A 72,089-nucleotide genomic window follows, 5' to 3' on the forward strand; every position below is an offset into this window, starting at 1 on the left:
CTGATGACCCAGAAATTCCTCATCCATAAGTAGCTTGACAGTCTTCTCCCTAACTTTCACTGAGCCAACCAATTTCCATGCTAGAAAGAGATGTCAGATTTGGCCCTTGGGACTCTCTCTTGGTGAAATTGATCTTGCTCTTGTATTTTGGCCCTCTGTTGCCTTCAACTGTCTAAGTATAGCACTCAGCTGATGACTTAATTGTGAATTTTGCACCAATTGCTAGCTCCTGCTGCTTTGCTTTGTGGAAATAAACAAAGACCAACAACAAGAGAAGAAATGAAGGTTGCATCTTCAGAGATTGCCATAGCAAGGGGTTCAGCCACATCATCCATCTATGTTTCCATTCATCCATCCATTTTTCCATCTATTCATCCATTCATGCATACATTATATATCCATCTATCAATCCACCCATCCATCCATCCATCCATCAATCCATCTGCCATCCATCCTATTCATTCATTCATCCATTATATATTCATCCACTCACCCATTATATTTCCATCCATCCATCCATCTATTCATCCATTGGTCCACCTGTTATATACCATCTATCCATCCATTTATACATTATCTATTTATCTATCCATCCATTGATTTATTCATCATCCATTTATACATTATCTATCCATCTGTCCATCATCCATCCATCAGTCCATCCACTATCAATTTACCCCTCCCTCCATCCATCACCCATCCACCCACCCATACATCAATCTATCCATCCACCCACCCATCCACCCATCCATCCATTCATCCATCATATATTTATCAATTCATCCATCAATCATCCATCTATCAATTCATCCATCTATCTATCCATCCATCTACCCATTCATTATTCACCCATCAATCTATCAATCTTTCTATCACTCATCCATCTATTATATCTCATTTTTCCATCCATCTATTCATCCATCCATCATCAATCCATTTTCTATTCATCCATCCATACATTAATTTACACATCATCTATTCATTCATCATCCATCCATTCATTCATCATTTTATGTTCATCCAATCATCCATTATCTATGCATCCATCCATCCATCCATCCATCCATCCATCCATCCATCCATCCATCTATCCATGATTCATTTATCTATCCATTCAATATCTATTCATCCATCTACCCACTATTCATATACTAAAAAGCATTTGGCAGAGACTCACAGGCAGGCAGAGAAGCAGGACAGCTTCATAGTGGAGAAAAAGGGAGGCTTCAGGTGTGCCCTGACTGGAGGTGGCTGGCACAGGGAGCTGTAGGAGGCTCACTACAGGCAGGACATTCCATGTTATTGGTTACAAGTGCATGTGTGGCAGTGTCTTGTTGGTCCTAATTTAGAAGTAGGACAAAAATTAGGAACACTGTCAGTTATTAAACAAGTCGTGGTCATTTGGGGCCAATGATTACAGGGGTCATTGTTTGGCTTCCTGGACTGTTACTAGAGACAGTGGTCTGATTTACTACCAGCATGATTTGCAGCTAGTAGGCTGGCTTTTGGGACTGGTTACTATAGGCAGTGGATTGATTTCTAGGCTGGTTGCTGTAGATCTCGGGTCAGGATTCTCTATTTATACATGGCCTAGCCATTGTCTGTATTTTCAGTCTCTCAGCTCCATGCAGCAGACTGTGTTCCGACATACCAAAATCAGACCTGGTGTGGCTTCAGAGCTGGGCAAGCCTCTTTGGCCAGTGACCTCACCCCAGAATTGCAAGTCCCCCTGAACCCAGATCTGCCCATTTCTACTTTTTGTTTCTCTTTTCTGCATGCTTACCCTTGCAATTTCTGCAAAATCTGGGTCCAATTCATATCATTTAGCAGGGTTTGGCAAACTTACTCTGTAAGGGCCTAAATGCTAAGTATTCTTGGCTTTGCAGACCACGTGGTCTCTGTAGCAAGAGGTCAACTCTGTCGAGGAAGTGGAAAACAGACATAGACAATACTTAAATGAACAGGAGCACCTGTGTTCCCATAAAACTTTGTTTATAAAAAACAGACCACTGCCTTATGTATCTTTAGTACATAGTGTTGAATAGAGTTAGAGCCAGTTTAGATCTCAGAGTTGATGTTGTAGCATACAATATGGCAAAGGAAAGCACTTATATCAGCTTACAAGTAGCTATAACTCCATGTTAGCTAACGAGTTTGTTCAGTATGTCTGTTTCCTGCTGTCATCATTTGTGTTTTATCTTGTCTCTTATAATTCAGTGGCTATTACAGGAGGCCCTATGTGTCTTTCTCATGGGCTTCAGAGAGAAAGACAAAAATCAACTTCTCTGTAGAGATGATGTCTCTTCTGTTACTTGAATACAACAATTGAATTGAAAAGAATTCAACAAATACAAGTTATATATGAGAAAATATTTTCACTAAGGAGTGGGTCTCAAATTTTTAGCCTCAGGACCCCTTTATATCCTTAAAAATTATGAAGAACCCCATTTTTCAGGAGCCATCTGACTGTTTTCCACAGCGGCTGCACAATCTTACATTCTCACCAACACTCTAGGAGGGTTCCAATTTCTCCACATGCTCACCAGCACTTGTTATTATCTGACCTTGATGCTAGCTATCCTAGTGGGTATGAAGTCAATCTGATGGTGGGTTTTTAAGAAAAATTTTAGATTTAAGGGGTACATGTACAGGTTTGTTACTTGGGTATATTGCATGATGCTGAGGTTTGGGCTTCTGTTGAGCCTGTCACCCACATAGTACTCAATGGTTAGTTTTTCAACCCTTGTTCCCCCTCTCTCCCCCTTGTAGGAGTCCCCAGGGTCTACTTTTCCCATCTTTATGTCCGTGAGTACCCAATGTTTAGCTCCCACTTATAAGTAAGAACATGCTTTGATTTTCTGTTCCTGTGTTAGTTCACTTAGAATAATGGCCTCCAGCTCCATCCATGTTGCTGCAAAGGGCATGATTTCATTCTTTTTTATGGCTGTGTAGTATTCCATGGTGTATATGTACCACATTTTCTTTATCCACTATTGATGGGCATCTGGGTTGATTCCATGTCTTCGCTACTGTAACTAGTACTGCTAGAAACATATGAGTGCAGGTGTCTTTTTGGTGAAATGATTACTTTTCCTTTAGATAGATACCCAGTCATGCAATTGCTGGATCAAGAGGTAGTTCTAGTTTGAGTTCGTTGGGAAATCTCCAAACTGCTTTCTACAAGGGCTGAACTAATTTACATTCCCACCAGTGGTGTGTAAGCATTCTGATGGTGTCTTGAATTTGCATATCTTTGATGGCCAATGACATTGACTATCTTTTCATGTGTTTATTGGTCACTCGTGTATCTTTTTTGGAGGGATGTACAATTCAAATCCTTTACGCGCTTATGTTTTTATTTTATATTTTTATTTTTTTCTGAGAGAGTCTTTCTCTGTTGCCCAGGCTGGAATGCAGTGGAACGATCTCGGCTCACTGCAACCTCCTTCTCCCAGGCTCAAGCAATTCTCATACCTCAGCCTCCCAAGTAGCTGGGATTACAGGTGCACGCCACCATGCTCAGCTAAATTTTTGTATTTTTAGTAGAGATGGGGTTTCACCATGTTGGATAAGCTGGTCCTGAACTCCTGACCTCAAGTGATTCACTCACCTCAACCTTCCAACATGTTGGGATTACAGGAGTGAGCCACTGCGCCTGGCCCTACCCACTTGTTTTTTTTTTTTTTTTTTTTTTTTTTTTTTTGAGAGGGAGTCTCACTTTATCACCCAGGCTGGAGTGCAGTGGCGTTATCTTGGCTCACTGCAACCTCTGCCTCTCAGATTCAAGCAATTCTCCTGCCTCAGCCTCCCTAGTAGCTGAGACTACAGTCACGAGCCACTACACCTGGCTAATTTTTGCATTTTTTGTGGAGACAGGGTTTCATCATGTTGGCCAGGCTGGTCTCAAACTCCTGACCTCAGGTGATCTGCCCACCTGGGCCTCCCAAAGTGCTGGGATTACAGGTGTGAGCCACCGTGCCCAGCCCCTACCCACTCGTAAATTGAATTTTAAAAGTAATTTTATCGTTGAGTAAAAAGGATGATTTCTATATTATGGACACAAGTCTCTAATCAGGTACATGATTTGCAAACATTTTCTCCCTGCCGTGGTTGTAATTTCCTTTCTTGATGGTGCCCTTTGAAGTACAAAGGTTTAAGTTTTGATGAAGCAGGCCTCAACTCTATAACTGAATTTTTTGTTCAACTATGATAAATGACATGAGAGCATTAAAGACAACTTTGCAACAAATGTTTTTCTTTGACTGAACTTGCTTGAACCTGCCCCAGACTGAAAGTTGTGAGAAGATATAAAAAGCAAGCAATGTTTTCTACATTTTCCTTGTTTTAAAATGTTGGTATCACATGAACTATTAATTTCTTAGGCGTGGTCTCCCAGTTGACTGTCAATTATGAATCTCAGAGAGTTTTATCTTTGACACCATCTTGGTGGGTCATGAATTTGGTTTAATAGTGCCAGAGAGAATTAAGAGGCTTTAAAAGGGACCGTAAGTCATCAGTAAAAACAGTCAGCCCCTTAAAAACTCTATAATATACTTTTAGAAAGTAGACGCTTTCCCCCAACCAAACAATGGCCGAGTATTTTGGAATGTGGTTAGGCAGGAAGGAGCTTATGCCATTCACAAAACGAAAACAGTTTCTGCCAAATTCTTCAAAATGTCAGGAGTAGTATGCTGGCTTTGGGTTTGAAAAATGGGAATTTGGCTTGAAAAATATACATTTATATTGTAGCTAAAAACCTGCATTTGGCTGATGATGTGTAGAGATGAAGATTGGTTTGGGATGTCTACTCATTTTAAACAAATACTGCTTATTATTCTTATTGTTATTTTAAAATGTTATCATTATTATTATTTTATTATAGAGATGGGGTTTTGCCATGTCACCCAGAGTGGTCTCAAACTCTTGGGCTCAAGCCATCCTCCCACCTCAGCATCCCAGAGTGCTGGGATTACAGGCGTGAGCCACCATGCCTGGCTGTTATCATTTTAAAAAATATGTTATTGGCCAGGCACGGTGGCTCATGCCTGTAATCCCAGCACTCTGGGAGGCCGAGGTGGGCAGATAACTTGAAGTCAGAAGCTCAAGATCAGCCTGGCCAACACGGTGAAACCCCATTTCTACTAAAAATACAAAAATTAGCCAGACATGGTGGTGTGCACCTGTAAGTCCAGCTACTCAGGAGGCTGAGGTGGGAGAATTGCTTGAACCCGGGAGGTGGAGGTTGCAGTGAGCAGAGATCACACCACTGCACTCTAGCCTGGGCGACAGAGTGAGACTCTATTTAGAAAAAAAAAAAAAAAAAGTTACCATGCTTAGAAAAAAATATAAAAATTGGATCTTTTCTTAAAATATAGGAAAAACCAGTCAGTATGCATTTATGAAATTTAAGGACATTTTTGCTAAGCACGTTTTCTTTTAAAGTTTATAAAGACTTTAATGTAAAAAACAAAGTGGATGGTATCTAGAAATATCAGCATTTGCAGAACCACAAATAACATATTTGCCAAGAGATATCCCCTCTAAGGATGTCAATTTATTTTTAACATTGGCCTCAAACTTCCAGCATCTGATATGTTAATTTCTGTGTCATGGCCATAAGCAGGAAAATGATCATTTGTAGGCAAAAGTAGAAAATCTCAGGCAGATGGGAATGTGTTCAAATATGTAACCTATCCAGAAGGATCACTCCATCAGCAGGATGAATTCCAGCCTGGCTCTTGCAGGAGACCCCCGAATCCCAGAGCTGAAATATGCAGTCACCAATTAAGGTCACATGTGCTCTTATTCTTATTTGTATTATTTTTGAGACAGGGTCTCATTCTGTCTCCCAGGCTGGAGTGCAGTGGAGCAAATGATGGCTCACTGCAGCATCAACCTCCTAGGGTCAAGTGATCCTCCTTATTCAGCCTCCTGAGTAGCTGGAACTACAGGCCTAGCTAATTTTTTTTGTTTGTTTTTATTTTTTTTTATTTGTACAAATTTTATTTGTTTTTTTTTTTTTTAGACAGAGTCTCACCCTGTCGCCCAGGCTGGAGTGCAATGGTGCAATCTCGGCTCACTGCAACCTCTGCCTCCCAGGTTCAAGCGATTCTCCTGCCTCAGCCTCCCAAGTAGCTGGGATTACAGGCGCCTGCCATCACGCCCAACTAATTTTTTGTATTTTTAGTAGACGCAGGGTTTCACTATGTTGACCAGGCTGATCTCGAACTCCTGACCTCATGATCTGCCCACCTCAGTCTCCCAAATGCTGGGATTACAGGCGTGAGCCACTGTGCCTGGCCCACCTAGCTAATTTTTGTAGAGACGGGGTCTCCCTATGTTGCCCAGGCTAATTTTGAACTACTGGGCTCAACCGATTCTCCTGTCTCAGCTTTCCAAATTTCTGGGATTACAGGCATGAGCCACCACACCCAGCTTATTATTATTATTATCATCATCATCATCATTGGTTTCACTAAAAATATAATGACTCCTTGCACTTTTTCTTTCTTTCTTTCTTTCTTTCTTTCTTTTTGATGGAGTCTTTCTCTGTTGTCCAGGCTGGAGTGCAGTGGCCTGATCTTGGCTCACTGGAAACTCCACCTCCCAGGTTCAAGCAATTCTCCTGTCTCAATCTCCCGAGTAGCTGGGATTACAGGCACGTGCCACCATGCCTGGCTAATTTTTGTATTTTTAGTAGAGATAGGGTTTTGCCATGTTCAAGAGGCCAGGCTGGTCTCTTGAACTCCTGATCTTAAGTGATCCGCCTGCCTCGGCCTCCCAAATTGCTGGGATTACAGGTGTGAGCCACCGTGCCCGGCCATCCCTGCATTTTTTCAATCATCTTTTTTTATTTGTTCTGTAATGCTTGTAATGAAAGGAGTTGTGCAGAGCACATGCAGGGGCAAGGTGGGTAGTTTTCCTTTTGTCTATTTTATTTAGTTAATTTTTTTAACTTTATTTTTCATTTTTTTTAAAATTTTGTTTCAACAGTTTTGGGGGACAGGTAGTTTTTTGGTTATGTGGATAAGTTCTTTAGTGGTATTAATAATTTCTGAGATTTTCATGCACCTGTCACCTGAGCAGTATACACTATACCCAATATGTAGTGTTTTATCCCTCGCCCCCTTCCCCCGTTCCCCCCAAGTCCCCAAAGTTCATTATATCACTGTTATGCCTGTGCGTCCTCATGGCTTAGCTGCCAGTTGTAAGTGAGAACATACTCACTTAATATCATGGATATTTGCCTTTCATCCCCAACTTACTTCGCTTAGAATAATGGCCTCCAAGTCCATCCAAGTTGCTGCAAAGGGCATATATTCTATTTTTTAAATGAATAGCCTTTGCTTTTGGGGCAGTTTCAGGTTTATTAAAAAACTGAGCAGAAAGTCTAGGGTTCCCCTAGACCCACTTGCCTGTATATACAACAAAGTTTGCCCCATGATTGACACCTTGCATTAGTGTGGTACACGTGTTACAACTGATGAGCTGATAGTGGGACATTATCATTCACCAGAGTCCGCAGTCTCCATGAGGGCTCACTCTTTGTGCTGTGCAGTTCTATGGGTTTTGACAAATAGAGAATGACTTGTAGATATGGAATAGTATCTGCAGATACATCGTACAGAATAGTTTCACTGCCCTCAAAATCCCCTATGCTTCCTGTGTTCTTCCTCCTCTCTCTCCCCCAGGACACTGACAAACACTGATCTTTTTACTTTTTCTACAGTTTTGCCTTTTGTCTGTTTTTAATCTTTAGTCTACATAAAAATGTGACCGGGTTGAAAAGCATCATCAGAGAGTTGCATTGAATTATTCGGTTCCATAATGGTAAATCAATGGTATCACTATGCAACGAGGAACGGAAAGTAGACAGTCTTTGCCATGGCTCATCTTCATTCATTTTGTTACAGGAAAGTTGTCCTGATCCAGGCCTCAAGAGAGGATTCTTGGATTTTGCGCAAGAAAGAGTTCAGGGCCAGTCCACAGTGCAAAGCAAAAGCGCGTTTATTAAGAGTGTAAAGGAATAAAAGAACGGCTACTCCATAGACAGAGCAGCCCCGAGCGCTGCTGGCTCCACATTTTTATGATTATTTCTCAATGATATGCTAAACAAGGGGTGGATTGTTCGTGCCTCCCCTTTTTAGACCATATAGGGTAGCTTTCTGATGTTGTCATGGCATTCGTAACTGTCATGGTGCTGGTGGGAGTGTAGCAGTGAGGACAACCAGAGGTCACTCTCATCACCATCTTGGTTTGGGTGGGATTTGGCCGGCTTCTTTATTGCAACCTGTTTTTATCAGCAAGGTCCTTATGACCTGTATCTTGTGCTGACCTCCTGTCTCATCCTTAGATTTAGAATGCCTTAACCGTCTGGGAATGAAGCCCAGTAGGTCTCAGCCTCATTTTATGCAGCTCCTATTCAAGATGAAGTTGCTCTGGTTCAAAAGCCTCTGACAATTTCGGTGCCTTTGTTGGGAAGGGACACTGCTTTCTGACTGAGCCAGCCCTTGGGTTCTTTGCCCATTGTTGACTTTTTTGCCAGTGGGCCAGATGGAGATCCTTGGCTCCTCCCCAAGCCCGGCTGTTTTGGGGTCTGTTATCCCGTCTGCCACTTAACAACAGCATATTGAATTTACAAATGACTCAAGCAGACAGGGTAAATATGGTGAAGCAAAGTGTTAATGGCTTTATGCTTAATATGTACCTCTTCCTATCAAAATTTTGGGATTTCAAATGTAATTTCTTTCTTTTTTAAAAATACGTATTCACCTAATATAGAATGATTTTAAAGAATATGGTTTAGTAGCATGTTGTACATTCACAATGTTGGGCAACAATCACCTCTATCTAGTTCCAAAACATTTTTATCACCATAAAAGGAGTCCTCATACCATTAATTAGTCCGACCCCTTTCCCCCTTCCCTCAGCCCCTGGCAATAATTCATCTGCCTTCTGTCTCTATGGGTGAACCTATAGAATGCAATTGTTTTTGGTAGCCATTATCCATCTATGAGTTAGAAGATGATTCCCACTTCCCTATCTGGTCCTTAGGGTGCAGACGACAAAAATCAAGGTAACTCACCTGGCAAGTATTTGTATTAGCAAACAGCTTACAGGGACAGAGTTTCAAAAATAACAAAATCGTAAGCATGCATATTGGAATCAACATAGAATATTTGTAGAAGGAGCAGTAATGAAAATTTGGATAAAGCAGAAGTATGTTTGACTAAAATACATTGTTCTATTCTCCTTTTTTTTTTTTTTTTTTTGAGACAGAGTTTTGCTCTTGTTGCCCAGGCTGGAGTGCAATGGTGCGATCTCGGCTCACAGCAACCTCCAACTCCTGGGTTCAAGCGATTCTCCTGCCTCAACCTCCCAAATAGCTAGGATTACAGGTGCCCACCACCACGACCGGCTAATTTTTATATTTTTAGTAGAGACGGGGTTTCGCCATGTTGGTCAGGCTGGTCTCAAACTCCTGACCTCAGGTGAGCTACCTGCCTCGGCCTCCCAAAGTGCTGGGATTACAGGTGTGAGCAACCACGCCCAGCCTGTTCAATTCTCCTTGAACCAACCAGCTCCAAGGCAATTATCTCTAAAGGGGATTCAGTTGGGAGCTGCATGAGTATCTCATGCAGCTATGTGAGATGTGAAAAGACATCTCACCTCCAACAGGGAAAATGTCAACCTTCCCTATCCTATTACCTATTGTATGATCCTGTCCCCAACCTCTAACACTCAGGGATAGCTCAAAGGATTGGGGCTGGACCCCTGACTCAAGGCAAGCCTCCCTTGACTGGACAGTGACTCATGACATGTGCAGACCTGCTGGAAATTGCAAGATCATACGGGCCCTTTGTACAACATAAATAAGACTGATAATCAATAATTTTTAGATTTCGGATTCAATTTATAGAAGTCCCCCCTTCCAACTCCCTAAACCCACCTTGTCACCGTGGTGATCTTCATCAGTACTAAAGAAGGATAAGCTTTGTTTTTTTTAGAGACAGAGTCTCACTCTGTCACCCAGGCTGGAGTGCAGTGGCACGAGCATAGCTCACTGTAGCCTCCACCTCCTGGGCTCAAGTGATCCTCTTGCCTCAGCCTCTTGAGTAGCTGGGACTACAGGCATACATCACCATGCACAGGTAATTTTTTAAAAAAATTGTAGAGATGGGTTCTCACCACGTTGCCTAGGCTGGTCTTGAACTCCTGGGCTTAAGCAATCCTCCTGCCTTCTCATTTCTCTGTGCCCGGGCTGAGTGTGGGAGTAGAAGATTTTGTTTGCAGAAAGGTCACATGGACTCATTCTGATTCTAAAATTAAATGAAAAGAAAAGTAGCAAATAAAAACAGAAAACAAAACGATCACATGGATGTACCATTTTGCCCCAATGCATGTTGCCTAAGAGAGATGATGCCTTCCCAGTTCGCCAGAGCTATGGCTCTTAGTAGGTGTCTAAGTCCATTTCGTGTTGCTGTGAAGGAATACCTGAGGCTGGGTAATTTATAAAGAAAAGTGGTTTATTTGGCTCATGGTTCTGCAGGCTGCACAAATGCATGGCACCAGCATCTGCTTCTGGGGTGGGCTTCGGGAAGCTTCCACTCATGGTGGAAAAGGAAAGGCAGCTGGCGTGTGTAGAGATCACATAGTGAGAAAAGAAGCAAGAGAGAAAGGAGAGGACGTACTAGGCTGTTTTTAACAACAAGATCATCTGGCAATAAATAGACCAGAGAACTCACCCATTACCAAAAAGTCATCATCAAGCCACTCATGAATGATCTGCCCCATGACCCAAACACCTTTCACCAGGCCCGCTACCGACACCGAGGGTCACATTTCAACATGAGATCTGAAGGGGAGAAATATCCAAACTACGTCAGTAGGTAAAGGACAGGAGAAGAGTGGTGCTCTATCAGAATCACTCAGGGAGCATTTATGAAATATGCCTGCTTTACCCTTTCTCCTTCATCATGCTAAGGGGATATTCACAATGCATATAAAAAATTAATCTTCCTCTTGAGGACTTTCCTTCTTTGCAATCTTTCCCTGGAGCTGAGGATAGCCAGACTCTAAATGGATAACAGATAATTTCTCTTGACATGTGCTTTCCTTTGCAACGTATGGGAAATTGAATTTCTCCCAGGAAGAAGTGGGGATGGATCAAACCAGGCTTCAACTCAATGCATCTGTGTAATTGCTAAGAGAGAGCTGCTTCCACCATTAGGTATTATAAGTAAGTAATGATTTCCGTCTCCTTGCTGTGGAACAGACAAATGGCATGGTATTTGCACAAAGCAGAAAGTGTAATGTTGGTACTGATTGTAAATAAAATTAAAATTTGAAAAAAATCTATCCATTGTACTTGGATTTTTCGCCAAAATTATTTATCCTTCTTCTCCATATCCTTTAATCTTTTTTCTTGCTTAACCCTCCATATTCCTTTAATCTAATTTTCCTGCTTGTAAGAAGTCAAAGGTGGGGCACGGGAATAGAAAGAACTCTATTTTTCCAATAAAGATTGGGTGTCTATTAAGAGTAGGTTCACCCACATATCAAAGAAAATCCAACAAGCTTCAACAAGGCAGAGGTTTATTTTGGAGAAGTTTTGAAAAGGGCAGGGCAGGGTCTATGTGACAGTTACATGGTTTTCAGGGACCAGGATCTTTTTGTCTTTCTCCTCCACTCGTCTGTCTCTGAGCTACATTTCTATCAGTTCATGTTTCAAGATGGCGCCTTGAGCCCTAGACATCATGTCCAAGATGCAAGAGAGGGAGGACACAAAAAGTACTCCATCTATTTTTGTTTTGTTTTGTTTTGTTTTGTTTTGTTTTGTTTTGAGACGGAGTCTTGCTCAGTAGCCCAGGCTGGAGTGCAGTGGCGCGATCTCGGCTCACTGCAAGCTCCGCCTCCCGGGTTCACGCCATTCTCCTGCCTCAGCCTCCCGAGTAGCTGGGACTACAGGCGCCTGCCACTACGCCCGGGTAATTTTTTGTATTTTTAGTAGAGATGGGGTTTCACCGTGTTAGCCAGGATGGTCTCGATCTCCTGATCTCGTGATCCGCCCATCTCGGCCTCCCAAAGTGCTGGGATTACAGGCGTGAGCCTCCACACCCCGCCAAAGTACTCCATCTATTTTTTTACATAATTTCAACTTTCATTTTAGCTTCAGGGGGTACATGCACCAGTTTGTTCCATGGGTATATTGTGTGATGCTGACGTTTGTTTGGGGTACAGATGATCCCATCACCCAGATACTGAGCATAGTGCCCGATAGTTTTTCAACCCTTCTCCCCTGTCTCCTACCCCCCAGTAGTCTCCAGTGTCTGTTGTCCCCATCTTTATGTCCATGAGTACCCAATGGTTAGCTCCCACTTATAAATGAGAACATATGTTAATTTGCCTAGGATAATGGCCTCCAGATGCATCCATGTTGCTGCAAAAACATGATTTTATTTTTTATAGTGGCGAGGTATTCCATGGTGTGTAAGTGCCACATTTTATTTTTTTCTTTTCTTTTCTTTCTTTTTCTTTCTTTTTTTTTTTTAAACAGAGTCTCGCTCTGTTGCCAGGCTGGAGTGAGCGCAATCTTGGCTCACTGCAACCTCCGCCTCCCGGGTTCAAGCAATTCTCCTGCCTCAGCCTCCCAAGAGCTGGAATTATAGGCGCATGCCACCACGCCCGGCTAATTTTTTGTATCTCTAGTAGAGATGGGGTTTCACCTTGTTGGCCAGGCTGGTCTCGAACTCCTGACCTCGTGATCCACCTGCCTCGGCCTCCCAAAGTGCTCGGATGACAGGTGTGAGCCACCGCACCTGGCCATAAGTACCACATTTTCTTTATCCAATCCACCACTGACAGGCACCTAGGTTGATTCCATGTCTTTGCTAATGTGAATAGTGCTGCAATGAACATGTGAGTGCATGTGTCTTTTTGGTAGAAGGACTTATTTTCTTTGGTTATATATCCAGTAATAGAATTGCTAGGTTGAATGGTAGTTCCGTTTTAAGGTTTTTGAGAAATCTCCAAATGCACTCCATTTTTCATAGCTTTCATGGAGGCTTCACCCAAGAGACTCCATTAGAAATCCCATAGTTGGCCAGGCGCGGTGGCTCACACATGTAATCCCAGCACTGTGGGAGGCCAAGGTGGGCGGATCACCTGAGGTCGGGAGTTCGAGACCAGCCTGGCCAACATGGAGAAACCCCATCTCTACTAAAAATACAAAAAATTAGCCGGGCGTGGTGGCATGCGCCTATAATTCCGGCTCTTGGGAGGCTGAGGCAGGAGAATTGCTTGAACCCGGGAGGCGGAGGTTGCAGTGAGCCGAGATCACGCCATTGCACTCCAGCCTGGGTGACAGAGCGAGACTCCGTCTCAAAAAAAAAAGAAAAAAAAGAAAGAAATCCTGTAGCGACGGGGGAAGCTGGGATTGTAGCCTTTAAACTGATGACCACCGAAAATGATGAAACTCCTGATAATATGGACAATGGGAAGAGGAGACATTAGCTAAGCAGTTAGGAGCCTACCGCAGAGTGGAAGAAGGAAGAGGTGAAGCTCACAGTGGGAGGAAGAGAGATGGGTTAATTAGATTAGTAGTAGGAAGGGGTGTAGGAAGAGGAAAGAGGCATGTATTGGGGTTTTCCCACGTCACTTTGTAAGACCCTGAAATCCACACCACACTGGACACCCTTAACCTGAAGACGTCCTGAAACTTGGCCTTTCTCTGTGGAATTATGATGATGGAATTCTCTCCTCTGACCTTCTTCAGCCTATACTGAGAGAGTTCCTTGAGGGATACAAAGGGAATCCAATCTAATCCAACTAGAAAAAAAAAAGGACTTTCATCTTTCTTCAGGAAGAAAAAATGTTCAAACTGCAACCACAGAGACGTTATCATCTGTTCTCCAGTGGCTACTTGGGATGCAATTGTCTTGATCAAACTTACAGAGCTTATTCAGTTCTGGTTCAATTCACATCCCAGTGTAAATGGGATTATACTTAAAGTTATGAAGGGAGCTGGTGTTTCTGTCAATGTGGGACTCATTTCCTGCTTGTATGTTGAGTGCCTCAACTCTAGATAGTTGCCTGAGGTTTGTTTTCTTTCTGTTCTCAAAGAAAGATCTGGGGCAGAGATACTAGGGCTTCTCTCTGGAGAAAGTCCTGTAGACTGCAGGGATCTGCTTTTTAACTTATAGGCAATTGACAGGCAGGAAGGCTGGTGTCAGTGGATCTGCCATGAGTTTAGAGAAGGAAATTAATAAGGAGGCCCAAGGCTCTTTTATCTCTGCCCATAGGTTTTTGGTTTTTTTGTTTTGTTTTGTTTTTGTTTTTGTTTTTGAGGCAGAGTCTCACTCTGTCACCCAGGCTGGAGTGCAGTGGGGTGACTGGGGTGATCTTGACTCACTGCCACCTCCACTTTCTGGTTTCAAGTGATTCTCCTGCCTCAGCTTCCCAGGTAGCTGAGAGTACAGGCGTGTGCCACCACGCCCAGCTAATTTTTGTATTTTTATTTATTTATTTATTTATTTATTTATTTATTTATTATTTATATTTTTTTGAGGCAGAGTATCGCTTTATCACCCAGGCTGGAGTGCAATGGCATAACATTGGCTCACTGCAACCTCTGCCTCCAGGATTCAAGCAATTCTCCTGCCTCAGCCTCCCGAGTAGCTGGGATTACAGGCACCTGCCATCACACCCGGCTAATTTTTGTATTTTTGTAGAGACAGGATTTCACCATGTTGGGCAGGCTGGTCTTGAACTCTTGACCTCAGGTACCACCCGCCTCGGCCTCCCAAAGTGCTGAGATTCCAGGCGTGAGCCACTGTGCCCGGCCAGTCTCACACTTCTTAAAAGAAGTGTGAGACTTCTTTTAATAGGAAAAAAATATGAAAAAATGCTCACCATCACTAGTTCTTCTTTTAATATGAAATAGACTTCTTTTAATATGAAAAAAATATGAAAAAATGCTCACCATCACTAGTTATCAGAGAAATGCAAATTAACACCAAAATGAAATAGAATGACTATTATTAAAAAGTCAGAAAATAACAGATGCTGGCAAGGTTGCAGAGAAAACAAACTCTTATACTCTGCTGGTGGGAATGTAAGTTAGTATCACCTCTATGGAAAACAGTATGGAGATTTCTCAAAAAACTAAAAATAGAACTACCATTTGACTCAGCAATCCCACTATTGGGTATCCACTCAAAGGGAAAGAAATCATTATATTGAAAAGACAGACACACTCGTGTGTTTATCACAGCACCATTCACAATAGCAAAGTCATGGAACCAACATAATAAGTGTCCGTAATGGTAGATTGGATTTAAAACATGTGGTGCATATACACCATGGAATACTATGCAGCCATAAAAAATAACGAAATCATGTTTTTTGCAGCAACATGAATGTAGCTGGTGGCCATTATCCTAAATGAATTAACACAGAAAAAGAAAATCAAATACCACATGTTCTCCCTTATAAGTGAGAGCTAAACACTGAATACACATGGGCATAAAGATGGAAACAATGGACGCTGGGGACTCCAAAAGGGGTGATGAAGGGAGGGAACAAGGGCTGAAAAACTTCCTATTGGGCACTAGGTTCAGTATTTGAGTGGTGGATTCAATAGAAGCCCAAAGCCAGGCATTACACGACATACCCTTGTAACAAAACTGCACATGCACCTTCTAAATCTAAAATGAAAGCGAAATAAAATGCTCTCAAGGTTCTTGCCTTCAATGCAAACACCCTGTGTACTCTTCTCCCCTTGAGTGTGTGTAGGACTGTGAAATAGCATGAATGTCACTCCTGTATTTAAGTTTCATTATATGGTAAAGGTGAAGGTATTTTGTACAAAGTAACTGAGGTCTCCACCAGGCGTGGTGGCTCACGCCTGTAATCCCAGCACTTTGGGAGGCTGAGGGGGGCAGATCACCTGAGGTCAGGAATTCGAGACCAGCCTGGCCAACATGGTGAAACCCCGTCTCTACTAAAAATACAAAAACATTAGCCAGGAGTGGTGGTGGGTGCCTGTAATCCCAGCTACTCAGGAGGCTGAGGCAGGAGAATCACTTGAACCTGGGAGGTGGGTTGCAGTGAGCTGAGATCGCACCTGGGCTACAAGAGCAAAACTACATCTAAAAAAAAAAAAGAAACCTCAAACAAACAAAAAACAAAAGAAAAATAAAAACAAAGTAACTGAGGTCTCTCATTAGGTGACTTTATGTTAATTAAAAGGAGATTATTCTGGGTGGGCCTGATTTAATCAGGTGAATCCTTTAAAAGTACATCTGTAGGCCAAAGACAGGAGAAGCCAGATAGATTTTAAACAACAAAAATATTTTCCTTTGGCCTTGAAGAAGCAAATTACCACATGATGAAGACAGCCATATGGCAGGAAATGGACTGATGGCTTCATTCCTATAACCACAAATAATTGAATCCTGACAGTAGCCAGAGAGCTCAGGAGAGGATCCCAAAACTCAGATAAGATGGCAGCTCTGTTGATTTCAGCCTTGTAGGAGCCTAAGCTGAATACCTAGCCATACTGTGCCTGGAAATGGTGTGAGATTGTAAATGTATGTTGTGTTAAGTCACAAAGACTGTGATCATTTGTTATGAAGCTATAGCTAACTAATACCCTGCTCATTTCTGATGTGAAATGAGCAGGGAGTCCTTCCCTAGAAGGCTGTCCATGGGTGGAAAAAGCCTGGCCGTGAGTCATATGCTCCAGCTATCAAATGCCAAACACCTTTGTGTGGAGGAGATACTTTGCTAGTATCTACTATCTACTGTGATAGTTCAAGCAATTGGAATCTCACTTAGAAGAAAGATGAAATATTTCCTATCAAAATGCCTTGCTGAATACTCCCACATGGCTGCTTGGAAAAGTTTCTGAAAGGCTCACCCACTCTCGAATGGCCACTTTATTTACAGGGGAAACTTAGTTGCTATTGACTAAATGTGTCCCTCCAAAATGCATAGGTTGAACCTTAACTCCCAAGGTGATGGTATTAGGAGGTGGCTTTTAGGAAGTGATTAGGTCATGAGGGCGGAGCCTCACTAATAGGATTAACATCCTTCTAAAAGAGACCACAGAGAGCTCCTTTACCTCTTTCCACCATTTGAAAACATGGCAAGAAGTCACCATCTATGAACCAGGAAGGAGGTCCCCACCAGACACAGATTCTGCTACACCTTGATCTTGGAGTTTCAGCCTCCACAACTGCCAGCAATAAATGTCTGTGGTTTAAACCATCCAGACTATGCTAGTTTGTTATAGCAGCCTGAATGGATTAAGACAGGAGTATTCTAGGATACCAAAATGCAAGGAATCACCGTCCATTCAGTGCCCCCCATGTACCTCCCAAGAGGCATTTATAGTCTTAGGAGGGCTGGGCTAGATTATGGGTTCCCACGGCCCAGTTTCTGCTAACTGCATAATTTTATTCGTGAAGTTGCTAAGCAGTGTCCTGCCCCTTTCTTGCATCTGGTTTACTGGCAACAACAAACCGTGAATTACTGTTTACTCTGCTCCAAATGAATAGTTCTGATCCAGGCAATGTGTGAAACTGGTAGAAAGCAAGTTCTCCTGACAGGAATCACTTTCCATTCACACCAGGAGGCATAGAATAAAACTAATCACACAGTTACACTTTCAGTTTCTTCCTATAATCACAAAGAACTGAATCCTGACAATATCCAGAGAGCTCAGCATAGGACCCCAACACTCAGATAAGACCGCAGCTCTGTTGATTTCAGCCTTGTGGGACCCTAAGCAGAAGACCCAGCTCTGCTAATTCTCTCTTCTAATTTTATAATGAATCATTCAACTTTCCAAGTTACTGTGATCAAGCAAAAATGCATGCCTGATGTTAGTATTTTTCCCTACAGGTGATGTGTCTCAAAGGAGCCCAGGACAAGTAGCAAGGAGGTGCTTTGTAAGGAAATAGGAGGAAACCCAAGCTGTTATTGTCCTGAGAATTCTTACACATATTGAGTTTGCCTTTTGGCCACTCTTTCTGAGGCGTATGTAGAAATTTGCCGGTAACCTGGCTCTTAGCTCGGGTCCACTTTGCCCACACTGAGGTACCACGCATTGCAGGTGGCTTTGTTGTATTCCTTTGTCTCCAGCAAAACTGGCCATCTATTAACTTGGCTGTTCTGGTGCATTTGTTCAAACAACTCCTCTTTATCTCCCTCTGCAGGGTTCCCTTAGCAACACGGTTTCTGACATCATTACCAATCTTATTTTGGGAACTGGGCTGTACGGAAGATCCCTAGACACCCTACGGATGTGTGGCAGAACTTTCTGGGAGTTATCATGTAACTAATGAGCTTAAGAATTCATTCCAACCAAAGGCAATGCTAGTTTGTTTCCCAGTTTAAACCTCTAATCATGGAGCCCTAGAGAGTTAGGTATACGTGGGTTATCACCATCATGGCGCCCATGTGATTAAGGAGTTTTGTTTTTTTGTTTAACAGATTTGGGGCTGCTCTGTCCAGACCTGCCCATTGTAAAGCTACTGGGGCCACATGAGGCTGTTTCTTGAGGATGCACAGAATCTTGTGTGTTCACCACCCTTTTTTATGTATCCACAAGGAGATTCCACTTATAAATCCTGTGTACTTGTATTTACTTCAGGTCATATTCCTTCCAGGACTTGGAGAGGGGAGATGTGTTAAATGAAGAATTGTCATCACTAATATGCTTTGAGTTGACTGACCTTCATGTCATAGAATAAATGTTCAACTTTGCATCACGTCAATGTTTGCCTCCTTCCCACCTGGAGAGAACCTAGTAAGAAAGAACTTGAGTAGCAATAGTAAACAATAAATATTGGGTCATCACATAACCCATGCTAGTCTCACCCAGATGCAAAACATAGCTAAAAACAGTAGAAAATGGCAACAAACAGTCTTAGAAAAATACAGACCCTCTAGTGACTGTTTTTGTTTGATGGCTGACATTGGTCTAAAGAAATTTCAAGAGAGCTGAAGGGTGGCATCCTGTTTTATTTCTTCAATCCTTGGAAGAGCTCCCTTGCATTGAGAATGCACACATTTGCATTTCAAAGCAAGTGGGGTTTGGGTAAACAATCTTAGAAGTCAAAGCAACCATCTCCTAGAAGCAAGCTGTATATCAGGTAGAGAAAGAAGAGATGAACAAGGGCCATGACTATGCCCATTTCAGTCATCTGCTTGGGATCCTGCCACATGGCAGAGTTTGGTGGACACAGCACTTCTCTGCTCCCTGGGACATAAGCAGAAACATCTTCGGCATGACTGAAGCATTCTACTCCCAAGATGGCCCCATGCATTGGCCTGGCAGAGGAATGCTGTCTGAAGGCCAGGAGCTCAGTATGGCTATTGACTGGCCTGGCCTCGATTCTCCTCCACAGGGATCGTTCAGGCTTCTTACAATATGGCTGTCTCAAGGTAGTTAGAGGGTGACTTACCCCGTGTCACAAAAGCAGAAGTTTTCGGTTCTTCTTAGACCTGGGGTGAATGCAGCCACCCTCTGCCATATAGTGTTGGATAAAGCATATCCCAGGGCTACTCTGGTTCAACAGAAAGGTATACACAAGGGCGTAAATGCCAGAGGTCAAGGTTTTTGGGGGGTTACCCAAGTGGAGTCAACCTTCATTATTTGCAGATGCTCTCTTTGCAAATTCAGCTACTTGCTCTAATTTCTTTGTAACCCCAAATTAATACTCATTGCACTTTCGTGAACATTTAAAGCAGTAAATAATTTGAGTCACCTGGTTTGTACATTTCTGGCTAAGCTTGAACAAGGCAATGCTCTGCCTTCTTATTTCAGTTCATACTATAAACAAGTGCCTTGTTGTGGTCTATGGAGTGCCATGCTTTTTTCATTTTTGCAAAATGCAGTCTCTTTCTGCTGGTAATTTTGCTGTTTAAAATGACCCTAAGCATTGTGCTGGAGGGCTGTCAAGTGTTCCTAAGTGCAAGAAGCCTGTGATGTTGCTTACAGAGAAAATACGTGTGTTAGAGATGCTTCTTTCAGGTGCTCAGGCAGGAGTTACAGTTGTTGGCCGTGAGTTCAATGAGAATGAGTCAACAATATGTATTCAATAATGTGCCTTTAAACAGAAACACACCTAAAACAAGGTTGTGTATTGATAATTTGATGAAAATGTGACCAGACACTCGCAGGAACCTAACCTTATAATTCTAGTAGGATCAATGGTTCAGTCTTTGCTAATTCAGTGTTTTTGGCGATTTTATAAAATGACTGCTGTGAATAATGAGAATTGGCTATATTAGTTCATCATAAACAACCAATGAGCTTTCGATTTCACCCAGATCTGATTCAAGTGATCGGAAGACTGAATGTATGCTGTGAATGCAGGAGTCTATAGGATCAATTTCCACTGGTCACCTCTGGCAATAGTCCAAAGGGGCTGATCCACTCACTGCCTCTCTAGTTGAACAAATCTTAGAATATAGTGATTTGGCATTTTCCTCTTCTCTGATTCGAATGGGTGGGAATGGACCTGTCATCCATTTCATTAAGTGTTTTTAATTTTTTATTTTAAGATAATTTTTAAGACACACAAATTATTGCAAAAATGATACATATAGTTCCTGTGGACCCTTCACTTAGCTTTCCCCAATTATAACATCTTATTTAACTATTGTAGACCATCAAAACCAGTCAACTGACATTGGTACAATACTGTATTATTCTGTTTTCTTCTGCTGATAAAGACGTACCTGAGCCTGGGTAATTTATAAAGCAAAAGAGGTTAATGGACTCACAGTTCTACATGACTGGGGCAGCCTCACAGTCATGGTGGAAGATGAAAGGCATGTTTTACATGGCAGCAGGCAAAAGAGAATGAGAGCCAAGCAAAAGGGTAAATCCCTTATAAAACCATCAGGTCTCATTAGACTTATTCACTTCCACAAGAACAGTATGGGGAAACTGCTCCCATAATTCAGTGATCTCTCACTGGGTCACTCCCACAACACATGGGAATTATGGGAGCTACAATTCAAAATTCAAGATGAGATTTGGGTGGGAACACAGCGAAACCATATCAAATACTCTTCACTAAATTACATTATTTTATTTCCATGGGTTTTATGTGAAATGTGTGTGCATGTGTAGTGCTGTGAAATTTTATCCCCTGTATAGATTCCTATCACTATGACTATAGCCAAGCATGCACCTCTGCACGTGCCTGGCTACAGTGATGGTTGTAGGAATAGGAAAAGCCAATTTGTGAACGAATATCTCAAAGGGAAAATGTAATGTTTCCTAATGTACAAGTTGTTGTCTCCAGAGCAGTTACAGGGCACTATAACCTAACATCCGTGTGCTTCTAGGACAAGAGGCATCAGACAACCATGAGGTTGCAGGGCAGAGAGTAGGCTGAACTCAGGATGAATGCTGCATGGGCTGCAAGCTTGCTTTATTTTCATTTCTCTCCTCTCTTCCTCTATTATTAATTCATGAAGATTATAGGGACTGTTTCAGAGCTGGTAATGAAAGTATCTGCATTGAGCTGTCAAGACTCTAAACCCCAGTCTCAATAGACTGCACAAGTGGCTGGTTGTGGGCTTTAGTCTCTGGATTCTTCCTACTGCTGCTTTAAGAGAGAAAAGCCACTCATAGCTTCCTGGAGAGCCTCGTTCCCCCTCATCATGGTCCCTGGGGACACTGACTATAGGCTCCAATGGGTAGAAACAGCATCTGTTTTGGACACTTCTGCAACCTACTGTGCAGTAGGGCTCCTGGTCTTCGAGTAGTGTTCCAGTCATGCCTACTGGCTTTTTAGTACTCTGCTGCTCCTCCCTTTGTGCTATCAGGACATTTATGGAAACTCCAATGCAACTACAGCATCAGGCATCCTTTTTCCACCCACACACTATTTCTTTCCCCTGAGTCCAGGAATGGGGAAAGCAAAAACCAGAGAGGTCTCGGAGCAAGACCAAAGTACTACCTTTCCAGAAGCAAGGGGCCCCAGAGGCCTGGATATTAGTTGGTACTGTTACCGGAAAGGGGTCCTTATCCACACCCTAAGAGAGGATTCTTGAACCTCACACAAGAAAGAATTCAGGGCAAGTTCATAAAGTGAAAGCAAGTTTATTAAGAAAGTAAAGGAATAAAAGAATGGCTACTCCATAGGTAGAGCAGCAGTGTGGGCTGCTCTGCTGATTATACTTATAGATACTTCTGGATTGATATCGTTTGGCTCTGTGTCTCCACCCAAATCTCATCTTGAGTTGTAATTTCCATAATCCCTGTGCATTGAGGGAGGGACCTGGCGTGAGGTGTTTGGATCATGGGGGCAGTCTCCCCCATGCTGTTGTCATGATAGTGAAGTGAGCGAGTTCTCAAGAGATTTGATACTTTTATAAGGCAGTTTTCCCTGCTTTCTCTTGCACCTGCTCTCTTGCCTGCCACCATGTAAGACATGCCTGCCCCCTTTTAAGCCATGATTATAAGTTTCCTGAGGCCTCCCCAGCCTTGAGGAACTGTGAGTCAACTAAACCTATTTCCTTTATAAATTGCCCAGTCTTGGGAAGTTTTTCATAGCAATGTGAGAATAGTCTAATACATTGATTATATGCTAAACAAGGGGTGGATTATTCATGAGTTTTTTGGGAAAGGGGTGGGCAGCTCACAGAACTAAGGGCTTCTCCTTTTTTTAGACCACATAGGGTAACTTCCTGATCTTGCCATGGCGTTTGTAAACTGTCATAGCACTGGTGGGAGTGTCTTACAGCATGCCAATTCATTATAATTAGCATATAATGAGCAGTGAGGACGACCAGAGGTCACCTTCATCACCATCTTGGTTTTTCTAGGTTTTGGACAGCTTCTTACTGCATCCTGTTTTATCATCTGGGTCCTTGTGACCTGTATCCTGTGTTGACCTCTCATCTCATCCTATAACTTAGAATGCTTAACTTCCTGGAAATGCAGCCCAGTAGGTCTCAGCCTCATTTTACGCAGCCTCTATTCAAGATGGAGTCACTCTGGTTCAAATGCCTCTGACAGTATTTTCATAAAGGGGAGGTCATTCCTGGATCTTTCTATGCAAAGAGGACCAGAAAGATCCTTTATAATTTATTACATAATACCTTTGGGTGTGTGTATTAGTCCATTTTCATACTGCTATGAAGAAAATACCTGAGACTGGGTAATTTATAAAGAAAAAGAGGTTTAATGGACTCACAGTTCTGCATGGCTGGGAAGGCCTCACAGTCATGGCAGAAGGTGAAGGAGGAGCATAGGCACGTCTTACATAGTGGCAGGCAAGAGAGTGTGTGCAGGGGAACAGCCCTTTATAAAAACTATCATGGTTTTATAACAAGGGGATGGCACATTTTCACTTTTTTTTTCTTTTTTTTTTTTTTTTTTTTGAGACAGGGTCTGTCCGTCACCCAGGCTAGAGTGCAGTGGTGCCATGTCTGCTCACCGTAACCTTCACCTCCTAGACTCAAACAATCCTCCCGCCTCAGTCTCTGGAATGGCTGGGACTACAGGCACATGCCACTACACCCGACATATTTTTAGTATTTTTGGTAGAGAAGGGATTTTGCCGTGTTGCCCAGGCTAGTCTTCAACTCCTGGGCTCAAGCAATCCGCTCGCCTCGGCCTCCCAAAGTGCTAGGATTACAGGCACTGTAATCCAGTGCCACTGGACCCAGCTTTCTATTTTTTGATTGTGTTAAAATACACATAGCAGTTGCATAGTGTCCTCATCTGTTCATTTCCTCCTCCGCCAAGCCCTGGCAGCATTGTTCGATTTTCTGCTTTGGTGATTTTGACTATTCCAAGTATTTTCATGAAAGAGAAGTACTTTTATCTGAGGAATTTGAGCACTTTCAAATTATCAGGCCCAGAAATGCATTAAGACGAGACAGCAATCGTGCCCTAGTCCCCGCTTTGAGCTATGTATACATCTATTGAAACTGCTTGCCATTGTCACACATAACTATAAGTTAACCTTATAATACCACACTGGATACCACAACCCACACCCTATGGCTTAACAAGAGACAGCCAATCACGAATCAGTATTATTTCTGTAAACAGCAAGAATTTCTGACAACAATTTTGTATCAATCCACTCCCCGTGAAATCGCTTCTCTATAAAAAGTGTAAAAATTAGCTGGGCGTGGTAGCGTGCACCTGTAGTCCCAGCTACTTGGGGGGCTGAGGCAGGAGGATCACATGAGCCTAGGAGGTCAAGGCTGGAGTGAGCCGTGTTCATGCCACTGCACTCCAGCCGGGGCGACAAAGTGAGACCCTGTCTCAAACAAACACATCCACTTGCAACGGCTGCTAATCAGAGCGTCTAAGTGTATATTCAGGGCAACTTGAATCTATTCTTCCAGTTTGCAAGCCTCAAGCTTGGCTCAAATAAACTATTTATATTAATTTTGCCTCAGCTTCTTCCTTTTAGGTTGACCGCCTCAAATAAGCAGAACCACACTCTAGTTGTCCTTTTGTGCCTGGCTTATTTCACTTAGCGTAACAGCCTCAAGGTTCATCTGCATTATAGCCTGTGTTAGAATTTCCTTCCCTTTGAAGGCTGTATGATTCAATCAATAGTAATTTGAAACAAAAGCTTTCAGGCAGGGCTTAATCTTCCAAGAAGACAATTTTAAATACATGGGCAATTTGAAAGACACTCTAAAACTGGCAAGGAAGCACTTTATGGTAACCGCAATTGCCAATTAACTTGATGTTGAAATCACATAGACAAAGAAAAAGGTGAGTGAAGAGAGGGCTAGAATGGCTTTGTTCCTCTTAATTGTCTTATTGTACACTGGAAAAGTTGCTTGGTTTGCAAAGACAGGTGTTTGGAGGAATCTACAGTGCTTAGAATTACCCCCGAGTGAGCTAGCTGTTTCACGGGAGGATCTTTTGACTCAGCTTGGCCATTTTTCAAATGTGGAAAATAATCAGCTCTCAGAAAGGCAGTTTAGAGCAGTGAGCGCTATGGTTTGGCTGTTGGGGAAACCAGGGTCCTCTTCTGTCTGCCTCCTGGGTTTCTGATGTTTCCTTGGAGTATCTTCCTGCTTCCCCAGGATCTAAGGAACAGAAACATCAGTCACAGCTCTCATTTCACTGCAAATGTTTTTCTCTGCATGTGTCTCTACTGGAATACTTAAAACCCGGCAGACAGGTTTTTTTTTAGAGGGTTATCTTGTTGAATACAGAAAGAATTGAATGCATCTAGCTTGGAGACCTCTCAAAAAAAAAAAAAAAAAGAAAAAGAAGAGAAAAGACTGGGTGTGGGGCTTTAGGGAGGCAACCGGCTCCGCAGAGCTACCTGGGGAGTTTTCAGAACAAAGCAGATGCAATGTCGATGGAATCCAATCTCCCCATCCTTGCCCTTGCAGGTCCCCAGGGGGAGGAGGCTTTGGGAAAAGGCAGACCTCACGACTCCTCTTTCAAACTGTCCCTTTGAAGACCTGCCCTAGATCTGTCTACAGAAGCCTCACCCCAAGCAGAAGGAGAGCGTGGATTTTAAAATTTTTGTTGTTTGCTTTTTGCAGACAGGTGGGTCCTACCTGAGGCTACCAACAATGAGATCCTTCAGGTGATAGGATATGGGGCCAGTTCTCCCACCCTCAGCAAGGCAGGTCACTGCAAGGCTTGGGAGGTGCCCTAAGGGGATTTAAACAAACTTGGGATCTTGTGCCTCCTACTGTTACAGGACAGGGGTCCCGAGACTGTATAGGGTAACTTCCTGACGTTGCCATGGCATCTGTAAACTGTCATGGTGCTGGTGGGAGTGTAGCAGTGAGGACGACCAGAGGTCCCTCTTGTGGCCATCTTGGTTTTGGTGGGTTTTGGCCGCCTTCTTTACTGCAACCTGTTTTATCAGCAAGGTCTTTATCACCTGTATTTTTTGCTGACTTCCTATCTCATCCCGTGACTTAGAATCCCTCCATCATCTGGAAATGCAGCCCAGTAGGTTTTAGCCTCATTTTACCCAGCTCCTAGTTAAGATGGAGTTGTTCTGGTTCACACACCTCTGACACTACTGTTAGGGTAGGTAGCGTGTCAGGCATGAACAGGGCAGGAGATGGGTTCCCCCTGCTCCCCTCCCCACACACACCAGAAATGTCAGAAGACCATCAGGTGATGGTCAGGCGGTTGATAAACTGTCTCTAAAATCATAATTGGTCACAGTCAGCACCAGGGAAAGGCCGTCTCCCAGTAAATAGAAAACACCTAAAACTGGTGGTCAGCAGCTTCCCAATACGATCTCAGGAGGTGAGTGAGTGGGCTCAAGCATGCACACTGAGAAGCAAAACGGTGGAGTTTAACTGGTCTATAACCTTCTAGGAACATTCAGCTGGTAAGGGAAGAACGCCTCAAGTGAGCATGCGTCCGACTCCAGTAAACACACTGCGCATGCTCCCCTCCCGAGTGCTGGCGGGCCACTGTGCATGTGGACAGCCCACCCCAAGGGAAGACTCAGCGGAGAAGGGACACAAGACTCCAGAAGCATGCCAACCTATAAAACCCCAAGTCTAAAGGCCAACCATACACTTGATCTCTTAGGTCAGCTACTTGGCCGTCTTCCAAGTGTACTTTCCTTCTTTTCATTCCTGCTCTAAAACTTTTTTTTTTTTTTTTTGAGACAGAGTTTCGCTCTTCTTGCCCAGGCTGGAGTGCAATGGCATGATCTCTGCTCAGTGCAACCTCTGCCTCCTGGGTTCAAGCGATTCTCCTGCCTCAGCCTCCTGAGTAGCTGGGATTACAGGTGCGTGCCACGACGCCCAGCAAATTTTTTTGTATTTTTAGTAGAGACGGGGTTTCACCATGTTGGCCAGCCTGGTCTCGAACTCCTGACCTCAGATGATCCGCCTGCCTTGGCCTCCCAAAGTTCTGGGATTACAGGCTTGAGCCACCATGCCCAGCCTCAATTTTTCTTAAACTTCTCCAATCTGAGGCAAATGAAGAAAACTGGCATGGGGCCCCTTCATGTTGGGGGACCAGTTGGGGCTCCCTGTGGCCCACCCAACCTTTGATCATGTTGTAAAGTCTTTTGTTTTAACTCCATCAATTTTCCTTTTCTTTTATTTCTTAACAATTATCTAAAGATTCCAGCCTGGCCAACATTGTGAAACTTCGTCTCTACTAAAAATACAAACAAAAATTAGCTGGGCGTGGTGGCAGGTGTCTGTAATCCCAGCTACTCAGGAGGTTGAGGCAGGAGAATCACTTGAACCTGGGAGGCGGGGTTGCAGTGAGCCGAGATGGCACCATTGCATGTCAGCCTGGGCAACAAGAGCAAAACTCCATCTCAAAAAAAGAAAAATTAATAATAATAACAAAATAATTATCTAAAGATTTCCACCCTTCTGGCATGAGCCCTTTGACTCACTTTTCCCTTCCCTGTTTTTGTTTGTTAATTTATTTATTTTGTTTGTTAATTAGTGAAAGGAAACCAAAATCCCCAAGCCAAGGGGAAAAGGCAAGCTGGGAACTGCATCAGAAAAACCTGCCTCCCATTTTCTCCTAAATAAGACAGCTATGGAGACAAAAACAAACAAACAAAACAAAAAGCTACATACCTCTTTCATAATTTGCCCACAAAGAAATTTTTTGTGGACCTCAAGATCTTTACCCTAAAACAGTTCTGTTCAATTTCACCTTGGCTTATCTTCACAGGTGTGGGTCAAAGGAGAGACAGAAGTGAAAGTCAGCCCTCTCTGCTCACCTGAGACAAATGCATATCTGATAGATTCCCCTGCCCTATTGTTTACGCAAACATGCAGATTCACTGAACAGGGATCAGTCACTATTCCTCTACCCACCACCCCCACCCCCCAACCTCCGTCACATGTAAATTGTGTATTCTGATCAAAGACCGAAAAGAATGCAACCTTTTGTGTCTTGTCCATCCATGAGCTGGAATCCCCCACTTTGAGTTATCTCACCTTTTTTGAACGGAAACAATGTATGTCTTACATGTATTGATCGATGTCTCATGTCTCCCTAAAATGTAGAAAACCAAGCTGTCCTCAGACCACATTGGGCGCATGTTCTCAGGATCTCCTGAAGTCTGTGTCATGGGCGGCCATGGTCACTCATATTTGGCTCAGAATAAACCTCTTAAAAAAATTTACAGTTTGTCTCTTCTCGTTGACACCCTAGTCTTTTGGTAGCATCTGTAAGACCCATGAGGGAAAGCTACAACTGCAAATTTGATAAGGTTTCTCCAACCATTGTTTGATTCTGCAAGAGTCATGTCACCTGGGGTGCTCTTGTAGAAGGGGACCCTTGAACCACAACATTTATAGAAATAAACCTTTCCTTTCCAAATTTATGAGCTTCACAGTTCTTCCCATAACATCATTAATACACTGAGAATCTACTGTGAACCCAAAATATCTGAGACAGGTCTCAGTCAATTTAGAAAGTTTCTTTTACCAAGGTTGAGAACGTGCACCTGTGACACAGCCTCAGGAAGTCCTGACGACATGTGCCCAAGGTGTTCAGGGCACAGCTTGCTTGTATATATTTTAGGGAGACATGAGACATCAATCAATATGTGTAAGACATACATGGGCTCAGTTCGGTAATTCAGGACAACTTGGAGTGGGAGCTTTCAGATTAGAAGTAGACAAGAGACAAAAGGTTACATTCTTTTGAGTCCTTGATCAGCTTTCCACTGAATACACAACTTAGGCTGGCTCCGTGAATCTGTACTTTTACATAAGCAATGGGGCAGAGGAAGTTATCAGATAAGCATTTGTCTCAGGGGAGCCTTGGAAGGATGACTTTGAGTTCCGTCTGTCCTTTGTCCACAAGGAATTTCCTTAAGCACAAATTGTGAGGGGGGTATGTAGCTTCTTATCTTTGTAGCTGTCTTATTTAAGAATCAAATGGGAGGCAGGCTTGCCTGACACAGTTCCCAGCTTGACTCTTCCCTTGGCTTAGTGATGTTGGGGTCCTGAGATTTATTTTCCTTTCACACTGTGACCTCGGTGATATAGTTTGACTGTGTCCACACCCAATGCCCATCTTGAATTGTATCTCCCATCATTCCCATTGTTGTGGGAGGGACCCGGTGGGAGATAATTGAATTCTGGTGGCGGTTTCCTCCATATTGTTCTCATGGTAGTGAATGAGTCTCACGAGATCTGATGGTTTTACAAGGAGAAACTCCTTTCGCTCGGCTCTCTCTCTTTGCCTGCCACCATCCATGTAAGATGTGACTTGTTCCTCCCTGCCCTCCACCACGATCGTGAGGCTTCCCCAGCCACGTGGGACTGTAAGTCTAATTACCCCCCTTTCTTTTGTAAATTGCCCAATCTCGGGTATGTCTTTATCAGCGGCATGAAAACGGACTAATACATTGGGTAATGGGCATATTCAGCTGGTGAATATCCCGGTCATCGTTAAGCCAATCCCACATGGCTTGCATATGAAGCACATCAGCTGCTTTATCTAGGGTGCTCCACTTGGCATTTTATAGGGAGGGCTGGGCAGTCCCCTTTTCAGGATAAACAGGCCTTGTAGTGGTGTTTACCTAGTCCACCAGGCTGGCCATTTCCTCAGGGAAAACTTCCTGTGCATCTGGGTCCCATACACTCATCAGCAAGTGTTTAGTGGTGAGTGAGCCGCGGGCCCTGCACCAGCCCAAACATGCTCTTTCTTTCTGTGGCATTTCAAAATTAAACATCTCGGCTGGGCAGAGTGGATCACGCCTGTAATCCCAGCACTTTGGGAGGCCAAGGTGGGCAGATCACCTGAGGTCAGGAGTTCAAGAGCAGTCTGGCCAACATGGTGAAATTCCATCTCTACCAAAAAATAGAAAAATTAGCCGGGCATGGTGGCATGTGCCTGTAATCCCAGCTTCTCAGGAGGCTGAGGTGGGAGAATTACTTGAACCCAGGAGGTGGAGGTTGCGATGAGCTGAGATCATGCCACTGCACTCCAGTCTGGGTGACAGAATGAGACCCTTTCTCAAAAAAAATAAATAAATAAACATACTGTTCTTAAACTAGTCATTCTTACAACCCATTTTAGAAAAGGGAACTCGGGAAGCTGACGATACCAGTCTAGAAGATGAACCAATTCCTTTTCAAGCTTGTCCAATCCACGGCCCGCGGGCCGCAGGTGGCTCAGGACAGCTTTGAATGTGGCCCAACACAAATGTGTAAACTTTCTGAAAATGTTATGACATTTTCTTGCCTTTTTTTTTTCTCATCAGCTATCATTAGTGTTTGTGTATTTTATGCATGGCCCAAGACAATTTTTCTTCCAGTGTGGCCCAGGGAAGCCAAAAGACTGAACAGCCCTGTAAATAGCCTCTGGGTTTAATAGTTACTTGGTTTTGCCCTTCCTCCACATGTCTATCTTCTTGGTAATCACAGGTCTCAGAGGTAACTTTTGGTTGACGTGGCTTAATTTTTCCTTGTGTAGGAAGCTTTGAGGTCACTGGCCTGATCTGAGACAGACCCACATCTGAGCTTGGTGCCGCCTTCACGCCCAAGGCAGCGCTCTTTTACTTTCATTTTAGCAACTACAGAGGCAGTAAGCAAGGGACTGAATAGTGCACTTTTTCCTTATTAATTTGCATTTGCTATACATCCAGTGAACTAAATTCCCTGGGACTATGAGTAGGATCCAACTCTAAATTCCTCTGGTGGCTTTGACCTTTAGTGACTGAAGACAAGCCAGCTGCATCTCCTTACTGATAGAGGAACTAGAAAGAAATTATTCAGGCAGATAGTGAGGGTAAAAGAGTCCTAGGCAGAATTTCCCTTTTTAAAAAGGAGCCCCCAAAACATTTCTTTTTAACAAAGAGCAGCCTGGAAAATAGAGCTGCAGGCATAGATAAGCAAGCTGGAAGCTTGCATGGGTAAATGCTGGCAGCTGTGCCAATGGGAAAGGGCTACCTGGAAGCCAGGTATGTTCAACATGGAGGCTCCATCTTCCCTTTTCTTTGTCACCACGTGTACAGTAAAAAACCAGAGGCCAGGCGCAGTGGCTCACACCTGTAATCTCAGCACTCTGGGAGGCCGAGGCGGGCGGATCATCTGAGGTTAGGAGTTCGAGACCAGCCTGGCCAACATGGTGAAACCCCGTCTCTACTTAAAAAAATACAAAAATTAGCCAGGCGTGGTGGCACATGCCTGTAATCCCAGCTGCTCAGGAGGCTGAGGCAGGAGAATTGCTTGAACTCAGGAGGCAGAGGTTGCATTAGGCCAAGATCACGCCACTGCACCCCAGCCTGGGCAAAATGAGTGAAACTCCGTCTCAAAAAACAAAACAAAACAAACAAAAAAAACAGGCGACATGGCACTAGCCAGGTAAAGAGTCCATCTGCATAATAAAAGATTAGGCACCGAGGTGGGCAGATCACCTGAGGTCAGGAGTTTGAGACCAGCCTGACCAACATGGAGAAACCCCATCTGTACTAAAAGTACGAAATCAGCCAGGTGTGGTGGCAGGCACCTGTAATCCCAGCTACTCAGGAGGCTGAGGCAGGAGAATCACTTGAACCCGGGAGGCGGAGGTTGCAGTGAGCTGAGATGGCACCATTGCACTCCAGCCTGGGCAACAAGAGCAAAATTCTATCTCAAAAAAAAAAAAAAAAAAAAAAGATTAGGCCAGTTTTTCATGCCCTATGCAAAGGACACATCTAGTCCTAACCAGCTTTACGTGCCCTATGCAAATGGTACACCTGGTCCAACCAATCTTTTGCGTCCTATGTAAATCATACACTGCCTCCTCAAGCTCATCTATAAAACTTGCTGCATTTCAGCAAAGAAGCAGCAACCCACTTCTCCAGGACCCCGCTCTGCTGCAGAGAGCTCTTCTCTTTCTTTTGCCTACTAAACTTCTGCTCTCAACCTCATTCTGTGTGTCCACGTCCTCGTTTTCTGTGGCCATGAGACAATGAATCTCGGGTATTTACCCCAGACAATGATGCCACTTCATTACCATGTGTGACCACGTGGCCACCCAAAAGTCAAAGGTTTCTCATTCCCCACCTCTTTATTTTTCTCTTTCTCCAATGAGTTTTATCTACATAATTTTCCATTTATTTTAAAGTGACCTTGAAATAGCCTCTAAACATTACATTTTCTTTGGCAAAAACCACATCTTTGTGTTTTTATAAACCTCACCAAAAATACATCTTACTCTCCTACTATTCCAACTCCCAGTAACCCTAACTTCCAGTGCCAAACCTAGGATTGCCTAATTTAATCTAACATTGATACAGGATGGCTGGGCTCCCGGCTAAACTACAACCTCAATTCTGGAAACTCGGCCCTAGTGAAAGCAGCTGACCTCGTTTCTCTGCCCAGATGATTGCCTTTATGGCCTGCCCTGCCCCCTATCCTGTGCCCATAAGGACCAGACCAGCTGGCAGGAAGAAAAACGAAAAAGAGAAAGAAAAAAGCAACACAAGCAGCTGACCGGCAGGGATACAAGCTACTGAGTGGCGAGCAGAGAAGTAACTGAGCATTGGAGACTACAGATAAACATGACTAACTTCAGACGGTGTGGTTTTGGAGGGGAGCCCAGCCAGAGAAGGCTAGGCTTCAGAGAAACATCACCTTCTTCACACACCATCCCCTTTCCAGCTCCTCTTCCACCAAGAGCCACTTCCACCGCTCAATAAAGTCCTCCACATTCATCATCTTTCGGTTTGTGTGACCTGATGATTCTTGGACACCAAACAAGAAGTCGGTGTCCAAAAGGACAGGTGCAGAAGGCTGTCACCTTGACCCTTCACTGAGCTGTTAACACATAGCTGTCCACAAACTGCAGCCTGAGTAACATGAGCCACTCCAGTTCCTGCCCACCAAGGGGGTCAAGGTCAGGGGAACAGTCCCATCTAACGTGACTCTAAGATTTTAAACCACTGGACAGGATTTTGAAATTAAATTTACCAAATTAGTCTTACCAAAGATTACTAAAGGAATGTCAATTAAAAGCGTCTGAGCTAGCTTTTGGTTGTCTGATAAGCACTTACTTTTCTTTAAGCCATTTGATTAGAGCTCTTTCATATAATTTGGTACTGAAATATTACTTCCTCATGACAGATAGAAACTTACAAACAAGGCCAGGCATGGTGCCGCACGCCTGTAATCCTAGCACTTTAGGAGGCCAAGACGGGTGGATCGCTTGAGCTCAGGACTGAGACCAGCCTGGCCAACATGGCAAAACCCCATCTCTACATAAAAAATACAAAAAATTAGCTGGGCGAGACAGTATGCACCTGTGGTTCCAGCTACATGGATGGCTGAGGTGAGGCAGGAGGATCCCTTGAGCCCAGTGCTCAAGGGAACAGTGAACCAAGATCACACCACTGCGCTCCAGCCTGGGTGACAGAGTGAGACCCTGTCGCCAAAATAAACCAATCAAACAAACAGACAATAAATAAACTTGTAGACAGACACACAGATAGAGGCACATCCTATAACATTTTTCACTTGCCTGTTTTCAAAACTTCTCTCTCTTCCTTTAGACTATTAATTTTTAAAAAATTACGGGAGCCAGCAAAAGTTGAAGGAGAGAGTTACCATCCCAGGCCTTTTCAAAAGAGGGAAAGCTCTGAGGCAAGCAGGATGCAGCAGAAGTGGAACCCCTAGGATGTCCATCTGAAGAATTTCAAGAAGAGATTATGGAATTCAAAAATAAAAATCTTCTTGCAATTTCACTGAGTACATCAGCATTTTAAGAAAATCTTGTTCTAACCAATGATCTCCTTTTGCATTACTGTATTTTTATTATTGAAGTCCAATACCTAGAATGATTATAATCTCCTTTTAGTTATAGCAAACTTAATTACATAAAAATTTTTTTGAATTCCTTTTTTACAGACTGTATTATGACTTGCACAGACCATATACAACCTGCTTGGATTTTCTGTTCTGTCCTAAACATATCTCTTAAACAACAAGATTCTTTCTCATACAAAATTATTTTTCTTTTAACATTTCTTACCAAAAATACCTCCTTGTAACTTTCTTCTTCTTTTTTTTTGAGATGGAGTAGTCTCGCTCTGTCACCCAGCCTGGAGTGCAGTGGCACGATCTTGGCTCACTGCAACCTCTGCCTCCCGGGTGCAAGCAATTCTCCTACCTCGGCCTCCTGAGTAGCTGGGATTACAGGCACGTGCCACCATGCCTGACTAATTTTTATATTTTTAGTAGAGGTGGGGTTTCACTGTGTTGGTCAGGCTGGTCTCAAACTCCTGACCTCATGATCCGCCTGCCTCAGCCTCCCAAAGTGCTGGGATTACAGGTGTGACCCAATACACGCAGCCTAACTTTCTTTACATCTCTTGTTTCTTGGTTCCTTTTACCATATTTCATAAATAACCCTTAAATAAACCTAGAATCTGGCCGGGTGCGGTGGCTTGCACCTGTTATCCCAGCACTTTGGGAGGCTTAGGTGGGTGGATCACCTGAGGTTAGGAGTTCGAGACCAGCCTGGCCAACATGGCAAGACCCCTATCTCTACTAAAATTACAAACATTGGCCAGGCATGGTGGTGGGCACCTGTAATCCCAGCTACAAGGGAGGCTGAGGCAGGAGAATCGCTTGAACCTGGGAGGCAGAGGATGCAGTGAGCTGAGACTGCACCATTGCACTCCAGCCTGGGAGACAGAGCGAGGCTCCATCTCAAAAAATATAAATAAATAAACATGGAATTAGATGAAAATAACTTAGCTTTGAATAAGAACATATTTTTTAGAAAAGTTTTTCTATAATACAATTTATTTAAATTGAAAATGGCCCAGACATTTAGTGAATATCTATTATTTAACTTTAGATTCTAAATTATATTTATTTACAGGCATTTGTTTCATTACATTTACCTAATTAATTTTATAAAATCTTTTACCTAGATTATCTGTGAAAACTCTGATAGTCATCATTTAAAGTTATTTCCCTGTTAACCATTTTTATAGTCTATGAATTTTCTGTGTTTGCCTAAGCAAAAATTTTAAATATATAGATATTTTACTGATAACTTGGGATTTAGCTATTTTTACTACACTAATAACATTAAATGTCTTATTTCTCAAAAAGTACAGAAACAAAGATTATTGTGTTTCATGCTGGGTTGCTGGGTTTATAGTTTTGTAAGCCTTATGCCAAATTTTGACACCTTACAATATCTGTCAGAGGTAAATATGAAACTGCTTGATCAGTAAATGCAAACAAACATGTATGCTGACAATTTTTAAGATATTTCTAATACTATCGTACCAATAATTTTAAAGCCAGCTTATTTATTAAAGATTTATGTAAGTCATGTGAACTTGAAAAGCTTTTGGCTTATTATTTAATTTATGAGTACTCTTTGACTTGAAGCCAATTTGACAATTCAGGGCTAAAGCACGTAAAAAATGTATGTATGTGCACACATATGTGCATGTACATAAACACATCTAAACACGCATGCACACTCACACAAAGATCCTATAGCTTTTACTTCAGAACTCTAGCAAGAGATATCAACACAAACTCACCAGTTTACACAAACAAAAAGGTTGGATCCCAACAGTGACTTCTATCTCAACAGCAGTGGAAAAGTAACAGAAGGGCCAGGAGTGGTGGTTCACGCCTGTAATCCCAGCACTTTGGGAGGCCGAGGCCGGCAGATCACTTGAGGTCGGGAGTTCGAGACCAGCCTGGTCAACATGGTGAGAGCCTGTCTCCACTAAAAATACAAAAATTACGTAGACGTGGTGGCGCACGTCTGTAATCCCAGCTACTGGGGAGGCTGAGGCAGGAGAATCGCTTGAACCTGGAAGGCAGAGGCTGCAGTAGATAGCGCCATTGCACTCCAGCCTGGGTGACAGAGCAAGACTCTGTCTCAAAAAAAAAAAAAAAAAAAAAAAAGAAAAAGAAAAGAAAAGAACAAAAAGTACACAGAAGATTTAAAGTAGGCAGAAAAGAAAAGAGCAAAATAGAGGACTTAGGAACTGAATGGTTGCAGGTTGACCTTTGGGCTGGAATTTTCTCTGGTGTAATGTGTGCAGCAGTTTAAAATGTGAACAAGCACAGACATAATATGTAACAGGAAGCTTCTTGTTTGACCTGGCATGCCCTCAAGCTTTTCCCACTTACACAAATACTTGCAAGTAGAGGAACCAGAGAACCAAAAGGGGTGCCCAAATGGGGGTCGCTCTCTCCGCCTTTCCTCATCCTTACATGCTATGTCTCCCACTTTTATTTAAAAATGAGGAACTAAACTGTGGCCTGGGTTTTAATAGGGTGGATTGAAGTGTGCTGGCTGTGAGAGGGACTACACTGTGTGTCACCACTGAGTCTTTCTACCCTTTCACGTGTCTGAGTTTCTCTCTCCAGAGGTCTAGACCCCTGACAGGGCTCAACATAGCAAGTGATCAGCTCTTACACCCGTCTCCTGGATGAGCCTCTTAAAATTAATTTTGTTGTGTGGTTCCCTGTAGGGTCACTGCACATCATGGCAGGAGTCAATCCCCCAGAGACTCCCACTCAACCCCTACCACCCAGGGGTGGTTTTTGGCTAGGAGGAGCAAAACTCCCTATCTTTTCCAAGCTGAGGAGGTCAGCCTCTCATTTGGCAATTCAAAATTATGCCACAAAAGTGGCAGTTCAGTCTCTCACGCAAATGTACTCACAGGCCAATCGAGATTAATTTGGGGGGAAAAGGGCAGTGGAGAAGACCATTTAGAATGCACCACCAAACCTAAAGTAGGATCCTATACAACAACTTCCTAGGAGAAAAATAAAAAGGAGGTAGAAAAACAGCTCAGAATGAACCAAGGACCATCAACCAAATGGAAGGTCCAGAGCTGCAGAGGACTCACCGGTTCCACTGGAGGAGAAACCTAAAGCCAGGGAGGGCTTCCAGTGGCCCCGCGGGTACCTTAGCTCCGGGTTCGGGCAACTGCGTCAAGGATTCTGAGTCTTTTCTGAGGCCCCACGTGTAGGACACCAATTAATGTCCATGAAAAGAGTCAAACTCTGTAAAATATTTGAAAAGAGTTATTCATTTAACCAATGGCTCACGACACAGCCCCAAGGAGGTCCTGAGAACAAGTGCCCAAGGTGGTTGGGTGACAGCTTGGCTTTATACAATTTATGGGGACAGGAGACATCAATCGACACATGTGAGACGTACAATGGCTTAGTCCAGAAAGGTGGGATTCCATTCAAAGTGAGGAACTTCCAGGTCGTAGGTGGATTCCAGGATTTTCTGATTAAAGACCTGTAATCAATAGAAAGGAAATGTCTGGGTGAGGATAAGGCGTTGAGGAGACCAAAGTTTTTATTATGCACATGTAGCCCGCAGGTAGCAGGCTTCAGAGAAATCAGATAGTAAATGTTTCTTATTAGACTTAAAATGGTGCCAGACTCTTGCTTAACCTTTCCTGGATCAGAAAAAATAATAATTTTACAGTGGAGAATTCCAACAGACACCACTTAATCCAGGTGATGAAATTTAACATCACCAGGACAGGACATACAGACATCATGCACTCCGTAACATGACACACTGAAAACTTACATCAATTCTGATGATTTTTTTGCCAAAAATGCATAACCTCAGTCTAATCATGAGAAAACACTGGACAAAACCAAACTGAAGGCTGGGCACAGTGGCTCAAGCCTGTAATCCCAGCACTTTGGGAGGCTGAGGCGGGTGGATCACCTGACGTCAGGAGTTTAGACCAGCCTGGCCAACAAGGTGAAACCCCGTCTCTACTAAAAATACAAAAACTAGCCGGGCGTGGTGGCGGGCGCCTCTACTCCCAGCAATTGTGGAGGCTGAGGCATGAGAATTGCTTGAACCTGGGAGGAAGAGGTTGCAGTGAGCCAAGATCGCGCCACTGCACTCCAGCCTGAGGGATAAAGGGAGACTCTGTCTCAAAAAAAAAAAAAAAAAAAAAAAAAAAAAAAAACGAAGAACAATCTATAAAGTAATTGACCATTACTTAGATTGGATAGTGGAACAGAATCATATCAAATGCATCTATTATTTTCAACATTTTGTTTGTTTTTAATTAAGCTGCCTCCTACACTACTGTATGTCCGGATTTTATGTTTATTTTCCCATTCAGAAAGCCTATCTTTTTTAAAGGAATTTTAATCCATCCATGTTTATTATGATCATGGTAATATTTGGATTGAGTCCTGCAGTTTCACTTTATATTATTTTCCCTTTTTTACATATATCAGATTTTCTGCTTCTTCAGTGTAATTCTTTCCCACCCACCTCTGACTGCATGAATCAGGTTTTCTTCAATCCACGCATTTCCCATTAAGGCTCTGAAACTTGTACACATCTTTTCTAGTTTTCTAGTGGTAACCACCTTTCACCTGTCAGCACACGTATTTAAGCTTATATTTTCTATCAAATATAAAGATAGTCATTACCTATGTCTTCTTCCCAGACGAAACAAAAACATGAACATATGCTCATTCTCTCTTTCTTCTCTGCTCTTTCAATTACCTCCCATGTGAAATGTTAATTCCAGATTATTTTCACAACTGTGCACTAACACATTCAGACTTTGTTTTATACATTTATTTATTCAGCACTGCTTCCTGTGTACTCTCTTCTTTTTATTATTATTATTAGTAGTAGTAGTAGTATTTTGAGACAGGGTCTTGCTCTGTCACCCAGGCTGGAGTGCAGTAGTGTAGTCATAGCTCACTGCAGCTTCAATGTCCTGGGCTCAAGTGATCCTCCCACCTCAGCCTTCTGAGTAGCTGGGAATACAGGCATGTGCCACTCAGCAATTTTAAACAAATTTTTAGTAAACACTCAGCAATTTTAAACGAATTTTTAGTAAAGATGAGATTGCACTATGTTGTGCAGGCTGGTCTTGAACTCCTGGACCCAAGCGATCCTCCCACCTCAGCCTCCCAAAATGCTGTGGTTACAGGCATGAGCCACTGTGCTTGGCTGCTCTCGCCTTTCTTGGATTACATTCCATTTTGCTGGAGTCAATCAACTAACTTTTTCCTCAAAGGTCTTTGAGGGATAACATTTTTGAGCATTTGCAAATTTGAAACCCTCTGTAAAGATCAAAAATGGCACATTCATTTTCTTCAGTCTCTCCATACCTCAGGTGATATGGTTTGACTGTGTCCCCATCCAAACCTCACCTTCAACTGTAGCTCCCATAATTGCCACGTGTTGCAGGAGGAACCCAGTGAAAGATAATTGAATCATGGGGGCGGTTTCCACTGTTGTCATGGTAGTGAGTAAGCCTCATGAGATCTGAGGGTTTTATAAGAGGTTTCACTTGGCTCTTTTTTCTCTCTTGCCTGCCACCATGTGAGATGTGCCTTTTGCCTCCTGCCATGATTGTGAGGCCTCCCCAGTGATGTGGAACTGTGAGTCCATTAAACCTCTTTCCTTTATAAATTACCCAGTCTTGGGTATGTCTTTATCAGCAGCACGAGACTAATACCTGAGGAATATGTTCTTCCTGGCAAACATGCAGGGCAGCAAACACAAAGACACTCTGGGGCTATTTCTTAAATCTCCCTCCTACTACCTTAACAATTCTCCAAAATAATGCTGTGAGTTTTGGAAAATATAATAATGAAGGAAGGGTTTGCTCCCATCACCTCGTTGCCAGCTCTCTGGCAAAACCACAGAAAATCTCTTCTCAGACACCTTCCAGAACTCACGTCTTTAAGGTTCATGGTAGGAGGCTTCCCACGTGGGAGCGTCCCTGATGAAGACTCTGTCTGTCCTTCACTCTCTCTCAATTCCCCCAGTCCTCTGCATATGTGCCTTTTCATGTCCTAGCATGGGATGATAGACAGATCAGGGCAGATGGTTTGACTAAGACTCCTACTTCAGCTACCTCATGTTTCTTATACATTCATTTAACACCTCTTATTTTGTCAGCATTTTATTTTTATTTTTAATTGATAAATTATATATATATTATATATAAGATTTTATATATAACATTATATACAATATTTTATATATAACATTATATACAATATTTTATATATAACATTATATACAATATTTTATATATAACATTATATACAATATTTTATATATAACATTATATACAATATTTTATATATAACATTATATACAATATTTTATATATAACATTATATACAATATTTTATATATAACATTATATACAATATTTTATATATAACATTATGTATATTTTATATATAACATTATGTATAATATTTTATATATAACATTATATATAATATTTTATATATAACATTATATATATTTTATATATATTATATATATTATATATTATATATATGTAATATGATATATATAATATATAATATATGATATATATAATATATAATATATATAATTATATAATATATAATATATATAATGTATTATATATAATATATAATATTGTATATAATATTTTATATAAAATATTATATATAATATATATAGTACCATGGAATGCTTTGATATATGTTCACAATGTGGAATGATTACATCAGGCAAGTTAATAAATCTATCCCCTCCCAGGAGCAATAAGCTTAGTGATCTATTGCACAGAATGGTGACCATAATAAGTAATAATGCATGGTATATTTTAATGACCACTTCTTCCTAATCTAAGTTCTGGGTTAAGAAAATTCAACCTCAGTCTTTCTTGTAATAAAATAAAATTACTGTCATCTTAAAGTGCTCGTTCCAGCCTCTTGTGTTTTCGCATATTTATCTATGTAATCTTTGCAGCAACTCTATGAAGCATTTGCTATTGTAGTCATTTTAAAGTTGAGACATTGCACTACAGAGAAGTTAAGTGGCGCTTATTTTTCCCTAGCCAATAAATAGAAAGAACTTGAAAAACAGACATTCAGTTTTAGACTCTGCATGTTTCAGCACCATTTTTTATTTCTCTAAAAATGCTGAATTGTGGAGGACAGATTGGCTACTTTGACTGTCTGAAATGGACATGTCTGGTTGGTACCTATCTACCATCATATCCCCTGGATTAACATAAAACAAACCGAGTCTTTTCCTCATGGCCATTTCCTTCTAATGGCTCAAGAAAACATCAATGACAAGTCTCTAGCAAGAACACCTGTGGCATGCTTGAACGCATTGACCGAGTAGTTGAGAAATGTTTGTCTGGCGCCCTCTTGTGGCACATTAGTGAAGTGGGGGCATCATTAATTGGTTCATTTAGGTCAAAGGTTCATTTACATTGCAGTGTGGCTGCAATGTAAAGAGGGATAAGAAATAGCAGAATGGGGGCGGGTGTGGTGGCTCACGACTGTAATCCCAGCACTTTGGGAGGCCGAGGCAGGTGGATCGCCTGAGGTCAGGAGTTCGAGACCAGCCTGGCCAACATAGAGAAACCCTGTCTCTACTTAAAAATACAAAAAATTAGCTGGGTGTGGTGGCGGGCGCCTGTAATCCCAGCTACTGGGGAGGCTGAGGAAGGAGAATCGCTTGAACCCAGGAGGCGGAGGTTGCAGTGAGCCGAGATCGCGCCACTGCACTCCAGCCTGGGCGACAGAGCTAGACTCTGTTGCAAAAAAAATTATGTGTGTGTGTGTGTGTGTGTGTGTATACATATGTCTGTGCGTGTGTGTGTGTGTGTGTGTGTGTGTATACATATGTCTGCGTGTGTGTGTGTGTGTGTGTATATATAAATCTTGGTTCTAGTTGTTTGATGTCATGAATTTTCACATCCTATTATACTCACTAGTAATAGTTTGTAATTACTGAACATACACTATGTACTAAGCTCTGTGCTAAAAGCTTAAATATATTAATTAATTTGTTTTTCAAAACAATCCTGAGAAGTAGGTGCTAGCATTTTTTCCATTTTTCAGACGAACAATCTAAGACTCAGAGGAGTTAAGAAACTTGACCTACATCACCCAACTAGGACGTAGCAGAATTTCAGATTTGAACCAGGCCCATGATCTTACTTTTATTCCATATTTCCTCTGAACATAACAAGAGTAATACTAACGAGTACAACATTAATATAAGTTTAGTACTACAGTTGGCAATTTAATAACCCTTGCCACAACTGTGAGAACATGTAGCATGAATAGTACTCTATCCATTTTATTGATAGGGAATTAATCACTTACCAGCGTTGCTCCCTGACAGTTAAAACATGTAAATGCTTTCTGGTAATGAAGACTGCAATACTAAATTCAGATTAACATGCATTCATTCACCAAATATTTCTTGAAAGTGTACGTGTTCCAGGTACTGTAGTAAAATAACTGATAAAAGTATCATTTTTTTTGAAAGAAGTACAAGTACCATTTAATGTCTTCACCATTAAATGGAGGATAGCCTTTCCAATAAAGTGACTTCTGACTAGTGACCTTAAGAAAATTCGGATACACAGGCCGGGCGTGGTGGCTCACGATTGTAATCTCAGCACTTTGGGAGGCGAAGGCAGGTGGATCACGAGGTCAGGAGTTCAAGACCAGCCTGGCCAACCAATGAAACCCCATCTATACTAAAAATACAAACATTAGCCAGGCGTGGTAGCAGGCGCCTGTAATCTCAGCTACTCAGGAGGCTGAGGCAGGAGAACTGCTTGAAACCAGGAGGCAGAGGTTGCAGAGAGCCGAGAATGCACCACTGCACTCCAGCCTAGCCGACAAAGCAAGGCTCCATCTCAAAAAGAAAAAAAAAAAAAAGAAAGAAAAAGAAAAAGAAAAGAAAGAAGGAAAGAAAAAGAAAAGAAAAGAAAATTAGGATACATAGTGGATATTTTAGAGAAGAACCTTCCAGGCGGAAGTATGCAAAGACCCTGATATGGATGGCAGGTTAGAGGAATCACATGCATGGTGAGTTACAAGAGTCACAGATTGGGGAGTGTGATAGAAGTAGAGTGACTGATTCATGAGAAGAATAAGTATTAATGTCAGAGAGGTAATAGGTGCCCACATCATGTACGGCCTTATTAGGAATTTGGATTTTATTTTAATCAAGATGAAAACTCTGTGGAGTTTTCATCAAAGGAAAAACATGATCTGGCTTAAAATATATTGTAGGAGATCAAGGATAGAAGAAATAACCCACTGTCATTATTACATTACCAAATATTTTTCAGAATCATTTTGTTGTTTGCTCAGATGATTTTCAAAAACATCTTTAGCTACTTAATTTAACTTTTTAAGTATTCAGACTTGTGAAGCTTTCTACCAATTTAGGTTTAGAGATCGTCTCCTCTCTTCTCTCCTCTCCTCTTCTCCTTTCCTCCCTCCCTCCCTCCCTCCTTCCCTCCCTCCCTTCCTTCCTCCCTCCCTTCCTTCCTTTCTTTCTTCCTTACTTCCTTGTCTTTTAGATTCCTCCCAGAGCATAAGATAACACAGGACGAGGTTTGCTGTCTGAAATGAGTTCAAGTCCCCTGTTATTACAAGAGTTCAAAAACGTGATGACCTCCAAAGGATGATTAAGAAACAGAATCAGTCTTAAGTTGTAGTGTGGTGTATGGGGATCACTCTCTAGGGTCTACATTTAGTCAATGACAAAATATTTTTTGACTTTCAAATGGATCGGTGATTTCTTGTTTTTGTTTTTGTTGTTTTGAGACAGAGTCTGGCTCTGTCACCCAAGCCGGAGTGCAGTGGCACGATCTCGGCTCACTGCAACCTCCACTGCCTGGATTCAAGCAATTCTCCTGCCTCAGCCTCCCCAGTAGCTGGGATTACAGGCACCCGCCGCCACGCCCAGCTAATTTTTTCTTGTATTTTAGCAGAGACAGGGTTTCACCATGTTGGCCAGGCTCGTCTCAAACTCCTGACCTCAGGTGATCCGCCCGCCTCGGCCTCCCAAAGTGCTGGGATTACAGGCACGAGCCACTGCGCCTGGCCAGATCAGTGATTCTTGATTTTCTTGGCCATGAAGAAAATGATGCAATATGCTCTTCAAGGGCCTTTCTGCAGAATAGAGAAGATGAGATGCAAACTATTCTCATTGATTAACACCTTGGTTATAACTATATCTCTTTCTCTTACATTCAGAAAATTGTATTGGAATGCAAACGGTTGTGAGAGATACCACTTTTTATTGAAATAGCTGGCACATGAATATACCTGGTTACAATGCTTGGCCGAATGAGAAATGCAATGCCATTTTATGTAATTGCACTTAATATGCATGAGTCTCACACTTAGTCAATTCAGAATCTCAGAATTTCCCAATGTCGTATCCATCGAACGTCTCCTGAGATGCGTATCGTCCCATCTGGCCCTAAATGGCTGATTCATGCAGAACATTTTCATGTCATCCCTCAAGCCCAACCACAGGGCCCCTTCAGATCCAACTCTCTTTAAAACACTTTAGTGTCCTTCTTAGGGGTATGAGAAACATTACACTGGTTTCTTTCACCATTCTGATTCTTCAAGAAAGGAAGTAGAGCTGTTATAGGCCATTTACTGACTATGTGCAGCTCTCAGGTAGCCCCACTCCCTCTGCTGTCCTGCACAGAAAAACATAGTACGTGATTAACTATGTAAGACTCTCTCAGGCCCATCTTCCCAGGCAGAACACTTGGACATGTCTTTCTTCTTTATTTTTATTATTTTAAACTGAACAGATAAAATGGAATGTATCTATCATGTATCTAATGTTTGAAGTATATACATTGTAGAATGAATAAATATAGATAATTAACATATGCATCATCCCACAAAGTTATCATTTTGTATTGAGAACACTTACCATCTCCTCTCTTAGCATTTATCAATAATACAACATATTATGATCACCTGTAGTCACCGTGTTGTACAATGTATCTCTGGAGCTTATTCCTTCAGTCTAACGGAAATTTGGTATCCTTTGAGCAATGTCTTTCCAGCCACCACCACCGAGCCCCTAGTCACCACCATTCTACTCTCTACCTCTGTGAGACTTCTTAATTTTTTATTATTTTATTTTTAAATTTTTGTTAACTTTTATTTTAGGTTCAGGGGTACACGTGGAGGCTCGTTATATAGGGAAATTGTGTGTCACACGGGTTTGGTGTACAGATTATTTCATCACCCAGGTAATCAGCATAATAGCTGACAGGTAGCTTTTCAATCCTCACCCTCCTCCCCATCCTTTACCCCCAAGTAGACACGGGTGTCTGTTGTTCCCTTCTTTGTGTCCATGCGTACCGATGTTTAGCTCTTGCTTATAAATGGAAAAAGGTGGTATTCCATTTTCTGTTCCCACGTGAGTTCGCTTAGAGTAATGGCCTCCAGCTCCATCCATGTTGCTGCAAAAGACATGATCTCGTTTTTTTATGGCTGCGTAGTATTCCCTGCTGTTTATGCACCACATTGTCTTTATCCAGTCTGCTGCTGATGGGCCTTTAGGTTGATTCAGTATCTTTGCTATTGTGAATAGTGCTGTCAAGAACATACGCATGCATATGTCTTAATGGTAGAATGATATATATCCTTTGGGTATATATCCAGTAATGTGGTGGCTGAGATGAATGGTAATTCTAAGTTCTTGCAGAAATCACCAAACTGTTTTCTATAATGGCTGAACTAAGTTACATTCCCATAAACAGTGTATAGGTGTTCTCTTTTCATTTCTTTCAAGGCAGCAGGTTTCTTTCTGGCCTAGGGTGTGTCTAGAAATGTTATCCAGGAGCTAGTGCCTGGAGCAGGGGCTTCACAACCCCGACCAGTGCCCTGTCCCGCTGTAGTTGAGCTGGTATTCAAGATGCAAGAAAAAAAACGCTCCTCACTATTCCATCTCCTCAAGTGGAAGGAGGGGGCCTTTTATGGAGCCGCTAGCCGGGCAGTCTGGGGCTAGGGCAGGGGTGACACCAGCACTCACTCGGCTGCCCCAGCTGGTATCTCAGTAGGTCATGTGCACCCCTCCACATACCCGCCACAATCCACTGCCTCTGGGCCCAATTCTACGCTAGAACTCACCTACGAGTTACAGGTCTTATGGCCTAGACTGCCTTTAAGGTTGTCTGAGAAACCTGGAACAGTTTTTTAGCCCTTGGTGGCAAGGTTTGCAGAAACTCAAGTTCTGATTCCTGGGATGGGTGATTTCCCTCTGGCTAGAGGTGGTTTCAATGCTCCCTTCCCGGATGGGAGTCAGCTAAGTTTGGTCTGGTTTTCCTTTCTCCTGTAAGAGACAGCACTGAGTTCAGTGACCCACAACTGCTCTGCTCTTGCTCTTCCAGCTTCCAGAGATGCTCTTTACACCACACTGCCACTGCCTAAGATAGGGAAGGGGTGGGGTCAGCGATTTAAGACTGTTTCTTCTAACTCTTCAGTGCCTCTTTCAGTGATACCACCAGGTACTATGAGAGTTCGCCTGATTTTGGGTTCTTAGGGAGGTGTTTTCTACTGTGTGGATAGTTGCTAAATTTGTGTCCTTGCGAGAGGGCTGATCTGTGCAGCCTTCTATTCTGCTTTTCTTGCTCCGCCTCTCTCAGCTTAGTTTTGGTTTGTTTTTGTTTGTTTGTTTTTCCTCTGCAATGCCTAAGGCTAAAGAATGTGATCCCGTATTACTATCCTAAATATGAAAACTTCTTTAATGTCACGTGCTGGATGGAAATATTAGTTTGCAATGAGGAATACCTTCAATTGTACATATCAAAGAGTAAGAAAAAAAGCATTGGGATTTTTTGTTTTTACCTTGTGGTCCGACAACTTGAAAGAATATTCTTTTATTCCAAAGATGGTACATGGGGGATTTTGTTCTGGAAATCAGTGCTAGGTATTTAGGTATTTGGTTGGAGAAAAGCAAACTGGTTTTTGTCTATTGATATTTAGTATATTTTATTTTTTCATGTTATCCATGACAGTGTTATGACTTAGCAAACAACAGTTACAAATAACTAAAATTGTAATTGCTCCTGCATTTTTATTTAACTCCCTCATGTATCCTGAGAAGACCTTCTTGTTTTACCTAATTATCTCTCCAACATCCCCTGAACTCTCAAGAGGTAGACACTATGTGAAGGTCAATTCAAAGACAGAAACTAAAATCCCATCCACGGGTGACTCCATGGTGAATCCCTGTGGTGTCTTTTCCCGCTAACCGATGTGTATCCACCAAGCAGTTTTCTTTTTCACTATAAATATTATACTGTTTGACATTTTAAGACACATTGTAATCAAAATCTATAGCCTTAATTAAATGATGAATTTCAGGAAATTATCATGCAAAATGGAAGTGTTAGGAAGCCGATAATAGACACACTCTCCTAAAAATGATCTCACCACATCACACCTAACCCTTCTCACCACCTTGCAGTTCACATTCCATGGAAAAAAGCTCCTCATACTTAAGAGTGTTTTACTTTCCTTTTCCCAAGTCATGGCGATTTTGAATATTCACACTTTGCGGATATCAACACATTTCTAAAGCATACTTATCTTGATTAAAGACTGCTGAGGTCATTAAAACAGTAACAAATATTTAAGATGCATTGAAAATTTTGTTTCAGAATTGGCTTTTCAATCATTTCATTACAAGCAATGCTTTCCTGCCGTTTACTTACTCCTACATCTACTATCTTCTTTTGTATTGTGCTTTGTGTTTTACAGAACATTTACTCTTTATAAAGCATATATTTCTAGCCTAGGAAAATATCCGATGGAAAGGGGATGGGAATACGTTTGATATGTCCATTCAGCAGAACTATGTGCTGCCGGGTACAGTTGGGTGAACATATACACATCTCCACTTCCTGTGAGATAAACTTTTAAGAAGAAAATTTTCTTTAGGAATCAGTCCTCCCCCAGGCCTTATTTACAATGTCTGGCTTACTGTCAACCTGTGGGTCTGTCCACCAACCCTACAGGACCTCATATCCCTCCCTTCTCAAATGCCTACCTCTTCCCTTCCCTTCCCTTCCCCCCCCCCCCACCATCAGAAAACAGGCAGAGATATACACAGCCATCAGCTTCTCAAACTTTATTTTCATTGCCCAAGGCTAATGAATGCATCTTCCTTCTACTTTGCAGGTGTTTCAACCCTTATTTCCATGAATTCCTTCTCCTCCATTTGGAGGGGGTTGATTCCGTTCCCTCGGGAGTGGTCATTCACCAATTCATCGGAGACGGAGTAACGTCTTTTAACTTTCCTCCTGTAGCGGACCACTACTATGGTGGAGGAGTCAGATGTTTTCAGTTTCTTAGGAGCAGGTTGGGGGTCTGAGTCACCACTTGGGGTCTCCGGCATCTGTTAAGAAAACAGGGAGAGGCCAGGAGGACATTATTTCGGATGAACAGGATAGAGACTGGATAGCATGGGGGGCTTCATGAGAAGAAGGAACGCAGGTTGAGGAAGGGGTTTGATCCAGAGAAGAACAAGGTTGAATCACAGAGTAGGGATCTATGGGGAAGAAGAAGAGGAGCGTGGGTAGGGTCATCTGTTAGTCCAAACTGCACCATTTTGTAAGTTCTTTGCTATTTTGCAGACCTTGGTCAAAGTGAAACATCCCATGGGGGTTCAGGCCATGAGAAACATCCTGCCTAACCACCTGTCCGCAAGGCGGACAAAGGCCCAACTAAAGAAACATCCCTATCATATCTTGCTTGGCAACGTTCTAAGGAACACCACAATGATATTCCACCAGAAAAAGGGCCAAACCACCTGATCATAAGAACATCTTATCAATATCCTGCCGGGCAGCAAGCCATACTGCCCAGGCCCCTCCCACCCATACCTACAAGCACCCCAGCCTGTAAGCGGCGGTGGGCTCTGGCATTGAGCGGGTCCCCCACTTCCACAATTGTCTGCAATATTCCTGTGTTGTTGTTTGAGCCGCCCCCGCTCTGTGTGTCTTTCTTTCACCCTCGCCTTCGCTTCAAAACCTAACAATCTTACCGTCTCGCCGGCCTCGTTGGAGGCACAGGGGGTGCTTCTCTTCACCCCGCCGGCACTGGCTTGCTGGCCCATTGTATATATTGGTTCTTCAATGTCTGCAGTGGGCTTTTGTAGCTTTTGAATCTTCGCAGTGGCCCAGAGCTCTTGCCCTCCCTATATGTACCCTCCTGGTGACAAGGCAAAGCCACACCCTTGAGCTTTGTTTGATCATACAGGCAGTGTCCCAGCCAATGGCACCCCTAGGGTGGCTTCGACATCACAAAGCACCACTGCTGACCACTCCCTGGGCTTGCGGGCGAGGGGTGACAGGGGTGTAGAGCAAACCAAATGCTGTTGTTGTTTCAGCATCCCCTGAAGATGCATCCCAAACCGATCTGCTGCCGCTCCTCATTTCTCCATGTTTAATGTTCATGGTTCACGTGGAAGTCAGAGGATGATTCCTTCAAGCCCTTCCCCACAGCCATTCCTATGAAGTGATTCATTCTTTTGTCTTCCAGCCCTCACCATGACTTAGTATTTTCGATGTCTCACCTCAAATCCCCCAAGCTAGTGTGGCTACATTTATTTATTGGCGGAGATGTGAATTATCCCATTTCCCTCCTACAGTTCCTTCACATGCACCTCGAAGACCATTTACTTTTGGGCTACTGCCAGGCAAATTTCAACCCATGTTCTTTTACCCAATGTCCATGTAGTTCTTTTAAGTTTCCTATTTCCAATCTGAAATAATGGCCTTCAGTCTGTCAAAACTTTAGTGAATAGACATTCTTTACCGTGTATCCTAGTCTTGTTTCAAATCAGGGGTGTATATTTTTTTCTTTTTTTGAAATGGAGTTTCACTCTTGTTGCCCAGGCTGGAGTGCAATGGCATGATCTCAGCTCACTGCAACCTCTGCCTCCTGGGTTTAAGTGATTCTCTGGCTCAGCCTCCTGAGTAGCTGGGATTACAGGCCTGTGCCACCACGCCCGGCTAATTTTTGTATTTTTAGGAGAGACGGGGTTTCACCATCTTGGCCAAGCTGGTCTTGAACTCCTGACCTCGTGATCCACCCGCCTTGGCCTCCAGAGTGCTGGGATTACAGGCGTGAGCCACCACACCCAGCCAGGATGGCCATTATTAAAACCACCATTGACAAGTAAATTTTGGTTACTTCTGTAGCATACAACAATTTAACATAAAATTTATAATTAATAACATACAGAAGTTATTTCAGAATTATAAGAGTTTCCCATAATTTTGGAGCACATATCAATAACATTTCTATAAATACAGCCCAAAGAAAGTCAAACACCATTTTATATTTGACGATGCTTCTTGTATGATTTTTATACCAAAGAAGACAAATATGTCTCTTTTGGACTTCAGAGGACTCATATCAAAAAATTAATGAAGAATCAAGTTAGAATTTCACTTTGGAAAGTTCGTCAAAGATAAAAAGTTTAAAATGCTTGATATCACGAAATAGGGTCATGGGTCATTGTAAAATAAGTCATTCATTTAACCAAAGCAGTAACTCAAAGATTTCAAAAAAAAAAAAAAAAAAAAGGTGAAAATCTTTATTCTTTGAGAGAGGAGACTTAATATCCCAAACAATAAGCCCTAATTAAAAACAGGATGTGGCAAATTAAATTTGTTTTTTTGAAATTTTATAATAAAAGTTTAATCATCTTGACTATAAAATATAATTTCTATAAACCTTGTAACCTTTATCATTTTGCATGAAGGAGTGAGTTAATGCTCCAAGAAAGCCTTGTTAAACTGACACAGCAACCTAGATACTGGTTTTGCTTTAGTGTGCCTTTGATATGAATGGTTAATTCCTAGAGAAACTGAGCTACTTTTCTCTTAATATCAGCCCTTACAATCTCACATGCCCACCTCTTCCACAATAGTCCTTGGGCCTTGAGGAGTTGAATAGTTTTAATTTCTGGCCCTGCATCTCATGAACGCAGTTTACTTTGATTAGCATCTTCTACCGGGCCTGAAGATAAGGCTGTAATTGCTGTCAGTGTTTAAGATATAGCAGAACTTGGTGTCCTTTTTAGACCCAGAAGTCAAAGCCCTATAGCTCAATGGCACAAGGACTTTAAAAGCACATACAGAAAGTTACACAGATGGAAGAACCTTAAGTAAAAAATTTTTTATATATTTTTTTCTAAGCAATCCAGAAGTTTATAATAATGACATAGGATTTACTTCAATAAAATGTAAAATCTCTTAGGCCAGTTACCAATAAGCAAAATAAAAGACCATCTGCAGTGTACGGAATATTATGTTGGAAGAAAACACTTTTTTAGACCTTTAAGAAAAAATTTTGGGCCTGTCATTGTGGCTCATGCCTGTTATCCCAGCACTTTGGGAGGCTGGAGCAGGTGGATCACTTGAGGTCAGAAGTTCGAGACCAGCCTGGCCAACACGGTGAAACCCTGTCTCTACTATAAATACAAAAATTAGCCGGGCGTGGTGGCAGGAGAATTGCTTGAACCCGGAAGGGGGAGGTTGCAGTGAGCCAAGATTGTGCCACTGCACTCTCAGCCTGGGTGACAGAGCGAGACCCCGTCTCAAAAAAAAAAAAAAAAAAATTATGAGACATGTCTCTACCCCCATGTTCTTAGCTTCAGGTCATCCCAGAAAAAAATAACAAACTGTTACAAAATGGGAGCCACTGTACTCAGTTCTTCTTCCTCAGATTGTGTAAGAACAAGCTAACTGAACTCAATTATTTATCGTTAATACAAAAGGCAGTACGTGAACCTACTTTCCTTCTACTTTATACAGCACAGAAATGATTTCTCCTCCTGCAGTGATGACAAGAAATATATTTTTGGTCTCTGTAGTTGACATGCAAATGTACTCACTGTATCTCAAGTGAAAACTCATTAAAAGCCACTGGAATGCAATTGTGTTATCTCCCAGGAACACAGACAATAACATTCGTCATCACTCCCAATGCATTTCCATTTGCTAACACAGTGAAATCACGAACCTCACCTTCGTTCCCCTGAGGTTTCCATAGAAAGTTTTCACATTTTATTCCAGCTGATCAGACAAAAGCTCTAGGTGTCTGTTTATCACCAAGACATTTTTTAAATTTAAATAGCAAAATGCAGCCACACGATCACCTATAAAACCATGGAAACTGAGGGGCGCCTCTGCCCGGCCGCCCCTACTGGGAAGTGAGGAGCCCCTCTGCCCGGCCACCACCCCGTCTGGGAGGTGTACCCAACAGCTCATTGAGAACGGGCCATGATGACAATGGCGGTTTTGTGGAATAGAAAAGGGGGTAAGGTGGGGAAAAGATTGAGAAGTCGGAAGGTTGCTGTGTCTGTGTAGAAAGAAGTAGACATGGGAGACTTTTCATTTTGTTCTGTACTAAGAAAAATTCTTCTGCCTTGGGATCCTGTTGATCTATGACCTTACCCCCAACCCTGTGCTCTCTGAAACATGTGCTGTGTCCACTCAGGGTTAAATGGATTGAGGGCGGTGCAAGATGTGCTTTGTTAAACAGATGCTTGAAGGCAGCATGCTCGTTAAGAGTCATCACCACTCCCTAATCTCAAGTACCCAGGGACACAAACACTCTGCCTAGGAAAACCAGAGACCTTTGTTCACTTGTTTGTCTGCTGACCTTCCCTCCACTACTGTCCTATGACCCTGCCAAATCCCCCTCTGCGAGAAACACCCAAGAATGATCAATAAAAAAAAAATAAATAAAAAAAATAAAAAAACCATGGAAACTTCTGTTTCCTAATCTGTCGAGTAGGTCTGAGTTTGTAGATATTGCTAAAAATTTCCCACCAAGTGTTCAGAATTGTTGCTTAGATAAGAAATATTAGGCTAAATTAGACACATAGGAGGGGCTAATACATAAGAAAAATGACATATATCATTTGAAAATATATACTTTTCTCTAATATTTTACTCATTTTGGGAAAATAATTCCTTTTGCAAAGAGATTTCCAATGCTCTTGGTTTTGTGGGTACTCTGCAATTGTGTGTATAATAGACAGTTGGGCAAATCTTACCCAAGTTTACCTTTCCTGGCTTCTCTATTTCTACTTATGATCACTATCGCATCTTGAAGCTGGCAGGAATCGTGGTAGCTATTATTCATTTGGCAATTTTTTACAGGTTTATTGAATGTCTGTTGTGGATCAGGCTCTATTTTAGGCACTGAGGATTTACACATACCCTTGGGAAACCTCAGGGGGCAAATAAAACACAACTAAATGAGTGAGATAAGGTCAGATGGTAATGGTTGCTATAATGAAAACTGTTCGGGGAGATATTTAAATTAAGCTTTTGATCAGGAACTACTTCAATGAGGAGATGATATTTAATCTTGAGAAAGAGCTGGCCAAGTGAAGATTTATGAGGAGAGCATCCCAGATGGAGGAAACAGCAAGTGTATACAATGAGGTGCTTGACAATTTTTGATAAATGAGGAATTATCTTTAATTACCTTACAATTTTAAAGTATTTTCTTGTTTAGTGTCCATCTATATTTTAACTGATATTTGCAATTTTCTATGAGGGTAATCATATTTTAGTAGAAAGGGATTTTTTGCCTTCAAGATATTAGCCCTTTGTTACTGCTATTGCAAATACTCTCCCATTTAGTTATTATTTATACCTTGACAAATTTTGCTCTTTTTTTAAACAAAGGTTATATGTTATATTTAATTCTATTAACCTTTTTTATGTTTCTTAGCTTTCATTATATGCTTAGAAATAACCACTCTACCTAAAGATATTTAGTAGTTAAGTCACTAGTAATTATTTATGTTAACACTTCATCTTTAATGTTTTAAAGTATTTGATATATCCTTGCATTTATTTGAGTTGAGAAACCATTTTAGTTTTTAACAAATGGTTAACTAGTAATCACAAAGAAATTAAATAATTGACATTCTCACTGTTTATTTTATTTTATTTTTTTTTTACTTTATTTTTTACGGGTTTTTCTTATTATATTTTAAGTTCTAGGGTACATGTGCACAACATGCAGGTTTGTTATATATGTATCCATGTGCCATGTTGGTGTGCTGCACCCATTAACTCGTCATTTACATTAGGTGTATCTCCTAATGCTATCCCTCCCCCCTCCCCCCACCCCACAACAGTCCCTGTTGTGTGATGTTCCCCTTCCTGTGTGCAAGTGTTCTCATTGTTCAATTCCCACCTATGAGTGAGAACATGCAGTGTTCGGTTTTTTGTCCTTGCGATAGTGTGCTGAGAATGATGGTTTCCAGCTTCATCCATATCCCTACAAAGGACATGAATTCATCAATTTTTATGGCTGCATAGTATTCCATGGTGTATATGTGCCACATTTTCTTAATCCAGTCTATCACTGTTGGACATTTGGGTTGGTTCCAAGTCTTTGCTATTGTGACTAGTGCCACAATAAACATACTTGTGCATGTGTCTTTATAGCAGCATGATTTATAATCCTTTGGGTATATACCCAGTGATGGGATGGCTGGGTCAAATGGTATTTCTAGTTCTAGATCCCTGAGGAATCGCCACACTGACTTCCACAATGGTTGAACTAGTTCACAGTCCCACCAACAGTGTAAAAGTGTTCCTATTTCTCCACATCCTCTCCAGCACCTGTTGTTTCCTGACTTTTTAATGATCGCCATTCTAACTGGTGTGAGATGGTATCTCATTGTGGTTTTGATTTGCATTTCTCTGATGGCCAGTGATGGTGAGCATTTTTTTCATGTGTCTTTTGGCTGCATAAATGTCTTCTTTTGAGTAGTGTCTGTTCATATCCTTCACCCACTTGTCGATGGGGTTGTTTTTTTCTTGTAAATTTGTTTGAGTTCATTGTAGATTCTGGATATTAGCCCTTTGTCAGATGGGTAGATTGCAAAAATTTTCTCCCATTCTGTAGGTTGCCTGTTCACTCTGATGGTAGTTTCTTTTGCTGTGCAGAAGCTCTTTAGTTTAATTAAATCCCATTTGTCCATTTTGGCTTTTGTTGCCATTGCTTTTGGTGTCTTAGACATGAAGTCCTTGCCCATGCCTATGTCCTGAATGGTATTGCCTAGGTTTTCTTCTAGGGTTTTTATGGTTTTAGGTGTAACATTTACGTCTTTAATCCATCTTGAATTAATTTTTGTATAAGGTGTAAGGAAGGGATCCAGTTTCAGCTTTCTACATATGGCCAGCCAGTTTTCCCAGCACCATTTATTAAATAGGGAATCGTTTCCCCATTTCTTGTTTTTGTCAGGTTTGTCAAAGATCAGATAGTTTTAGATGTGTGGTATTATATCTGAGGGCTCTGTTCTGTTCCATTGGTGTATATCTCTGTTTTGGTACCAGTACCATGCTATATCTGTGTTTTGGTTACTGTAGCCTTGTAGTATAGTTTGAAGTCAGGTAGTGTGATGCCTCCAGCTTTGTTCTTTTGGCTTAGGATTGACTTGGCGATGCAGGCTCTTTTTTGGTGCCATATGAACTTTAAAGTAGTTTTTTCCAATTCTGTGAAGAAAGTCATTGGTAGCTTGATGGGGATGGCATTGAATCTATAAATTACCTTGGGCAGTATGGCCATTTTCACGGTATTGATTCTTCCTATCCATGAGTATGGACTGTTCTTCCATTTGTTTGTGTCCTCTTTAATTTCACTGAGCAGTGGTTTGTAGTTCTCCTTGAAGAGGTCCTTCACATCCCTTGTAAGTTGGATTCCTAGGTATTTTATTCTCTTTGTAGCAATTGTGAATGGGAGTTCAGTCATGATTTGGCTCTCTGTCTGTTATTGGTGTATAAGAATGCCTGTGATTTTTGCACATTGATTTTGTATCCTGAGACTTTGCTGAAGTTGCCTATCAGCTTAAGGAGATTTTGGGCTGAGACGATGGGGTATTCTAGATATACAATCATGTCATCTGCAAACAGGGACGATTTGGCTTCCTCTTTTCCGAATTGAATACCCTTTATTTCTTTCTCCTGCCTGATTGCCCTGGCCAGAACTTCCAACAGTATGTTGAATAGGAGTGGTGAGAGAGGGCATCCCTGTCTTGTGCCAGTTTTCAAAGAGAATGCTTCTAGGTTTTGCCCATTCAGTAGGATATTGGCTGTGGGTTCGTCATAGATAGCTCTTATTATTTTGAGATACATCCCGTCAGTACCTAATTCATTGAGAGTTTTTAGCATGAAGGGCTGTTGAATTTTGTCAAAGGCCTTTTCTGCATCTATTGAGATAATCATGTGGTTTTTGTCTTTGGTTCTGTTTATATGCTGGATTATGTTTATTGATTTGTGTATGTTGAAGCAGCCTTGCATTCCAGGGATGAAGCCAACTTGATCATCGTGGATAAGCTTTTTGATGTGCTGCTGGATTCCGTTTGCCAGTATTTTATTGAGGATTTTTGCATCTATGTTCATCAGGGATATTGGTCTAAAATTCTGTTTTTTTGTTGTGTCCCTGCCAGACTTTGGTATCAGGATGATGCTGGCCTCATAAAATGAGTTAGGGAGGATTCCCTCTTTTTCTATTGATTGGAATAGTTTCAGAAGGAATGGTACCAGCTCCTCCTTATAACTCTGATAGAATTTGGCTGTGAATCCATCTATTCCTGGACTTTTTTTGGTTGGTAAGCTATTAATTATTGCCTCAATTTCAGAGCCTGTTATTGGTCTATTCAGGGATTCAACTTCTTCCTGGTTTAGTCTTGGGAGGGTGTATGTGTCGAGGAATTTATCCATTTCTTCTAGATTTTCTAGTTCATTTGCATAGAGGTGTTTATCGTATTCTCTGATGGTAGTTTGTATTTCTGTGGCATCAGTGGTGACATCCCCTTTATCATTTTTTATTGCGTGTATTTGATTCTTCTCTCTTTTCTTCTTTATTAGTCTTGCTAGCAGTCTATCAATTGTGTTGATCTTTTAAAAAACCAGCTCCTGGATTCATTGGTTTTTTGGAGCGTTTTTTTGTGTCTCTATCTCCTTCAGTTCTGCTCTGATCTTAGTTATTTCTTGTCTTCTGCTAGCTTTTGAATGTGTTTGCTCTTGCTTCTCTAGTTCTTTTAATTGTGATGTTAGGGTGTCAATTTTAGATCTTTCCTGCTTTCTCTTGTGGGCATTTAGTGCTATAAATTTCCCTCTACGCACTGCTTTGAATGTGTCTCAGACATTCGGGTATGTTGTGTCTTTGTTCTTGTTGGTTTAGCTACAAAGAAGCTTCTTCAATTTTAAAAAGCCAGCTCTATAATCTGATTGGTCAGTTTTTGTTCCATCATCAGTAAGTGGTTTCTCCGTGTTTAAGCCATTTAGGCGCCAGCTACTTCGGCGTTACTCATCTGCTCGGCATTAATGTAATATGCTATCCACACACAAGCCAAGATAGTAGCAAGTTTCAAGATGGGGTACATTACATGCCAATTTGATATGACCGTGTTTATTTTAAATGCTGCCTTATCATATACTAAATTATATATTCTTGAGTCTAAATCCAGACTTTGTACTGTGTTCCTTTTAGCTATTGCTCTTTGCCAATACCAACTGTTTTGTTTTTTCTATCTTTATAATGGCATTGATGTTGGGACCGGTCTTCCCTCGTTCGTCTTCATCAAAAGTATCTTAGTATCACCTGTTATTCCAGGTATATCTTTGAGTCCTTTTGCCAGTTTATTTTTAAATAATATTTTGATTGGAACAGAATAAAAATTATAATTACATTTACATAAAATAGACATTTTTACTTTGATTATTCCTAAATACATTTTGTTGTTGTTTACTATAATAAATATGCCCACTTTTTACCATACTGAACCTCTAATTAGTTCTAAAAAGGTATAGAATGAATTTTCTCAGATTTTCTCGGTATATAAGAATGTAATCTACAGATAATTACATATCTTATAAGGAATTACACATTGTTATTACACATATGTGTATATTCATTTGTTTATTTATTTATAGGAACTAGAGCTCATATATTTTAATATGGCTTCACCACTTACCAGCTGTGATACTTTACATCTCTTAACCTCAACTTTCTTTAAAACCGAGAGACAGTTACTTACCACACAAGGTGATTTGGACCATCAAAGGATCACATGAGTTCATTTAGACAAAATGCTTAGAACAATGCCTATCACATAATAAGCACTATAAAGGGTTTTTTGTTGCTGATGCCATTATGAATATTATTTTATTGGCTGCAACTTCAAAAGAAAAGAGAAATAATAGTGGTGTAAGTAAACATCTTTATTTTGCTCTTTATCTTAGGGATGATAGTCTTTAGAGGTTTCTTTTACATGTTTATTTCATCTATATTTTTACATTATGAAGTATTTAAACTTATAGACATTTTGACATTTTGTAACTTAATTTATTGGTATGTGTATTAGTCCGTTCTCATGCTGCTAATAAAGACATACCCAAGACTGAGTTATTTATAAAGGAAAGAGGTTTAATTGACTCCCAGTTCAGCATGGCTGCAGAGGCCCCAGGAAACTTACAAATGATAACAGAAGAGGAAGCAAACACATCCTTCTTCACATGGCAGCAGGGAGAAAAATGAGTGTTGCGTTAGTCCATCTTCATGCTGCTAATAAAGACATACCTGAGACTGCGCAATTTTACTAAAAAAAGAGGTTTATTGGACTTACAGTTCCACATGGCTAGGGAGGCCTCACAATCATGGCAGAGGGCAAGGAGGAGCAAATCACATCTTATGTGAATGGCGGCAGACAAAAAGAGAGCTTGTGCAGGGAAACTCTGCCTTATAAAGCCTTCAAATCTCATGAGACTTATTCACTATCAAAAGAACAGCATGGGAAAGACCTGCCCCCATGATTCAATTACCTCCCACCAGGCGCCTCCCACAGTATGTGGAAATTCAAGATGAGATTTGGGTGGGAACACAGCCAAACCGTATCATTATGCCCCTGGCCCTTCCGAATCTCATGTCTTCAGATGTCAAAACCAATCATGCCTTCCCAACAGTCCCCCAGAGTCTTAACTCATTTCAACATGAACTCAAAGTCCACAGTCCAAAGTCTCATCTGAGACAAGGCAAGTCTCTTTCACTTATGAGCCTGTAAAATCAAAAGCAAGTTAGTTACTTCCTAGACACAATGGGGGTACAGGAATTGGGTAAATATAGTCACTCTAAAGGGGAGAAATTAGCCAAAACAAGGGGCTACAGGCCCCACGCAAGTCCACAATCAAGTAGGGGAGTCACATATTAAAGCTCCAAAATGATCTCCTTTTACTCCATGTCTCACGTCTGGGTCACGGTGATGCAAGAGATGGGTTCCCATGGTCTTGGGCAGCTCCACCCCTGTGGCTTTGCAGTGTACAGCCTCCCTCCCAGCTGCTTTCACAGGCTGGTGTTGGGTGTCTGTGGCTTTTCCAGGCACACGGTGCAAGCTGTCGGTGGATCTACCATTCTTGGGTCTGGCAGACGGTGCCCCTCCTTTCATGGCTCCACGAAGCGGTGCCCCAATAGGGACTCTGTGTGGGGGCTCCAACCCCACATTTCCCTTCCACACTGCCCTAGTAGAGGTTCTCCATGAGAGCCCCACCCCTGCAGCAAACTTCTGCCTGGACACCCAGGCATTTCCTTGCATCTTCTGAAATCTAGGTATAGGTTCCCAAACCTCTATTCTTGACTTCTGTGCACCCACAGGCTCAACACCATGTGGAAGCTGCCAAGGCTTAGAGCTTGCACCCTCTGAAGCCACGGCCTGAGCTGCGTCTTGACCCCTTTTAGTCATGGCTGGAGCAGCTGGGATGCAGGGCACCAAGTCCCTAGACTGCACACAGCACAGGGACCCTGGAACTGGCCCATGAAACCATGTTTTCCTTCTAGGCCTCCAGGTCTGTTTTGGGAGGGGCTGCTGTGAAGACCTCTGACATGTTCTGGAGACATTTTCCCCATTGTCTTGGGGATTACCATTTGGCTCCTGGTTACTCATGCACATTTCTGCAACTGACTTGAATTACTCTTCAGAAAATGGGATTTTTTCTTCTATTGGATTGTCAGGCTACAAATTTTCCAAAATTTTATGCTGTGCTTCCCTTATAAAACTGAATGCCTTTATCAGCACCCAAGTCACCTCTTGAATGTGTTGCTGCTTAGAAATGTCTTCTGCCAGATACCCGAAATCATCTCTCTCAAGTTCAAAGTTCCACAAATCTCTAGGGCAGGGGCAAAATGTCACCAGTCTCTTTGCTAAAACATAACAAGAGTCACCTTTGCTCCAGTTCCCAACAAGTTCCTCATCTCCATGTGAGACCACCTCAGCCTGGATTTCATTGTCCATATCATTATCAGCATTTTAGTAAAGCCATTCAGGAAGTCTCTATGGAGTTCCAAACTTTCCCATACTTTCCTGTCTTCTTCTGAGCCCTCCAAACTGTTCCAACCTCTTCATGTTACTCAGTTCCAAAGTCACTTCCACATTTTTGGGTATAATTTCAGCAATGCCCCCGGCACCAACTTACTGTATTCATTTGTTTTCATGCTACTGATAAAGACATATCTGAATCTGGTCAATTTTACAAAAGAAAGAGGCCTATTGGACTTACAGTTCCAGATGGCTGGGGAGGCCTCACAGTCATGGTGGAAGGCAAGGGAGAGTTCGTGACATCTTACATGAATGGTGGCAGGCAAAAAGAGAGCTTGTGCAGGGAAACTCTGCCTTATAAAGCCATCAGATCTCGTGAGACTTATTCACTATTAAGAGAACAGCACGGGAAAAACCTGCCCTCATGATTTAATTACCTCTCACAGGGTACCTCCCACAGCATGTGGGAATTTAAGATGAGATTTGGGTGGGGACACAGCCAAACCATATCAGTGTCCAGCAAAGGGGGAAGCCCCTTATAAAACCACCAGATCTTGTGAGAACTCACTCACTATCATGAGAACAATATAGGGGAATCTGTCCCCATAATTCAATTATCTCCACCTATTTTTTCCATGACACATGGGGATTATGGCAACTACAATTCAAGATGAGATTTGGGTGGGAACACAGCCAAACCATATTAGTATGTATCTCTAAAAAGCAACATTAAAAAAATAAACTGCAATACTATTAAGATAGCAAACAAAAGTGATATCTTCTAAGGCCAGGCACAGTGGCTCATGCCCGTAATCTCAACATTTGCAATACCAAGATGGGCGGATATCTTGATCCCAGGATTCTGAAATTGTGTGCATATTTACTCATGGTGTAATTTACTTTCTTCTGATAGCTGTTGTATTTTCTATAAACTGGTAGTTCAATCTGAAGGCTTGATTGGATTACAGTTACAAATATTTTGTGAAAGAGCACCCTATACTACATTATGTGTCATTTCTGGACGTATGGGAAGCAGATGTCGAGGCATAATTAGAAGTGCAAAAGATTTATTGGGAAAAATGCGTGAGAGGATAGAGGAGAAGGGGAACAAGAGTTTTTATGATCTGCACAAAAATTCTGAAGCTTTTAAAAATGTATAAATTATTTAGGATTTGCACCCCATTCTCCTTCATGTCTTCACCTGCTACGTTTTCCCCTCAGAAAACCTTAATTGCAAATTTGAATTTCTCTGAGTTTTTGAGTGGGCTATGATCTTTGTCATTTCTAATACTTCCACATGCTGTTGGTTCCTTTGCTTGGAATATTCTTTCCATCGTGGTCAATGTGAACTCTTAATTATACTATAAAGATAACTTAAATATCATCTCCTCTAGTAAACTCACCTTCACTTACCTGGAGACTGGTTGACTGATTCTTTCTCTAAATTTCTGTAAATCCTCATATGTATGTGTAGAACAGTGCTTATCTTATGTTTTTTCACAAATTATTTATGTGTTTGTTTCCTCATTTAACTGTGGGTTAGGAAGACTGCAAATATGCTATTTCTTCTGTACATTATTCATGAGTAGTACAGAGCTTGATCAATATTAGCTGTTCAAAAGAATGAGTACATAATTCCTCAATGAAGTGTAGTTTCAAAGCCAGTTTCTCTACTCTCTTGCTCTCTGATTAAATATTCATCTTTCAAACTATTACCCAAACTGCATTTTAGGGACAATAAAACACTTAGTTGTTACGCACAAGGGCTCTGAAGCCAAACACCTGGAGTTAAAATCCTCTCTAAGCCACTTACTGTGTGACCCTAACCACCTTGGCCTTATTTTCTGCATCTGTGAAATAATAATTAGATTATCAATTTTATATGGTTGCTTCAAGGATTAAATGAGATAATAGGTAAGCTTTCAATAAACATTCGTTAGCATTTCCAAAGATCACATCTCATATAAAATCTTTATATTTACTTAGCCCTGTATCACATGCTCCAGCTACATTAACATCACTGTTACCAATAATTCTATTAGCTGGCCGGGCACGGTGGCTCATGCCTGTAATGCCAGCACTTTGGGAGGCCAAGGCGGGCAGATCACGAGGTCAGGAGTTCAAGACCAGCCTGACCAACACGGCGAAACCCCGTCTCTACTAAAAATACAAAAATTAGCTGGGGCATGGTGGTGCATGCTTGTAATCCCAGCTACTTGGGAGGCTGAGGCAGGAGAATCGCTTGAACCCGGGAGGTGGAGGTTGCAGTGAACTAAGATCATGCCACTGCATTCCAGCCTGGGCAACAGAGCGAGACTCCATCTCAGAAAGAAAACCAATCAATTAGCTTATAATTATTTATTATGTTCAATGCATACTTTAATTGATTAAGCACATATTTTGAATCAAGCACTGCTCTAGATATTAGAGATATGGCAGTGAACAAACATTTATTTTTTTTTCCTTCACGTGGCTTATATTCTGGGGAGAGGGGGCAGGCAATAAGCGAAAATAAATATGCTAAATATATACTATTTGAGATAGTATACATTGAAATGGAGGAAATAATGTAGAACATGGGAGTTCAGGGAATGCTGAGGGGATGTTGTTTTAAATAGGGAGTTCAAGTAAAACCTCACTGAAAAGGTGATATTTGAGAAAAAACCACGAGAAAATGAGGGAGCAAGTAATGTAGATATTTGAGGAAAAGCAGTTCAAAACAATAATGAACTGTTTTTCATTCAGAACAAAGGCTGAATTCTTGAAGCAGAAATGTGCTTGGCATATATAGAGAATCATGGGGAGGTCATATTGACCAAAGAAGAATAAGAAACAGGCACAATAATGGAGGCTAAAGTCACAGAGGTAGCAGGTTCCAAATGACATAAAGTGTGTTTTGTTTTTTTTTGCTTTGAGCGAGCTGGAAAGCCATTGCCAGTTTTCAGTGAAGGAGTGATGTGATGAATTTTTAAAAGATCCTTCTAGAAGCTGTGTGCAGAATAAACTATAGATTGATAAGGATGGCGCAGAAATACCAAGTAGGAGTCTATTCCAGTAATCCAGATGAGGGATAATGATGATTTGGTTGAGAGTTGTAATGTTAGAGATGGTGAGAAGTGGGCCAGTTTGAAAAGTATTTTAAAAGAGCATACAGGATTTGCTGATGAGTTGGATTTGGGGTAAAAAAAGGAGAGGAGTTGAGCATAATAATAATAATAGCTAATGCATTTGCACTTAATACATATTCAACACTAGTAAAGTTTTAAATAAGTATTAGCTAATTTAGTTTTTAGAAACAATGAAGAAATAATTCCTGGAACATATGAGTACTCAATATTTACCAATTGAGGCACAGAGAGGATAACTAGCTTAGCCCATGCCATGCAGCTAGTAAATAGTGGATCCAAGATTCAAACCGAGACAGTGCAGCTACAGAATTCATGATTTTAAGTACTGCATGATGGATGGATGCTTTGAAAGAATGTTAGGGCCAGGGTCTGGGATCCGTGAGAATAAAGGAGGCCAGTGTTTTTGTGAGCTCAGCAGCCAAGAGCAGGAGTGGTGCTAAGAGGCCCAGGGAGAGACCTGCTACCCCAAACATTGACTCTTTTCCCTGTGCAGGATGTTAGAAGCCCCCCCAAACTCCAGTAGTGTTCTACAGAGAGATAGTCAATAGACAATTTCTTAATTAGCCATATTTTTTAAAAAATAGGCTTTCCATTTCATCCATACATAGGCATGTGCTTATTTTGCCTAAAAGGGTATAACACAATTTGTCAACCAAAATGAAATCAATGTGGAAATTTTGTTGTTTGCTGGAATGCCACATTGGGGAATTATTTCATAGTTTTGATGAGTGAGCAGATATTAATTGAGAGACATGGAGTGATCAGAGGAGGTCAGTCAACCTGTGTTTATCAGCAGCTGCTCCTTTATGTTTTATCTGTGTTCTGTGGGGCCAACCACTCAAGAAAGCTCAGGCCTTGGCTTAGCCTCTTCTCAGAAGCTCATAGGAGCTACAGCCATTGCTGAGTGCTCTGGGCATGCTGTATCCATAGTGTACACTCACACCTGGACACAGAGCATGTCCTGGTGCCATGTAAGGGGAGGACAAAAGACCCACTGTCTCACACCAAGCTCTCCTACAATTATGTTTTCCCATCAGTGTCATTATCAAACTGGGAGTGATTTCCACCTCCCTGTTTCTGGGAACATTCGTCAATGTCTGGAGACATTTTTGGTTGCTATAACTGGTGGGAGGTGAGTGCTACTGACAGTGGGTGAAGGCCAGAGATGCTTCTGAATATCCTGCAATGCACAGGAGAGTCTCTGTGCAAAGAATTATCAGGCTTAAAACAATAGTGCTGACGATGAAAACTCTGGTGTAGGATGAAGCCTTCCTTGTCTTAGTTTAGGTTGGGCTATTGGGGTAGGACAGATTACCTCAGAGCTTGTAGGACACACAGAAATCTGAATGGGAATAGTTGGGGCTATTGGAAAGATGTTAAAGGCCGGGACAGTCAGAAGGTGATTGGCTGAAGAAGAACTCAGCAGAATTCATTTCCCTTGTCTTTTCCATTATTGCTAGGGAAAGAGAGGATGCCAAAATGTGAAGGAATAGTCACCTGGTGCAATAGTAGCCAATGAGAAAATGTTGCTGGTGAGAAAATGATTACAACATATCATAACAATTATTTTTTTAAATAAGAAGCCACAGATGTGTAGCCATTATCTAGCTATCTTCTCTCCTGTTAGCTTCAAGCTCTCTAAACACTTCCTTCCGGGAAAGAGGCAATTAATGGCACCTGCCTTAAAGTTTCTTTTTCTTTTACTTCTTTCTCTCTGAGAAACAGGATTTTTTTAACTTGTCCCTTTTCCCTTCCTTCTCTACTAAAATCAAGTTGGTGCTGTCTGTGTTATAGTTTCAATGTTAAGTGAATATGAAAGTGTCTCATCACTTATACAGTCTTACATCTGTTGAGATCAAGGCATCAGTCATCTTCTCGTGGTGGGAAAGTGCGGTGGCAGGACAAAACAAGCTGCAGATTTCTGATTAACCAGGAAGCTAAAATGCAGTCCGCTGGGAAGTCCGTGCATAGGTGCCTGATCTGTCCCGGGAGGTGCAGTAAACCTAACTCTAAAACCACACTCATTTGGCCTCATGAGAAAAATAATGTTAAAAGCTTAATTTCACACAATGAATATCTATTGGTGAAGAGGTCCGAGTCTTCCACGATATAAAAAATGTATTAAAAATGGATGATTACCTAACAGAGACAGGGTTAGTCGTCTATGAAATGATTCTCCAAAATAACACTGAAACACGCGCGCACACACACACACACACACATACACATTTTGGGGGAGTAAACCCTTATGAAAGCTTATAAATTAAACTCTGCCAGTCATTTATATACCTACATGAGTGGTTTTATCAGCTCACCTCTGGAAAGCACATTGAATTTGCTATTTGTCACTAAAGGTAGGTTTCAACAGTGTTGATTTAAGACTGCTGGTGACAAGGAAAGATAACTAGTGGTCCTATGACTTAGATGTCTAAAGGATTCAATGAGATGGTTATTAGGGAAGCAAAGTGAAATTGTAGGACAAGCGAGTCTCCTGGCTTCTGGTGAATGAGGAAGTCAGAAGGCAGGCAGTCTGCTGAGAAATGTTCCTGCTTGTTCTGCCAGCCTGACCCGGGTGGTAGAACAAGCAGTGGCCATAAAGACAGTTGGCTAATCTAGGAAGAAAAGCAAAATAATTATGTGATTAAATAATGTTACACAGTTGGGGTTATTTCTCTCCCTCCATAATAGAAATGGGCAAACTATGGCCACTTAAAAGACCAGGGTACAGAGTGACGTCACCAAGATGGCTAACAAGAGTTACCTGGTGCCCATCTTCTCCATAAAAAGGGACAAAAAACAAATAAACAACTATATTTTGAGTACAGTGACCGAGGAAGCACTCTGGAGAGCACCAGGGGAGTGGTGAAAACCCCACAGAGCAATGAAATCCAGGACAGCACCATAGCAAGGGGAATGAGGAAGCCTGCCTTTGCAACACTGTCTCTCCCATGGGGATCAGCTCAGAGTCAGGAGGAAATTAATCTTACAGTTAAAAGGTAAGCTAGAGATCCACAGTAGTTCTGATTTATGCCACAAACATTAACAATCCTTGCTACAAGAGAGTCCCCCAGTCCTCACAGTCTCTGAATCCAGTTTGGAGAGTAGCTAGGAGTTTGTGTAGCTGCATTGCCTCAGAGTAGGAGCTCAACATGAGCACCCTGCGCACCAGCGACCTAAACTGCTGTGACTCAGCACCATCTTGAAATGGACCCACTAATACAGTGCATCCTGCTCTGGGGACCAGTAGCAACGGACTCTCTTCATCTCAGAGGTCCCACCATCGTGCACCAGGTGCATATGGTTGCCTGCAGCATCACGACCCCAGCTGCCCAGAGCCTAGGCCAGACTGAATGACTGAGACCTTGACATCCAAAACTGCATGGCTACCCCACGCCCTCAGGAAACAAGCAGACCTGCACAGCATGCCGGGAGCGTGACAAAGCTGAAATGGTGTGTTATTCATTGAACATTGAAAGGTGGTTTCTGATGAAATAAAGAGTCATTTCAATAATTCTGAGCATTTTTTTTGCCACATCTAACTGAAAAGCAACAATGCATTCAGTTTCTATGGAATCCAGGATGTTTAAAAAATTCAAATTTTATTATCAGTATAAATTGATGCATAATTTATAAGTGTATTGCTGATTAAAGTAAAACAGGTAAGGTATAAACAGGCCTTCCTGACAATCAGCACTTTGTTATTGCTCAAAGTTCCCTGGGTTAATCACACTCTGAATCAAAATCAGATGCTACTATGTGAACTCAAAAGGAAGTGAAATAAAAACACAATTTCCTGAAATAACTACCAGTAAGCATCACAGTAGAAACAGTCCAGGCTCTAAAATCAGAGAAACCTGGATTATAATACTGTTCTCTGCATTTTAGCAATCTTGAGCAGAAAACCTCTCAGAGACTTACTTATTTGTAGTATAGGAATATTATCTTCTAATTCTTTAGTTTATTGTAAAGGTTAAACAATGAGACAATATATGTAAAATGCCTAGCATATAACAGGTACATGCAAATAGTAGCTACTATATAAAATTTATTGATTTGCCTTATTCTCAACTAATTTATCTTCATGTAGAATCTAATCTATAAATTTAAAATAAATTCCCACAGATTGTCTTTTCCTCTTGAGAATTTATGTTTTATTATTTTTACTATCACAATTATTATTTCTTTTTTATTTTAAAAATTTATTTATTTTTATTATACCTGAAGTTCTAGGGTACATGTGCACAACATGCAGGTTTGTTATATATGTATCCATGTGCCATGTTGGTGTGCTGCACCCATTAACTCATCATTTACATTAGGTATATCTCCTAATGCTATCCCTCCCCTCTCCCCTCACCCCGCAACAGGCCCCGGTGTGTGATGTTCCCCTTCCTGTGTCCAAGTGTTCTCATTGTTCAATTTCCACCTATGAGTGAGAACATGCGGTGTTCGGTTTTTTGTCCTTGCGATAGTCTGCTGAGAATGATGGTGTCCAGCTTCATCCATGTCCCTACAAAGGACATGAACTCGTCCTTTTTTATGGCTGTATAGTATTCCATGGTGTATATGTGCCACATTTTCTTAATCCAGTCTATCACTGATGGACATTTGGGTTGGTTCCAAGTCTTTGCTATTGTGAATAGTGCCACAGTAGTATTTTAATTGGTCAGTTTATGATGATTTGGAGAATTGTCCAGAAACTAAACAATCCTGACATTTCAGAAAGAGTAGCTGTGTTGTGAGCTACTCATTCACAAAGACATTGCATGAGACAAGAAGTGTTCATTGTTATTTCCAGCCTCATGTTTTCCTTTTAGTTCATTGTCTTTGTCTGGGCTACTATAACAGAATACCTGAGACGGGGTAATGTATAAAGAACAGAAATTTATTTCTCACAGGTCTGGAGGCTGGGAAATTCCAGATGAAGGCACCAACATCTGATGGGGACCTTCTTGCTGTGTCCCCAATAGTGGAAGGCAGAAGGGCAAGAGAGGAAGAACTTCCTCTGTCAAGCCTCTTTAAAAGGGCACCTAATCCCATTCGTGAGAGAGGAGCCCTCAAGGCCTAATTATATCTTAAAGGCTCCACCTCTTAAAACCATCACACTGGCAACACCAAAATTTTGGAAGGGACATACTCAAATCATAGCAGGTATTGAAACATAGATAGAGAAATGCAACTTAAATTGTTGGGAAAAAGAAGACTACATGCTATATAATTGTATTTGTGTAAACTGTATAAACAGGTAAAGCTAATATGATCTGTTAGAGTCAGAATAATTGTGACCCTAGGTGGAAAAGGCTGTGTATGTGTGCGTGTATGTGTGCGTGTGTGTGTGTGTGTGTGCACGTTCGTGTATGTGTTGGGAGGGTTAGTGAGTGAAAACCTCTGGGGTGCATGAAGAGGACCAGTGATGGTGATATCTTATTCTTAATCATGGTGCAAGTTACATGGGGTTCATTCAATTTGTGAAAATTCAGCAAGATAAATCCTCCTAATGTGTTCGATTCTCTGTATATGTACTATATTAAATACAAACTTTTAAATACATGATCATGGCAAAAACATTATATTTATAATTACATATTTTTTAGAGTAGTTGAAAAAAGAAAGAGAACTAAAAATTACCCAAAATTCTATCTCCAAATTATAGCCAGTGCTGACATTTTATTTTATTATTCTGCTATTATTACTCTTTTTAAACAAAACTAGAGTCATGGTACATGTGGATTGTATCCTACTTTTGATACTTTATATTATTTTTCGTAAATTCTGAATGTCATGAAATATGTTTTGAAAATCTGATTTATAATACCGATGTAGTATTGCATTATATGGATATGCCATATCTTATTTTACTAGTCTCATCTGCATAGAATTTAAGTTGTTTTCTTGGTTTTGTGTTTTTTTTTTGAGATGGAGTCTGGCTCTGTCGCCCAGGCTGGAGTGCAGTGGCGCCATCTCGGCTCACTGCGACCTCCACCTCCTGGGTTCAAGTGATTCTCCCACCTCAGCCTCTCAAGTAGCTGGGATTACAAATGTGCACCACCATGCCCGACTATTTTTTGTATTTTTAGTGGAGACAGGGTTTCACCATGTTGGCCAGGCTGGTCTCAAACTCCTGACCTCAAGTGATCCGTCCGCCTTGGCATGCCAAAGTGCTGGGATTATAGTCGTGAGCCACCACACCTGGCTGTTTTCATGGTTTTTTGCTCATAAATAATGCTATTATCAACAATATTGTACAGAAGTCTGTGTCTCTCTGAACATTTCCTTAAATTCTTATAAGTGAAATTACTGAGTCCAGAGGTATAAATTCCTTAAGCTTTTAATAAATATTATCATTTTCCTCTCAAAAAATCCTGTGAAAATTTACCAGCAGTATTCAAAGGTACCAGTTTCTCTGCACCATTATCATCACAAGATGATACAGTTAATATTTATCAACATTTTACTAGCTCTGTCTTCTACCAAGTTCCTTTCCTCATGTAACTCTAGAAATCCCAAAGGAATCTGTCCATGTTTCACGCATCCAGCTTGTTCTCATTTTTTATCTCAACCAGTTGTCTGATTCCAGCTTGTTATCTCCTTACTGCCAGCTCCTAACTTGCTTCCATTGCTCAGCTGCCATTCTTCCCTTTACTGTTTTTCCAGAAGTATAGAAAAAGGCCTTTTCTTCAGTTCTCTACAGCGTAAGATGAGGCTGTGTTGAAACAATTGAACCAGACTTTAACAAAGGCTTGGAGAAAACATAAAAGTTTCAAATTCCAGATATGTAAAATTGTGTTGTAGTTATAGATATTCTAATACCCCTAAGCCTCAAACCTTTCAATCAAAGTCACAGGAAGTTCTTAGGTTGATTCTGACACCTTGCAATTATATCTGTAATCTCTTACTATTATCCAGCTACCATTTTTCAGGGAGCAGTTCAACTCCTCTACAGAAGAATGACCTTGAACATGTGTCTTATAACAGGTAACCATGACTCCAGCTTGTATAGATTTATTGTATCTGTGTGATGGCAGTGCAGCATTTAAAAAATCTAGTAATATTTCTGCATTTAGTGACATCACATTGAAATCAACCATGGTGGGAATATTTACACTAGGGAAATTTAAAAATGCTTCAAATAAGGGCTAGTTTATTGTTTTGCTGATCATCTACACTTAAAAATATGATGGAGAAAATGTTAACAATGCAGAGTAAACCTAAAAGGGTGTCATGGCTGTAGGCATTGCATTGTGAATAGTAAAAAACTGAGAAAATACCCTTCCACTATTTGAAAACTACTATCTGATTCAATGAAGAAGCTATTCCTGTCATTGATGAACCAGTGATGTTCCAACATGTATCTTTGTTGTTTCACTTTCATCTTACTCATTAAAACACATACAAATATCAACCAACATTTATGTGGAAACTAAACACATGGCTGGGCGTGGTGGCTCATGTCTGTAATCCCAGCACTTTGGGAGGCCGAAGCGGGCGGATCATTTGAGGCCGGGAGTTCGAGACCAGCCTGGTCAACATGGTGAAACCCCATCTCTACTGAAAATACAAAAGTTAGCTGGGCTTGGTGGTGCATGCCTGTAATCCAATCCCAGCTTATCGGGAGGCTGAGGCAGAAGAATCGCTTGAACCCGGGAGGCACAGGTTGCAGAGAGCGAAGATCCCGCCACCACACTCCAGCCTGGGCGACAGAGTGAGGAGATTCCATCTCCAAAAATAAAAAAAAAGAAAAGAAAAGAAAAGAAAAGAAACTAAACACATTCATCAGCTGCAGCCATAGTTTGGTTATGGAAACAAGAGTTTGGCAAAATTCAATAAAAGCATTTTGTAAGAATCAATAGGTTCTTCGATATTTTCAAAAAAGTGTTGTATATTTGAGTAATATTTGTAAATTATATGCTAGTACTTCTTTAAAACAATAAACCTTAAATATAAATATGTGTACTGGTGGGTGTCACACCACTCACACCCATATGCAGTATTTTTGTTTTAATATAAAACTGGCTGTTAAGGAATTGCTGGTGCACTATTGACATAGAACCTATGTGACATTCTGGATTTTAATTATTGTGAGATAGGAAGGCATGGAGGGGGTTTTTAGGAGAGGAAATAACATAATTTAACTTATGATTTAACAGGATGTAACAGGATCACTATAGCTTGCATGCTAAGGACAGACTGAGAGCACAATTGTAGGCATAGGAATACCTAGGAGGCTACTGGCAATATTCCAGGTCATAGACTATCGTGGCTGAAACCAGGATAGTATGAGTAGGGATAGCGAGAAGTTGTCAGCTCTTGCATATATTTTGAAGTTAGAACCCACAGGATTGTTGATGGATTAAATGTACATTTTGAAAAGAAAAGTGGAATTAAAAATTAGTCCAGGCTGGGCACTGTGACTCAAGTCTGTAATCCCAGCACTTTGGGAGGCTGATGTTGGTGGATCATGAGGTCAGGAGTTCAAGACCAGCCTGATCAACATAGTGAAACCCCGTCTCTACTAAAAATACAAAAAAGTAGCCAGGCATGGTGGTGCACACCTGTAGTCCCAGCTACTCGGGAGGCTGAGGCAGGAGAATCGCTTGAACCAGGGAGGCGGAGGTCGTGGTGAGCCGAGATCGTGCCACTGCACTCCAGCTTGGGCAACAGAGCGAGACTCCATTTCAAAAAAAAAAATAGTCCAAGGTTTTCGGCCTAAGCAACAGGAAATTTGGAATTACCATCCACTGTAGAAAAGACTAAGAGTAGATAGGGAAGACTAACAGACTAAATTTTGATTGATACTTGCATTACATTAATCCTCAGATTAGAGGAGATTGTCA

General features: G+C 41.5%; 1 protein-coding gene and 1 long non-coding RNA gene across 2 annotated transcripts; both read right to left on the reverse strand.

The window, feature by feature from the left end:
* Positions 1 to 24,685: 24,685 nt before the first annotated feature.
* LOC134757920 (uncharacterized) lies at positions 24,686 to 35,971 on the reverse strand. The gene is made up of 2 exons (XR_010132525.1): positions 35,511 to 35,971; positions 24,686 to 25,083 (listed from the first exon to the last, which is right to left on the reverse strand). It is a non-coding gene; the product is annotated as an uncharacterized lncRNA (long non-coding RNA).
* Positions 35,972 to 47,890: 11,919 nt separating this feature from the next.
* On the reverse strand, positions 47,891 to 49,585 carry LOC129530069 (sperm protein associated with the nucleus on the X chromosome C-like). Its single transcript, XM_055376375.2, has 2 exons — positions 48,821 to 49,585; positions 47,891 to 48,172 (listed from the first exon to the last, which is right to left on the reverse strand). The coding sequence occupies exons 1-2, from the start codon at positions 48,890 to 48,892 to the stop codon at positions 47,945 to 47,947; spliced, it is 300 nt and encodes a 99-aa protein (XP_055232350.1). The 5' UTR covers positions 48,893 to 49,585; the 3' UTR covers positions 47,891 to 47,944.
* Between the last annotated feature and the right edge of the window lie 22,504 nt (positions 49,586 to 72,089).

The sequence above is a fragment of the Gorilla gorilla genome, chromosome X (assembly GCF_029281585.2).
Source record: "Gorilla gorilla gorilla isolate KB3781 chromosome X, NHGRI_mGorGor1-v2.1_pri, whole genome shotgun sequence".
NCBI classification, from domain to species: Eukaryota; Metazoa; Chordata; class Mammalia; order Primates; family Hominidae; genus Gorilla; species Gorilla gorilla.

Excerpts from the sequence above, each read along its gene's own strand:
- LOC129530069 (XM_055376375.2), bottom strand. The coding sequence starts at position 48,892 with ATGGGCCAGCAAGCCAGTGCCGGCGGGGTGAAGAGAAGCACCCCCTGT. Across the intron at positions 48,173-48,820 it reads CCAACGAGGCCGGCGAGACG|ATGCCGGAGACCCCAAGTGG; the intron begins GTAAGATTGTTA and ends TTTTCTTAACAG.